At 38.5% G+C, this 72089-nt stretch overlaps 1 protein-coding gene across 1 annotated transcript; it reads left to right on the forward strand.

Annotated features, from left to right (window-relative positions):
- Positions 1 to 7383: 7383 nt before the first annotated feature.
- On the forward strand, positions 7384 to 38681 carry HDAC2 (histone deacetylase 2). The gene is made up of 14 exons (XM_082855859.1): positions 7384 to 7667; positions 18112 to 18224; positions 19348 to 19465; positions 21380 to 21454; positions 21929 to 22067; positions 24068 to 24209; positions 27968 to 28060; positions 28142 to 28250; positions 32134 to 32274; positions 32520 to 32628; positions 33286 to 33416; positions 34379 to 34534; positions 37178 to 37235; positions 38322 to 38681. Exons 1-14 carry the CDS (start codon positions 7616 to 7618, stop codon positions 38350 to 38352), a joined length of 1467 nt encoding a protein of 488 aa, XP_082711985.1. The 5' UTR covers positions 7384 to 7615; the 3' UTR covers positions 38353 to 38681.
- The last annotated feature ends 33408 nt before the right edge of the window (positions 38682 to 72089 follow it).

Here is a 72089-nt window from a genome sequence, read left to right on the forward strand (position 1 = left end):
TAACAATCCACTCCCCACGTTCTTGGCAGAACTGAAAGGTTTACATGGATATGTGATTCTGTTGACCACTATGATTAATCTGACAAAGGTGTCATTCAATTTGTCTCATACAGCATTTAATTAAGGCACTGTCACCAATAGCCAAATGGCAGGGTGAGGCCAATCTGCAGTAGTGACTTCAATCGTGGCCCCCAGTTTCCTGAAATCCCATAAACCATCAGGGTCTACCTTATAACTGTTATATCTTCCTGCTGTTTTGAATCTTTTATTAATATATAATGTCCTTCTTTGTCTCTTGTAATCTTTTTTGTTTTGTTTTTTTGTCTTGATTTTGTGTTTTTTGGTCATGCCATGCATGGCATGTGGGATCTTAGTTCCCCTACCAGGGATCGAACCTGTGCCCCCTGCATTGGAAGTGCGGAGTCTTAACCACTGGACCGTCAGGGAAGTCCCCATCAGGGTGTACCTTAGAAAGCCAGCAGCTTTCTCCTTAAGGCTCTGATTTGACCTTTCTACTTGGTCTGAGGCATTAATCCAGGTACATCTGGATGTATTAGGGATAGTTCAGAATCTGCCATCTAGGGCAATTCTATCATCTATAACAACTCTGGCCAGTGAGTTGAGGCAGACCTGACTGCCTTCTAAGGCTCGGGTGGCATCACTGATCACTTTAGCTAAACTCAGGGATACATATCTTACCACTTTTTCTGATTAACTGACTCACATCATTGGGATTACCAATCACAGAGTGCGCATAAATGAGTCAGTTATCCCTCTGGGAAGTCCTTCCAAGTAACTAAGGATGGTCCTGTTTCAGAGAGATCTCCATAATTATCTGAGTCTCTTATGACCATGCCTGGGGTACAAATTATTGTGATCTTGGAAGTAGAAAAATTAATGTGTGGCTTCCACACAAGAAGTACAGTCCTGGGGGTGAACAGGGTGTCCCTTGAAAGAAAGTGTTGATTATAATTATTGGGGCTCCCCAGTGGAACCAATGTAAGTCTGAGATCCCAGATGGACAGTGCCTCCAACATGGTGAAGAAGTTCCAACACCTGGGGGAAAGTTATAACAACCAGGACACTGTTCAGGCATCTGTCTGTAAAGCTACTTTCTGGTATTCATCCTGAAACCCCCTCCTCACTTGCTCCTCATTAACAGGCAATACAGTGGAGGGCCATTTAATTCCCAGGTGACCATACAATCTGGCTGATATGTTTGCTACCAATTCCCATGGACTTTCCTCAAATTCTGTTGGTTGATAAGGCCTTCATCTTTCCTTTTTCAGAAAGCTATGTCTCTCTCAGCATCCAAGCCTCATCACCAAAAACTGTTAAGAAATGCGAAGGATCTGAAATTTTACCCTATTTGCAAGCTAACAAGCTAGCCAACACAGTTTCACAGATGCTAGTATAAGACACAAAAACCTGCGTTAAAGACAAAGGATAAGTTATTATTCATGACCATAGCAGTGACCAGTACATCGATATTATTTTTTCGTGATGCTGCCCTGAGGCCCCAGTTCCTACAGGCCATGAGGAAGAGGCCCAGATGATACCTACACTTGCAGTGGATTGCATTAAGGAGAGGAGCCCTGAATTTAGGGAACCTGAATCTTTTATAATGGGTAGTAAGCATGCCCATCCTTTGCTCCAGGGGGAGTCATCATCTTTACCTTCCAGAGCTGTTCACTATACAAACATCCTTGAATGGACTGTTCAGAACAAAAGGCATTCAGTACCTCTGCTCTCAAGATATTCAGAAACCCATGGAGAGCTGTTTCCTAACAGAAATCCATAGTTTCTTAGTAGAAATTACCAGAAGCCACTAACTTCTAATTCATATTTTACATGAGCTATTGTATTCAGCTGTGTATAACAAAATCCTGAGTACAGTGGTTTAACCAAATATTGTTTGTTTTGTTTGGCTTTTTCCCTGCATGTAACCAGCAGTCCAGAGGTGGCCAGTCCAGGTTTGGTACAAAACTAAATGAGTTCTTCAAGGACCAGGTCTCTATCCTCCTGCTCTACCATCCTCACCATTTGGCTTTCCACTTGATGGGTGGAGTAACAACATACTCCTCCCCCATTTGTATAGTTCTAGTGCTCCGATTATCAGATTTGAAGGAAAGCTTAAAAAACTGAGATATGAAAGAGGAAGAATTAAGATACAAATGTAGAGTGATTAGGAGATACTAGCAAGTAGATTTCCATAGAAACAGTGTGGGTGTAGAATTTTACTAGAAAATTTGTGCAAGTAGATGGATTGGATCAAAGTAATACTATGTTTTGAGGTTCACGGGCAAAGTAATAATTAACAAGTTAACAGAAGTGACTTGGAAGGTTTAATGTAACTGAATAATTTAGTAGATAAGCTATAACTCAAAAATATTTTTAATGAAAATGGGCAATTTTAAATTTTGTTACGCAAATACACAGTTCAAATAGCATTATAATATTTCATTGTTTTGGTACTACTGTTTAGATTTATGAGCTACAGTTTACAGTGCTGTGTAAAAATAGGCACCATGCTTCCAAGGAGATCAGAATTCAGCTTGAGGCTGTTTTAGTTTGCGATAACACCCTAGTGTTAGTCACTATACTTTACCTTCTGTATTACCTTATGGAATTGCTACATAGAATTTAATGCCAAGAAATCTAAATTTTCTTAGAGTAGAAACAAGCTTATATGAATAATTTTATAGCAACCAAAATTAAACTATCTGCTGCAGTTGATAGCAAGGTTTAATTTTCAGCATATGCTGAAGCAATCAGTTTTTAAATAGTCATGTTTCTAAATAATCCATTTATGTTTAACAGATCATTTAATTGAATAATCTCAAAGCACTAAACATCTTCAAGACTGAAAAAAATAAGTCCATGTAGACAGAGCAGGAACTAAAGAAAAATAGTTTAAGAATAAAGACTATCCTCAATTATGCATTCTATGAATTATCCATGCATTCAATTTGTTTCCTTCTGATTATTGTCTAAAACTCCCCTTTTTCTAATGGTAAAAAGGTTTGATAGAGATGAGTTTGAATATGGAAATGAACTTGTCAACAGGTTTCAATAACTGATTCCAGGTTTAGCTCTAATGATCTAAAGTTCACTACAGATGTTTAGGCACATAATTCTCATGACCATAATTATCATTGGACAAGACTCCTTCTCCAATACCAGTTTCTAGGGCTAAAATAATTTGCTCGGTTGATTTAAAATCATCAAATAATCGGGTGGAGATCAAGATGGCAGAACAGAAGGACATGGAGCTCACCTCCTCCCACAAATACACCAATATTCTGTGGAATAATTCTCACAGAATACCTACCGAATGCTGGCAGATCTCATACAATCCAAATTGCAAGAAAGATCTTTATGTAACTAGGTAGGATGAAAGAAAAGAAAGGAATTGGGGTGGACCTGCGCCCCTGGGAGGGAGCTGTGAAAGACGAAAGGTTCCCTCACCCTGGGAACCCCCTTCACCAGCTGGGAGATCAGCTGAACTGAAAAGGAGCGTCAGAGGCTCAGAGGAGAGCACAGCAGCTGGACTGTAGCAGGCAGAACAGAGAGAGACCAGCACAGAGGGTCCTGGCCATCTCCGTGCACTCCCTAGCCCAAGAACACCTCTGCTGGTGTGTGTGGGGGCTGGGTGCTGAAACTCGGGCTTCAGCAGACAGGCCTGGGAGAGGACTGGGGTTGGCCTTGTGGAGACAGCCTGCAGGGGTGGAATGTGGTCTGAGCTGCAATTGGGGTGTGGGGGGGTACACAGGACCTAGCCCAGGTCTTCCATAGGAGCGCCATTAATTGGAAGAATTTATATTGTTAAAATGGCCATACTATGCAAAGCAATCTACAGATTTAATGCAATCTCTATCAAATTACCCATGACATTTTTCACAGAACTAGAACAAATAATACTAAAATTTATATAGAATCAAAAAAACAAAAAAAACCCTAGAATTGCCGAAGTAATCCTGAGGACAAAGAATATAAAGCTGGAGGCATAACCATCCCAGACTTCAGACAATACTACAAATCTACAGTAATCAAAACAGCATGGTATTGGCACTAAAACAGACATATGCATCCATGGAACAGAACAGAGATCCCACAAATAAACTCACACACCTACAGTTGAGTAATCTTTGACAAAGGAGGCAAGACTATAAAATGGAGAAAAGACAGTCTCTTCAGCAAGTGGTGTTGGGAAAGCTCGACAGCCACATATAAATCAAGGAAGTTAGAACACTCCCTCACACCATATACAAAAATAAACTCAAATGGCTTAAAGCCTTAAACATAAGATATGATACTATAAAACTCCTAGAAGAGAACACAGGCAAACATTCTGTGACATAAATTGTAGCAGTGTTTTCTTAGGTTAGTCTCCCAAGGCAACAGAAATAAAAGCAAAAATAAACAAATGGGATCTAATTAAACTTAAATGCTTTTGCAGAGCAAAGGAAACAAACCAAACGAAAAGACAACATATGGACTGGGAGAAAATATTTGTGAACGATGCAACCAACAAGGGCTTAATTTCCAAAATATACAAACAGCTCATACAACTCAATAACAAAAAACTAAAAACTAACCAAAAATGGAACAAAAAACTAAACAACGCAGTCAGAAAATGGGCAGAAGACCTAAATAAACATTTCTCTAAAGACATACAGATGGGCAATAGGCACATGAAAAGATGCTCAACATCGTTAACTATCAGAGAAATGCAAATCAAAACTACAATGAGGCATCACCTCGCACTGGTCAGAATGGCCATCTTTAAAAAGTTTTTTAAGTTTTTTGTTTTTATTACACAACGGAATATTACTCAGCCATAAGAAAGAGTGAAATAATGCTATTTGCAGCAACATGGATGGACCTAGAGATTATCGTACCAAGTGAAGTAAATCAAAAGAGAAGGACAAGTACCATATGATATCACTTATATGTGGAATCCAAAATATGATACAAATGACTTATTTACAGAACAGAAACAGATTCACAGACATAACAAACAAACTTATGGTTACTAAAGGGGAAAGGGGATGGGGGAAGGATAATTTAGGAGTTTGGAATTATCAGATACAAGCTACTATATATAAAATAAACAACAAGGTCCTACTGTATAGCACAGGGAACTATATTCAATATCCTGTAATAGCCATAATGGAAAAGAATATAAAAAGGTACACATTTATACTTTAAAAAGTATACATATATATATAAAACTGAATCACTTTGCTGTACACCAGAAGCTAACATAACATTGTAAATCAACTATATTTCAATTAAAAAACTAAAAATAAATAAATAAAATTATTAAATAATAATTAATATAACAAGTTCCTCAGTCAAAATATATAAATATATGTCCGGGCTGTTTTCACATGTTCAAGGCTAGGTGCTGTGGATGCCAACAATAATAATTATTACTAGTACTATAACAATAATCCTAATAATCCCTTATATTCACATAGTTCTTTATTGTTTAAAAACTATTCTGTATTAATTTTCTTATTTGAGGCACTCTATATTCACATGAGGAATTACTCTCCAAGTAATACTGCCCCATCTTACAGATAAGGCAATTCAGACAATCGAGTGACTTGCCCCAAGTCATAGGCGTACACATATACTTATATGCAAGACAGACACAGTCGCTCCTCTCATAACGCTCTGTTCTAATGAAAAGTTCAGAGAAGTTACAGGCAACTGCAACATGGTGACTGTGGAGCTAGAGGGGTACAAGTCACATCCAGGCAGTGAGGGGCTGAAAAAACAGACTCCGGGGTGGGGAAGAAGTAGTCAGGGAAGTGTTACAGAAGAAAACAAAGTCTCACTTCAGATTCCACTATGCTGGCTCTGAGAAGAACATTAGTTTCTACTAAATTAACTTATTCTGTTCTCAGAATGCAGCAAGTTGATTTTGGACTTGATAGAGTAAAACTTTTAAGGTCAATACCATGCAATTTTTACCTCTGAGTCAAAGTTTCTCACTCTGGTTCCTGTACCAACTGCATCAGTTACCTGGGGTGCTTGCTAAAAATACAGACTTGGGTAGATGGCGATGGAGGCTACCCTGGACTTTTTCTAAATTTCTTGGGGATGAGGTCCAGGAAAATTGCTGCTTTAAGTATGAACTACTTGGGGATTCTGAAGTCAAATAGCAAAATAAAGAGGATATTTTTGGTAGTGGCTCTGAATAATTCCTGCTTCAATAAGGCCTTTTTTTTTTTTTTTTTTTTTAATGGGGGTGAGGGAGAGTGTGTATTTTGGGAAAACTGTAAGTGGCAAATGGTATAGGGGAATAAGAGTTCTATGTAGTGGACTGTCAGCCTCTGCCTCCCCCCAGTCACCTGCAAGGTGGCTGGCTTAGAGTAGGTAGGTGCTCGATGTTTGTTGACTTGTTGAGCACAGGGACAAAGGTATTTATAACTTCCAAGAGTTTTGAAAGTCCTTTCTCTGAACTTCTGCACCAATCTTTCAGAGCCCAGCTATCAGAAGCAGTCATAATGGAGTAGCTAGGGTGTGTGGATTTTGGAGAAAGACTGAAATCAAACTCCAGACCATCAACATTTGAGAGGATCAAGTTCCTTAATTTCCCCATTTATAAAGAAGAACTAGAAGTAATACATCCCAGCGTTGTTGGGAGTCTTAACTGAGTTAACAGGTTATCTATTACAAATAGGTATCAATGAAATACATCATTAATGCAAACACTCAGAACCCTATCCAACACATAAATGCATTCCATAAATGCCCATTCGAACCCAGGTATTCCTTAATGTCTGCAGTAGGTCCCCTTAACAGGTCAGAACCTCCGAGCAATTATCAGCAGAAAATGAAAAAATAAATGAAATCCACGACGACCCAGTATAGGGGTCGTGGGCTGCAGCTCAGCGGGTTCCATGCGGTCGAATGGGTGGGAGAGTGGTCTCTCCCCGCCCGGCTCGGAGCACGTGGTCCGCCCGGGCGGGAGCTAAGCCTCAGTGGGGGAGGGGAGCGGCGTGGGACATCGCGGAGGGGGTCTAGGCGGCCCCGGCTACGGTTGGGGAGGCGCCGACTGCGCAGGCTCAAGATAGGCGCAACCACTGTGCGAAGATCCGAAGGGGTGGAGCGTTCACCTGGCTCCATGCTCTCTTTACTTACGGAGCGAAAGCCTGACTCTTTTTAAAAATAGTTTTCCGACTGTATTTGTACCCGCCCTGCGCAAGTTGTTCATCATTGGAAGGCCTCCTTCCCCAGAAATGAAGAAGCCTCTTTCTCTAGTCGTGCCCCCTCCTCCCCCGTGGAGTCACAGTGGACGCGCCCCACCTCCCCTCGGCCTCCGGAGGTGGTTTGGCTGCCCCCTCCCCCTCCCCAGTGTCGCGAGTTGGCGCCGCTGCCACCCCCCGGTCCGCGCTCTCGGCCACTCGGCCGGGCGGTACCGAGCCCTCCCGGCACTCCCCTCCTCTCTTCCCTCCGGCCCTCCGGCCTGCCTTTCCCCGCGGCACTGCCACCCCCCCCCCCACCTTCGCCCCAGCCCTCTTCTCTCCCCGCCGAGCCGCGGCGGCAGCAGCAGCAGAAGCAGCCAGAGGAGGAGCCGGAGGCGGCGGTGGCCGGGGAACCCATGGCGTACAGTCAGGGAGGCGGCAAGAAGAAAGTCTGCTACTACTACGATGGTGAGAGGCAGGCCGGCCGGCGGGTGGGTGGGCGGGCAGGGCTGCGGCGCCGGGCCCGGAGCCGCACCTGGCTCTGCGGCAGCCGTCGCGAGTGGTCGCCGGTGCTGAGGGGTCAGGAGGAAGGACCGACGTTTGGCCGCATCTTAACCCATTCGCGACCCGACACTGTCTGGCAGCCTCCGCGGGGAGCTAAGTGGACGCCCCAGTTTTCCGTCCGGCCCCTCTCCTTCCCGCAGTGTCGTCCGCCGCCGGCCTACCCTGGCTTCGTGCTGGTGCGAAGCAGACGGCCCTCCCTCGCGTCTCTCCCCTCCGCCTCTCCGTGGGAGGGAGGTTTGGGGTCCCCTGCTCCGGCCGCCTGCACCCGATTTTCCCCCCCGGGTCAAAACAGCTACCCCGGCCCAGACTCCACACAAAGCCCCACGGCCTCGAGAGCTCCGCCCCTCGAGACCCCATTCCTCCTCTCCCCTCCTCCGCTCCCCTCTGTCCCCGGCTGGCCCGAGCGTCTTCTCCTTTCTCTGCTGCCGGCCTCTCCCCGGACCCCTCGACCCGGGTGGGTGCTGGAGAGTACCCCTTGAGGGTGGGGGCTCACGTGCGCCTTGAGGCGCGCTCACACCCCTGTTTTGCGTGGGCTCCATCCCTCTCCTTTGTTTGCCGGGTGCTTTGAGCGCCACTTTCTCAGCATTCAAATGAAAAGGCTTCACTTCCTCAATAAAAATGAGGGTTTTCGAGTTTGAGGTAGTCAGGCTTCACGGGAAATAAGACGGAGGGAGGGCATCGTAGAGCTGTTGCTGCTTGTGTTGTCGATCAGGCTCGATGGGTCCTGGCTTGCCTCTCTGAGAGGTGGTTACCACCCACTTCTTTGTTGCTTTGTTCGATCAGGAAATACCGTGCTTTGGAGGTGTGGGACAGATAGCATTGGCATTTGGCTTGCGAAGGCTGTTTCTAGGCGATGGGAGTCCTGGTGCAGGAAAACTTTGAGGAGCAGTGCAGAAAGTGCTAAATAATCAGAAAAGCTTGAACTCGTGGAACAGTAAATTATAAAAGTAAGATAATTTCATTTTAGGGGTTCTTCTCATTTGCAATTTGAGCAGTAAGTCTTCTTGAATCCTGTTTCTTGGGCCAGTCAAAATACAATGAAAGGAGCCGTTACTGTTTTACAGATTGCACAAAGACGTTAACTTGGTAAATAGTGCCTAGTAGGTTACTCTCCAGAGAAGAAATTCTAAAATTTAACAAAGAAGCTAGGTTCAGAGACCTGAAAGTCCATCTGATTTGTGAGAAGCGATACAAATTTTGGAAGCTGTTTACTACATTCAATGTATTGTAAATCGTAAAATCTTAGAGCGGTGGAAAGATCTTACAGGACTAGGTCAGAATAAATCTGACTTTAATTTTAAAATGGCCATATTATATCTCTCCAGTTAGCAAGGATGAATCATTTTAATGCCTCTTTATATAAAATAACCACTTGTGTCATTTGTGGAAAAATCTAAAATCTTACAGAAGAAATCTAAATTGTTTGATATTTGGTAGCTAGTGCTAAGTAGTCACAGCCATGTTTTTAAAATATTTTTTGAGAGAACTGCATGTATGTGTGATACAAATTGATTTGAAATTATGCCATCATGGGGGGGTGGAGATGGGAGTACATTTTAATTTTAACGTGAATTATTAACGTTTCTTAAAGTTAATTCTTTAAGAATTCACGCATATTTTGGGTCACTGGCCTGGTCTTGCATTCCATGACCAAATTGGAAAGTATATGTAAGTTAATTTTTAAAACAACATTGTTTCTCTAAGGTTTAGAGATTGTTGTTGTCAGGGCTTTGGGTAGAGAAGAAAGGTTTTAAAAGTTTGGGGTAACTGGTGCTAAGGCTCTTCCTGGAGCTGCTAGTTGCTGTTGACAGTGATAGACTCTGATGAAGTAAGCTGCTTGAAACTTCTTGTCACCAGGCTTGAACCGTAGAACCAGGAGGTACACTTAAGTTGCAGTTTTATCAGCTATTTGTTCCTGGGCCCGTTTATGATGAGCCTTTGTTGAGGAAATGGGAGCAAGTACTGGTCCCAAAGGTGGGATGCAGACTTGATAGGAAGAGCAATCTTCGATTGTGACTTAAGTACTTTACAGTGGACCATACAACGGCATTATCTGATGGCCAACAGCAGGTGTATAACTGAATGTTTGGGTATCTCTGGTTAGGTTATCTGTCTTTTGTCTGTGGCTCTTCCTTGACTAATTTTTAGAATGGAATTTGTAGTTGCTTACATTTGGAATATGCTTTGAGTTCTTTTCATGGGCGTGGGGCTAGTAAAATATTTTGCAGAGGTTATTAAATTGAAGGAGTATTATTATGCTAATTCTTTGTATGTGATAGTATTTTAAGCTGTGCATAGTTAATTCCAAAGCTTGCATTTTCATCACCGGAAAAACCCTATTTTGTCAGCTTATAGAGGTAGCGATAGTAGTTTTTTCTTTTTTTAATTGTGAGGAAAGAGGATGCAAGTAAAGCAGCTTGTGCACAGGGAACTAACTCTAAGATACACAACATGGATTGGATTTGGAGTGTGTGGTGTCAATAATAATAGGGCCTTAATCTATTAGACTAGAATAGCTGGTTTTAACTTGTTAGTAAAGGAAGTAGAAGGAAGAAGGATAAAGAGGAAAGGAGTGAAGTAGCAAATTCTGTAACCATAGGAATCCTACCTTTAGGCTTACTGGGACCATTAGGACTACTCTTGGTGACACAGACAGAATGTCTAGCAAATGAAAGGGGCTTCTAAAAGACATATGTTCTTTTCTCCGTACACATTACAGTCTTCAATATCATACCCTTTAGATCACTGGAATGATGGTTTCTTCTTCTTTTTTTTTTTTTTTTGCGGTACGCGGGCCTCTCACCGCTGCGGCCTCTCCCGTTGCGGAGCACAGGCTCTGGACGCGCAGGCCCAGCGGCTATGGCTCACGGCCCGAGCCGCTCCGCGGCATGTGGGATCCTCCCGGACCGGGGCACGAACCCATGTCCCCTGCATCAGCAGGCGGACTCTCAACCACTGCGCCACCAGGGAAGCCCATGGAATGATGGTTTCAAGTGAACCTTCAGGCACTGATGGATAAAGTATTCTTAAACCTTTGAGGACAAGTAAGAGAAGTTTTTACTTCTCTTATTGCAGCTATTGACTCACGACTCATTTCCGAAAACGTATATCTAAATCTTGATCTTCTAGTATATACTGCAAGATTGTCAATAATCTGTAAACGATATAGTTAGATCCCTTCTGGCTTTAAAATAATGCGACTTCCGGGGATTCCTTGGCAATGTGGTGGTTAGGGCTCTGAGCTTCCACTGCAGGGGGCACGGGTTCTATCCCTGATCGGGGAACTGAGATCACACACACCACACAGAGCGGCTGAAAGAGAAAAAAATAAAATGATGTGATTCTGTACTTAAATGTAGTTAGCAAACCAAGCTTTTTTAGGCTCTGATTAAATATATTATTAATACTTTATCTAGAAATGTTAAGTGTACTTTCTTTTAAGCTTGAGGCCAATTACATTTAGTGTCTTCTACTGTATATACAATATGATAGGGTTGTATATATACATAATTTATATGATTACATGCATTGCTCTGTGTTATATTTTTCCCTTCTCTGATAGGACACATCAAACTATTTGGAGACAGGTGGTTCAGAGAAAAGCACTCAACACTGTACAAAGAGTTACCAAGATCATGTCTCCCAATATACTCCTAGTTTACTGTAGCACATTATAAGAATTCTGCTTGGCAGCCAACTTGACAGATTTCCTTAAATGTTTACTTATAACAGTGATGCCAAAGCCTTTTGCTAGGTAGTCCTTAACGTAATTGCATGGGTTCTTAGCTATAGTATAAATCGTTATTATCCATAAAATAGGTAACCTTTTCTTTGGAGGCAAATCAGGGTGCTGAATGAATTATAGCAGCAGTTCACAAATACCAATGGTTTTAATTGCACATCATTAATTTAAACATAGTAGAACATAAGACTGAGATTTTCATATACTTGGGTTCTCTTCCCCCAGATATTTTTTTACCATTTACTTCCTTCAGATTTCACCTTTTCAGAGAAGCTTTTCCCTATTACCTTAATCCCTGTTACTGCTTTTCTCCCTATCAATTATACCACCTAATTTTTGTCTCTCTTCCCACTAGAATATAAACTTCATGAGGACAGAATCTGTTTTGCTGATGTCTATACTTTCACCAGCCTAAATATAAATAAATAAACAAACAAACATTTTTTACATTATTGATGAATAATGATTAACACCTTATATTTTTATAGCTGGAGCACTTTCATATAATATTCTCTCTAATTCTTACACCCACTCTAGTTACAGACAGGTAGGATAAGTGGCGTTTTATTTATTTTCCCCATGAAAATAGATTCGTATCTCTGTTTGACTCAGTCCACCACTTAATCCTTTTCTACATTGTCTAGTTTTAATGTCCAAGGCGAGATCAACATCTGGTACCTAAAACATTTTTCTTTTTTCCTTTGGTGACCCAAGAGTGGAACTATTGCCACTGCTACAGAAAAAAAAAGGGTTTCTCTGCTACCAAAAAAAAAAAAAAGTATTAGTAATTATGTCTTTCCATTAACAAAAATTTTAAATGCTTGTGTTGACAAATCCTTAAAGGAAACAGTTGGAATTGAGGAGGGAGTGTAGTTATCTCTTAGGGAATAATAACAGCACTGAAACATGGATGAGATAAGATTTAAAAGTTCAAGTGTAAGGGTGAAGTCAGCTTTGGGTTCAGAAATATCAAATGGGCTTAAAGTCCCTACTTTGTGCCAGGTAGAGAAAAGATTGAAGTCCTAAGAAGAAAATATAAGACCATATTAGAAGTAAATGCTGGAAAGGGTGTGGGAAAAAGGGAACCCTCCTGTGCTGTTGGCGGAGGTGTAAATTGGTACAGCCTCTATGGAGAACAGTGTGGAGGTTCCTTAAAAAACTGAAAATAGAGCTACCATATGATCCAGCAATCCCACTCCTGGTCATATATCTGGAGATAACTCTAATTCAAAAAGATACATGCACCCCAGAACTTCCCTGATGGCACAGTGGTTAAGAATCTGCCTGCCAATGCAGGGGTCACAGGTTCGAGCCCTGGTCTGGAAAGATCCCACGTGCCGCGGAGCAACTAAGCCTGTGCGCCACAACTACTGAAGCCCGCACGCCTAGAGTCCATGCTCCGCAACAAGAGAAGCCACCTCATTGAGAAGCCCGCGCACCACAACAAAGAGTAGCTCCCGCTCACCGCAACTAGAGAAAGCCCGTGTGCAGCAACAAAGACCCAATGCAGCCAAAATTAAATAAATAAATTGATTTAAAAAAAAAAAAAGGATACATGCACCCCAATGTTCATTGCAGCACTGTTTACAAGAGCCAAGACATGGAAGCAACCTAGATTTCCAGCGACAGAGGAATGGATAAAGGTGTGGTGCATACATACAATGGACTATTACTCAACCATAACAAAGAATGAAATAATGCCATTTGCAGCCACGTGGATGGACTTAGAGATTATCATACGAAGTAAAGTAAGTCAGACAGAGAAAGGCAAATATCATATGATATCACTTATACGTGGAACCTAAAAAAATGATGCAAATGAACTTACTATATGTGGAACCTAAAAAAATGATGCAAATGAACTTACAAAACAGAAACAAGACTCACAGACTTAGGAAACAAATTTATGGTTATTACCAAAGGGGAAAGGTGGGAGGGAGGGGTAAATTAGGAATTTGGGATTAACATATACACACTACTATATATAAAATAGTTAATCTGTATAATACTGTATAGCCCAGGGAACTCTGCTCAGTACTATGTAATAACCTATGTGAGAAAAGAATAGATATATGTATAACTGAATCACTTTGCTGTACATTTGAAACTAACACAGCGTTGTGAATCAACTATACTCCAATGTAAAATAAAAATCTAAAAAATTTTTTAAAAATGTCTTTAAGGAGAAAAAAAAATAAGACTGTTAGATAGTAAGAGAGGGGACCTTTGTAGGGTAAATCGGACAAGGGAGGGCCTGAAGGCACAGAATGGGCCAGCCTCCTTAAAAGAGTTTTCCTACATAAGACATTGCAAACTTCAAAGCCTGGGTAGTTAGAAAGAACCTAGTACACTTAACAGAAAGGAAGCCAAGAGGAAGACATGGGGGAACTGTAGGGTGCCAGGCCAAGTAGTAAAGGGCCAGACCACACAACACTTTGTGGTAAGAGATTTGGACTTGAATATTCAGGAAGCAGAAAGCCATTGAAGGTTTCTTAAGTAGAGAGAACTCTGGAAAGTGGAGAAAGAATGGTAAAGCGTAATAGAATGTGAACACTGAAAGCAAGAATTGAGTATATATTGGTCCACATACAAGACAATAATTGCAACTGATAGACATGGACATATTTAAGAGAGGTTTTGGGAGTAAAACCTATAGAACTTGTTGATGGATTGGAAATGGAGTTGGGGCTTTGTGATGACTGAATAAAGGATGGCTCCTAAATTTCTGAATTGAGCAGTTAGGTGGCTTATTCCTGAGAGAAGAGGATTTAGGGCAGCACTCTTGATTCACTGACATACCCAAGCACCTGCCTGGCACACAGTAGGTTCTTGGTCTGTTCAGTGAATGAGTGAACTTGAGAAACCCCTGATATTTCAAGGTTGGTGGAGGAGTGGCTGTGGAGTGATAGTAAAGTCCAGGAACGTGGTATTGTGGAAGCCAAGAGTGAATGTTTCAAGAAGTGGCCAGTGTGTTAAAGCCGCTAGTGGACTAACTAGTCTGGAAGACAAAAATAATACAGTAGCTCTCTGTTTTTTCCTGAATCATTTTTTAGTCAGCTTTTCTTCAGGGGTATATTTTATATTTCATAGTCCTGAAGTCCAAAATTATCTGAAAGGTGAAAAGAAATTTTTGTAACTCATTTGGAATCAAAAGCTTAACCTGAATTAATGTTTATCATCTTTATTCCTCTTATTCTGAATATTCATACATTTTTGCTGCAGAAATATTAATGTTTGATTACAGAAGGCTGCCCAGTCTCCAGGTTATCACATAATATCTGGCAGATTTATCATTTTACATTTATAAAATCTGAAAAAGTCTGAAATGTATCTAGTCTCAAGGACTTTAGAGGACTTTAGATAAAAGAGATTGTAGACCTTAGTAGCCACTTCTCTTCTGATAGCTTCTTGAAGAGGGAGCAGCTTTGAAAATTTTGCAGATAACTAAATCTTTTTGGTAATTACTTCACATTGACAAAGTTTGTTGTATTCAAGGAGCCACTTAGAGCTAATTTTCCTGGATGCTTATTTCATTGGTAAAGCATTTTAAACTATTTTGGGTAACATTTTAAATGCCCAAATTACATTACTGACTATTTAAATCAGATGAATGAAATCCATAGGTTTTTAAAACTAAGAAAAGCCATATTTTATCTTTATGAAAAAGTAGATGGCTGCAGAGCAGCCACGTAGAGAATTTTGTGATAGGGGATTAAGCAGGAAAAAAGTTGGGGATGGTTCTTTTAGACCCCCCTTACATTTTGGAAGAATTCTTCATAAGCCAAATAGCAGTTATCTGTAGCTTGGCTGCCCTTGTGGACATGTGTCATTTAAGTAGTGTGCATATTCTTTTTTAAAAAAAAAATTAATTTTTGTCTGCATTGGGTCTTTGTTGCTGCACACGGGCTTTCTCTAGTTGCAGAGACGGGGGGCTACTCTTCCTTGCAGTGTGCACGCGGGCTTCTCATTGCGGTGGCTTCTCTTGTTAAAGAGCATAGGCTCTAGGTGCACAGGCTTCAGTAGTTGTGGCACGCAGGCTTGGTAGTTGGGACATGCAGGCTTAGTAGTTGTGGCGCATGGGCTTGGTTGTTGCGTGGCATGTGGGATCTTCCCGGACCAGGGATCGAACCCGTGTGCCCTGCATTGGCAGGCGGATTCTTAACCACTGTGCCACCAGGGAAGCCCAACAAAGATCTTAAGTCTTTATTAAAATGTTTGTATTCTGTATTATGTCCTTTTCTTGTCAGGCTTCCCCCTACCATTTCTTTCTAGGTTCTATAAGTGTCGTTGCTTTCCCAGTAGCTACTACTTAAGAAGATTGGCAGAGTTGCCTTGCCTGAGTTTGAATCTAGCTCCTCTATTGCTAGCTGTTGTGACTTTGACAATATCACCTGACCTGTCTGCATCTCATCCATCTTCACTATTATAAAATAGGAAAGTAGTAATAATACCTACATTATAGGGTTGTTGAGAAGATTAACAGATAATACACATGAAGTGCTTAGAATAGTGCCTTCTAGTAAACTGTCAATAAATGTAAATTATTGCTAACATCTTTTTTTATCAAGCACTCTTGCTGAGAAATTGCAACTGTACTTTCCCTTCTATAGATTATTGTGGTCTTTCCCATTATTAGATTAGTGATTACTTTTCACTGGATTCTCAGTATGTACATAACTAGAGTATTTGATCTTAAGATACGGTAGATATTAGAGACATTTCATCTTGATAATTCTTACACAGGGGCAGATGCAAGTTATGTGAAGATTAGTTTCTTTATTCTTACTCTCGTTATCTCTTTTGGTAGTGATGACAACTTAGAAATACCTTCCTTGCGTTAACCTTAGCTCAGTGATGCTTCGTGTCTCTAGTGGGCTTTCTACATCTAAGAATTCATTGAGACCAGGCTGCTTTCAAGGAACTTTATGTGTACTACCACGATGTAGAGCGGAGCTTTATAGCTTGGGAGGTAGTTTGTTTCCTGCGTTCATAGACTGAATTGTGATAAATGCAGAGGAGTGTCCCCATAGCTCTGCTTTGCTACTTGTCTGTATTGTCTTAGCTTTACTGTTGGTACAGATTAAGAAAGGTTACTTTCCTTTTAAATGACCATGTGTATATATGAATTGTTTTCAGAAGAGAGCTTGTGTTGAAAATGAAGAGTTAAGTAAATTAGAGGTGCGGTACCAACAAAATCAATTAGTAGTAGTATTAGAAACGGCTATGTTATAAAAGTGAATGTTCATCCTGGACTGTTATCAAAAATATGGAAGAGAGAAGCAAAAGGTTTTGAATTCTTAGTTTTCATTAAACAAACAAAAAAAGTTGTGTATTTAGGCAGGATTTTGAAAGATTTTTTTGATCTAGAAGGGGAGTAAATGGCATTTTTTATCCCTAGTTTTTATTATATGAACCCATGTTTAAATGATTAACTTCAAGCCACTAAAATCAGCTTGGCTATCCTAACAAAATTTTAGAATTGATTATTTAAAAACTAGAATTAGTACTGAAGGTAATTTCTAATAAAGGCTGTTGTAAAAATTGCCCATTACATTAGAAAAATGGTATATATTTAAGTGGCATCCTTAACACTTTTTATTATAGAAACACTGGATCTTTACCTTAAAGTATTAATTTTGTTGAAATTTGGTAGACAAAAATCTGGGATTTTGGTGTTTTTATTTTGTTTATTTTTTTATTTTTTTGCGGTACGCGGGCCTCTCCCGTTGCGGAGCACAGGCTCCGGACGCACAGGCTTAGCAGCCATGGCTCACGGGCCCAGCTGCTCTGCGGCATGTGGGATCTTCCCGGACTGGGGCACGAACCTGCCTGCATCAGCAGGCAGACTCTCAACCACTGCGCCACCAGGGTAGCCCTGGTGTTATTTTATTTAAAATAAATCTTATGTGTCAGTTTTAAGGCCTTGGGATGTAATATATATCATAAAAAGATAGGTTAGGAATTATAACTTTTTAATCGTGAAGAATGAGAAAAAATATCCTTATTACCTTGAAAAATGTAATAAATATGTCATCATTGCAAAACTTTATTTAGGATCCAAATTTCAGTTACCAAAATTTTTATTGACTGTGATATGGATATATAAAACATTGTAGCCGCGATAATACCAACTATAAAGGATTTTTGGCACACCAGAGAATCATCCAAGAAGCAATATTTGCTATAAAATTTTTAAGTCATACTGGTGAAACTCAGAGAATGTACCTTAAGCATCTAAATTTGCCAGTAAATACTAAAAGCAGGTATCACTCTAAGGAACAAAAACTCTTGTAAGTGAGTAAAGAGTATTTTATTTGGGCTAATCCTAAATAAGAAAGTTCAGTAAACTAAAAATCAGAAAAGCTTGCTTTCCTTAATCTTTGAACAAACATAATGTATTGATGGAGTCATCAGTATGTAAAAGTGTGCATAGGATCTTGGTTTTCTAATACAGTTTGAAAGTTGAAAAATCTAAAATTATTATTTAAGATTTCAAATAAAGCTTATTTAGGTGATAAATGTCGTCTAATGGTGGACACATAAATTTTAATAGTTCATGAAGATTCTCTTGTCTGTATTGTTCATTTTGTCTCTTTCCTCTTTTAGGTGATATTGGAAATTATTATTACGGACAGGGTCATCCCATGAAACCTCATAGGATCCGCATGACCCATAACTTGCTGCTAAATTATGGCTTGTATAGAAAAATGGAAATATATGTGAGTATACCTTTCGGTAAATATTCACTGTTTGTTTGTTTGTTTGTTTAAACCACTACTTTGAAACTTTGTTTTCAAAGTTGGAGGGCATTTAGCAGATGAAAAGGTGTGGAAGAAAACAGAAACTCCTCTTTTTGTTTTATTCTTCAGAGAAAACTTGAGAGTGTGGGAGCTGTGGCCTCTTTTTTTTCCCCTATTCCTTCAACCATTTTAAAAAACAGTTTCCCTTCCCCAGGTTTTCACATAACTGGAGACCAACTCAATTTAGCATACTAAATATTTTTGTTATGATAATTATTGACCTGTCTGCTGCTGAAGAGTTGACCTGGGACTGTTAAAAAAGAATTATGCAGAAAATTAATCCTACCAATATTTGTTGGCGTATAGGAACACTGTATTAGTGAGCACGCAAAGTGTCTATTTTGTAGAAGATGTGGGAGTATAGATAAACAGATATAAGATGCAACAATTCTTATCCACTTGGGGAGAAGAGAAAAACTTGAAGCAGTTAACAATGTTGGGTAATATATGTGAGCTTCTTTGTTTCAGATTATAGACATTTGGAGAAGAGGAGTTGGATAAGACTTTCAGTTAGGAAGCCTTGTGGCAGAAGTGTGTCATAAATGAAACGATCCTAGGAACAAGGATGATTTGGATAGTCAGGGGAAAAGGAAGAGAGATCATGAACTAATAGAGAATGAATCTCATTCTACCTGAATGAGTCTCACTTATCCTTCCTGAAGCTTTTTGGTCATTGATGAAATTACTGGATATAGAGCAGGAGGTTTGTGATAGAAAATAAGAGAAAGTAGAGTTTATGAACGTGGATTAGTCTTTAGAAGGGTTGACCTATTTCCACTAAAATAAAAGGAGTGATTAATTCATAGTTGGTGTTAGGCCTGCCTAATCCTTTTTAAAGGAATGTGAATTATCTTTGGATTTGATTTCTATTTTCTAAAACACACATGTATAAATTTGGATTTGCTTTGGAATTTATCTATTTTGTTCTGGCAGACCTAGTTCTTTTGAGAGTATTGTTAGGGGAAATTGTATACTTTGTGTTTGGTAACCCTGATGTTACCAGTTGTAATTCCACAATTCTGACATTTATTTTTCTTCACAGAGGCCCCATAAAGCCACTGCTGAAGAAATGACAAAATACCACAGCGATGAGTACATCAAATTTCTACGTTCAATAAGACCAGATAACATGTCCGAGTATAGTAAGCAGATGCAGAGATGTATGTTTCTATGTTAAAAGTATATATTAGTAATGATAAATATAAATGAGTACTTTTAGAAGCTTGTAATTAGTTATCCAAATCTAGGTATTTTCCTGATCTAAAATATTGTTTTAATTATTTACTGATTTAAAAAGTCCATGTAACATGTAAGCTACTTTAAAAAAAAAACAAAAAACCTACTTGAAGCTTATTGGTCTGCCAAACTGCCAAAGGGCTATCTGGATCTTCTTTGCGTTTTGTTTTGGTTCCTTGTTAACTTTGGGATAATGGATATTGGTGGGGAGACCTCACTCCCCTGCATTAAAAAAAAAAAGATTGTACTTTGGCCTTAGCTTGGTGTGTATGCCTCTTGTCTTCTGTTTGGGTGCTTTAGTTAATCTGGACTATTCCAGAAAGTTCCAAAAAACAAAACTGAATTTGCCTCCTGTAGGCAACTGTTTACATTGAATTTACAACTACATGCTTACATTGTATCAGGTATTGTAAGTAATCTAGAGCTGATGTAAATACATGGGAGAATGTTCCATGGGTTGTATGCAAATACTATATAAGGTATTTGAGCATCCCCAGATTTTGGTATCCTCAGGGTCTTGGAACCACTCCCTTGTGGATACCAAGGGACAATTGTACATATAATTTGTACTTCCCTTTGTTGTATTAGTGGAGCTTTTGATTCTCTTCTACATAGTGTTCTCTTTTGTAGATAAAAGGTATTTTATTATTAGAGATTGGTTGGCTTGAAGATGGAATGCAAAATGTCATTCTAAAATGACTGGAACAGTGTCTTTTAAAGCTTGATACTGGAATTCATTCTCATTGATGTTTCTATTGATGGACTTCAGTAATGATTTTTTAAAAAAAAGAACAGTTTCAATAATACTAAATTAAGTGTAGTTGCTAGACATCTCATAAATTCATAGAACTTCATGTACATTTCTATCATAGATTATCTCATTTGATTCAATAAAATGCTGTAATATAAATAGATATTATTTGTCCCTGTTTTTTCAGTGGGGATTCAGGCTTAGATTAAGTCATGGGTAGCCCTAAGGTAAATGAATTAACAGGATTGGTTTAAAATTTACATAATACTGAATTGTATTAAGATTGTGATCATATCTGAATAGCAGGAAGCTAAAATTTATTCATTATAGTGTCAATGAATTAAGGATGTGCAAAGCTACATAAAATAATGACCCTTTTTTTGAAGAGGATATAAATTAAGGGATGAGGAGAAACTGAGAATGGGTTATATGCATCACGACATATTTAGTTCCTCTTTCATTCAGTACTAAGGAACTAAATATGTCGTGATGTGTGGTATATCTGCATGTGTTGTCTCCTTGTGCCTTAAATATTTCTTCTGTATCTTGGCTGTCATGAGCTTAGTTAATTCTTACCATCTTTCAAGATCAATGCTAACCATGGACGTAGGGAACCAACTGTTACATCTTTTTGGTAATCACTAAAATACATTTCAAAGTTTTGGATGTTCTGTGTACTTAAGGAGTTTTAAAGAATGTAAATCATAAAGCAACTGAAGTTACTTATTTAAAGTTTTTAGAATTTTGATTAATTTACTGTCGTATATTTAAGGAGAAATGCCTGGAAAATTTAAGCCCATGTTTTAATTAAATAACACCAAATACCTTTTATATTTTGATAGCTATTGATTTCTTGTTAATAAAGCAGACATATTCCACAAATAATCATGTTAAGAATTGGTGGTGGTATTTCACATATAACACTTTAACTGCCTTGGATAAAATTGCAAACTTTAGATTACTGCTGTGCTGTGTATGTTTTATGATTGCATCAAACAAACGTTATTTGTAGGAAACAGTTTTTGTAAGAAAAGGCTTTCATTAATTCACAGAATGAGTTGAAATTAATGAAATCCATCTTCCACAGTTAATGTCGGAGAGGACTGTCCAGTGTTTGATGGGCTCTTTGAGTTTTGTCAGCTTTCAACTGGTGGTTCAGTTGGTAAGTGTCCTGATTTGGTCAAATTTGAAAGTTGATTTAAACTTGGTATGTATCTTTTGGGTTATTTGCTTAGAACAAGTTTTAATAGTGGCGGATTTTAATAACAAAAAGTGTGTTTAGCAGAGTACAGTTTTCTTTAGCTGAGCCCCCCTCCATGTTTTGGGATCTTAATGTCTCAAACTTTTTTTTTTTAATTTTCAGTTTTTTACTTCAGTTGCATTTTCACTTAGAGACGTCTAGCTACCATTGTCACTACTCCTTTCCATCTATGTGCTCTTATTTAATCGGATCACAACTATAGGAAAATAGTTATCTAAGGAGAAACTGTTAGTGCCCTTGATAATGATCCTTTTATGGTTTTATACTCTTGCTTATTTGCTTATGCATGGCATACTCTTTCCACTAGGGCTTTTGTCTAGTTATACTAATTTTTTATCTTAAACATTTAAAAGTCTCCCCTGTCTTGTTTGTTAGCTGGGGCTGTGAAGTTAAACCGACAACAAACTGATATGGCTGTTAACTGGGCTGGAGGATTACATCATGCTAAGAAATCAGAAGCATCAGGATTCTGTTATGTTAATGATATTGTGCTTGCCATCCTTGAATTACTAAAGTAAGTTAATTTGTGTTGATGTTTTTCCTATGAAAAAGTGTTTTATTTAAAACAATAAAAATCTATGGCTTAAAAAAATAAAAGTGAACAGTGGGTTGAAAATAGTTAATGGTGAATCATCATCTGTGGATTCATTCCAAACCATTGTAAAAATACAGGAAATTTGCCCAGTCCTTGGATTATTAAGAATGAGAAGTACATATCAATGTTTGAGGCTCCATTAAGTACCTTTCTAAAAAACATTAGAAGTAGTTTGACAATTTAGATTGGAGGTATAGTTTTAATTAATGAAAAATGACATGACCTGAGAAGTTTATGTTCTAACATTTTGTAAGTTTTAACTTTTGAAGGCAAAAATTTGAAACCTATGTTAAAGGAAATTTGTTTACCTATTGAATGAGACCAGCTAACTGCCTAGCTTCCACATAGAATGGGGTTTTGTGCTAATGGATATAATCATCTAAGTTGCTACAGGAGTTAAAGTTATTCTTGACTGCAGTTTGAGAGCAATATCTATAGCGGTATTTGTGATTTTGGAGATTTACAAAGTTAGATTTTTTACCCTCATTAGTTATAACACATCTTAGCAGATTCTACTTCAGATTGTAACAAATTGGTCTTTTCTTAACTTTGAAAATGTTCTTGCCTGAAGTTATTCCATGCATACTATTTATAAAGGCTAATTTTTCAGTTACTTAAAATTAGGTATTGACTCCTTCAATAAACAACTGATCTCTGTCAATTGACTAATTGAGAGCCAAGCAAAACCCCTTGAAATCATTTGCCTTGTTTTTTAATTCACTGTTGATGTTGGTTGCTGTGTCTTCATCTCTGAGCAGCAGTTCTTACCTGCATGCTAACAGTCTTAACAGGTTTAATGTAGTTTCTCTGGACATACTTCTTCAACTAGTGCAAACTTGATTTAATTAATTGACTATTGGAAACAGCTTATGAGCCACTCAGACATTTAACTTTGTTCACACTTTTTTTTTCTTTTTTTAAGAAAGTCTATGATGAGACATTCTGGTTTTTATTTTCCAAGTTTCTGAATGTTGCTTTCCTGCGAGTTGAGGATATTCTTGAGTGCTTAGTCGGTAATGTCAGCCTGTATTGTATTCTTTTAACATGGCTGTGGTATTATTGTAAAATAAACACAGTGCTCTGCCATTTAATTCCATAATAATCCTCACTTCATTGTGCCTTGAAAGGATGATATATGAAATTCACTTTCCTTTTTTCTTGTTTTGACATGGGTATGCACTGGTCATAAGATGTCCAGTATGGTGATACATGTGGCTCTTAAAATGCATTCGAATTTTACTGCGATTTGTAGTTCTCCAAGCAGCACTGTGAAGTGATGAGAATACCACTTGTGGTTTCTGTCACAAGCATTCGGTTGAAATAAAAAAGAAGCCGTAGACAATACGTGAACAAGCGAGCATGGCCATGTTTCAGTAACACTTTACTTATGGACATTGAAATTTGAATTTCATTTAATTGTCACATATCACAAAATTATTATTTTGATTGTATTTTTCGGCCATTTAAAAATGTTAAAAATTATGCTTATCTCAAAGGCTATACAAAAAGAGGCCATTGTCCAAATTTGGCCTATGGACCATAGATTGGCAAACCCTATTTTATAATACTAAAGATATGCTAGAGAGATGTTTTAAAGTAACAATCTTAAGTAAGGTATAATCTTCAGTTATTAATGTACAGAAACATATACTATGTTTTCAAGGCAGAATAGGGCAGATTTCACAGAGTAAGTACATTTTCTCACCTAGATTGGGTGTAAAGGGAAGATTTAAAGGTCTGAGGCTCAAACTGTAACTTCAGGATGGTCTCTTTGAATGGTGTCTTAGGCTGGAAGTAAAGAAAAGAAAGGGGATTAAACATTCTGGAATGCAGGAGCTCAAAAATAGGTTTCCTGAATCCATGGTGGTTTTTCCCGTCTTAAAACCTTTTTGGAAACTTACTTAAGGTTTTGTTTTCAGGTATCATCAGAGAGTCTTATATATTGATATTGATATCCATCATGGTGATGGTGTTGAAGAAGCTTTTTATACAACAGATCGTGTAATGACTGTATCATTCCATAAATATGGCGAATACTTTCCTGGAACAGGAGACTTGAGGGTAAGACTGAATTGTCTGAATAAATATTATGAGATTAACCTAGGAGGTTAGTAATCTTACACCTGAACTAATGTTTTTCTGAGTCATTAATTTGAATCTTGTATGAAGGATTAGTCATTTTATATGCTATAACATTTGTTGGAATTCACTTTTGCTGACTACAAGCAAACATTCAATGAGAACTTAAAGGGCTTTCTTTTGCTGAGCTTTTTTCTTTGGTTGAATAAATATTTTTGAACATCCACAAAGCATGAAGCAGTTTTCTTTTTTTTTTTTTTTTTTTTTTTGCGGTACGTGGGCCTCTCACTGCTGTGGCCTCTCCCGTCGCAGAGCGCAGGCTCAGCAGCCATGGCTCACGGGCCCAGCCGCTCCGCGACATGTGGGATCTTCCCGGACCGGGGCACGAACCCGTGTCCCCTGCATCGGCAGGCGGACTCAACCACTGCGCCACCAGGGAAGCCCGAAGCAGTTTTCTTGATGTTCAGTTTGAATCTTCAAAACCTACTTGATGGTAGCCTGTATTGCTCTTGAATATCAAGATTGGTGGAATAAAATAATTGAGTCTTTTTAAGGTTCTTGTACTGCCCTCCTTTTATGATTGGTCTTTATTTAATTGGTCTAATTTTAATCCCTTTTTTTCTTTAGGCTTCTGAAATTTGTAATGTTTGTATATTCTCCCCCCACCACCCCCACCACCGCCCCCCTCCCCCGCCTTGGGGAGAGAAAGAATATCATAGCTTATCCTGCCTGCCTATTACATTAAGTGCATTTATTTCTATATTTCTGTTATCTTCTTTCATTTGGTGCTCTTGAAGTTGGTTTGTGGGTTTTTTTTGTTTTTGTTTTTGCTATACTAGAGGTTTGGTTTTTTGAACCAAACTACAAACATGTTGAAGTTTATTCTGAAATTTAAACAGCTGTTTTTAGTTTAGCTGTATTATATGGGAGATTTCTTTTGGCATGGCATTCAACATTGGTTCTAAGCTGTTTTGTTAAGGTTGTTTTTCAGATCTGTGGTATGTCTTTATAGTTTAACAACCAAAAGTTTAGAGTGACCTTAAAGTAGTCTTCAAATGTATGACTTAATTATTTGATCACAAGGTTGTGCTCTTTCAGTAAGAATTCAGATGGTGAAACCTTACTTTATAAGTGGGTAAGAGGTCATTTGTTTCATTTATTTCAGTTTAAATTATGTGGCTTTTAAAATAATTTATATTTGCAGTTCTTTCTTGCCATGTTAGCTCATTCAGTGACTTTCCCCACTTGGTCTTATCTTACAGACCAGTGGTTGCCAAAGATTGATCCTTAAACTAGCAGAATCACTATCACCTGAGAACTTAGAAGCACATATTCTCAGACTTTAGGTACTCTGGATGATTCTTTTCTGCACACTAAAGTTTGAGAACCACTGTTATAAACCAGTAGAATTTGTTTGTGTATAACCATTGCACTCTGGTAGAAATGAAGCAAAAGCTTTCCAGCTTTAAGCTTAAAGAAAGATAGTGTCTTTGCAATACAATTCTAATAATCTCAGAAATAGCAAATGGAAGCCTCTGTTTTAATTTCTGACAGTGTACTTGAAGTTGTTAGAAAATATTGGAGAATATGTGTTTTAAAAAGATTGAGAATGACTTTCAATATCTCTTTTCTTAGGATTTTATACTCCCTGTATAAAATGTCAAAATTTTTTCCTTTTGCATATTATAAAGGTGTCCCCCAAATTTAGGAAACTAAAATTAACTGCTTCATTATATGTGTAGTTGTATTTGGACTTTCGTGAAACTCAAGCATAACTTAATAAACATTACCTTTTCTACCTGACAATTCATTCTAAATCAGAAAAGAAGGCTACTCTAAGCTTAGATTGTTGTTAGAACTATGCTTGCATTTATTAGATCAGTAGTCTAGGTGGAAGAAAAAAACCAAAGGTGTGATAAAGTAGTAGTTGTGGAGTAAGAAATGGAAGGTATAAAACTTGGTCCAACAAAGGCCAGTTCTGAGTTACCAGCCTTTAGCTAGAGTGAGAAGTGCTGACCAACTTTCTGTATTGTGAAATCTTAGTGTCAACATGAATTCCATCTGTGTTTTTAGTGCAGAAGTCTAGGGGTTTACTGTTCTTTAAGTTTGTCCACATGTGTATAGTTTGTATTTAGTTATATAAAAATTTAGATTCTTTAAGAAAAATTGTAGGAGTGAGTGTGTAATTTCATGCTTTTTCATTGAAAGTTGGATCATAATAACTCTAATATTGAAGGGTAAGCTATGCTTTTTTAAAAAATGGATTCAAGCTGAGATCGTTCCATGAGAGATAAGGGAAGAACATGTATTTGTATTAGTAATTCTAAAGATTCATATATATTGAGACATTATACAGTTGACCCTTGAAGAATGAGAGGGTCGGGGCACTGACTTCTGTGCAGTTGAAAATCTGCATATGACTCTGACTCCCCAAAAGCATAAATACTAATAGCCTTCGTGATAATATAGTCAGTTAACATATTCTGTATATGTATATCTACATGTATTTTATGCATTCATAACATGCCTAACTTTTTCTTAATTTTTAAAAATATTTCTGGACTGTAGTCACGTGCAAGTTTTTTCAGGTTGTTGCAAATCTCCAGAAAAATTTTCCAATACATTTATGGAAAAAAATCCACATGTAAGTGGACCCACAATTCAAACCCTGTTGTTTAAGGGTCAACTGTAATTTAAAACATGTAAGAATCAGTTACCCCCAATACTTTGATGTTGTAGTTAAAGCACTGTTTTGTAGAAATGTCTCAGCCATATCTTCTAGGAATATACATTTGACCCTTGAACAACACAGGTTTGAACTTCTATATAGATTTTTTTCAATAAATAATTACTGCAGTGCTAAACAACTCACAGTTGGTTGATCTGCTGATGCAGAATCATGGAGATGGAGGACAGACTGTAAAGTTAAATTCAGGTTTTCAACTCTACGGGGGTCTGTACCCCTAACCCTGCTGTTGTTCAAAGGTCAGCTGTTTATGTGTGTATATATCTGTATGAACATACACATACATAGATATACACATGCATAACATATACAAATAAATAAGTATATAGTACATGTATGTATATTTTAAGTGTGTGTGTGTGTGTGTGTGTATGTGTGTGCGTGTGTGCGTGTGTAGCTGGAACCCAGCTCTCAATTTCTCTCCTTTGCTTCTTTTGGGAGGTATTAATGCCTAGAGTGGTACTTATTCAACAAGTAGAAACAAAATTTATTTCAAGCCCAGTTAAAGAACAGATTTCAGTGCTTTAGTCTGCAACTGTTAAAACTTCAAGAAAGTCTTACAAGTAAACTCTTACCAGATTGTGAGCCACAAGAAGGATTCTACTTTAGAGACAATTGTCCTGCAGGGTTCTTTGGCTCAGAGTTTATATTTCCTACAGTTTTACCTATAAAGTTGTCATGTGTATTTTGTTTATGACAAATTTCTTGGGTAATACTTAACTTCAAATTGCCTTTAACTGTGTTAAATTTCTTTTCTCCCCAATATAATCATTACAGATTAAGTGGAATTGGTTCTTTTCAGCTTTATAAGCCATCCATAAATGTTGTAGTATGTACTTTTTCTGTATTATTTCCTTTCTCAGCCTACTAGATGAATTAAGAATTGGGTTTTGTTACTTAGTCTTTTAATCTTTTAAAAATATTTTAATAATTAAATATGTCAAACTTTTTATTATGATATATTCTCTGAGATCTATTTAACTATGTATTTTAGGATATTGGTGCAGGAAAAGGCAAATACTATGCTGTCAATTTTCCAATGAGAGATGGTATAGATGATGAATCATATGGGCAGATATTTAAGCCTGTAAGTATTATTATTTTCACAAATGAAAAGGAATTCTAAAATGTTTTTTAGAGACATTAACATTTGTTACCTTGTACATAGATTATTTCAAAAGTGATGGAGATGTATCAACCTAGTGCTGTGGTGCTACAGTGTGGTGCAGACTCACTATCCGGTGATAGACTTGGTTGCTTCAATTTGACAGTCAAGGGTAAGCAATTTGAAGGGTGATATTCCAGGAAGAAAGTTTTTTTTCTTCCTAAGAACCTCCTATAAAAGTTGTCATTTAATTTTTACCTGCTATTTTAACAGGGAGCCATGTGTTTTTTATGGGTTTTTGTCATATGTATGTATCTTTTATTTTGTCAAATTTATGTATATATTCATACATGAGTAGTTTTGTAAGGCTTGTTGCAATACCAACCAAGGCAGCGATTTTCTTTTTTTAAAACTTTTTTTATTTGTTTAATTATTTATTCCAGTTTTATTGAGATGTTGTTGGCATACAGCACCATGTGAGCATAAGATGTACAATGTAATGATTTGACTTCAATATCATGATTTCAGCATCATGAAATGATTAACACAGTAGGTTTAGTGAACACTCATCTCTTATAGGTACAACATTAAAGAAATACATTAAAAATATGTATATTTTTCTTGGTGATGCAAACTCTTAGGATTTACTCTCTTTAACAGCTTTCATTTATAACATACAGCAGTGTTGATTATCTTTATCATGTTGTACATTTTATCCCTAATACTTAATTTATCTTTTAACTGGAAGTTTGTGCCTTCTGACTGTCTTCATCTAATCTCCCCTCCCCTGACTCCTTGCCTCTGGTAATCACAAATCTGATCTCTTTTTCTATGAGTTTGTTTGTTGTTTGTTTTCGAAATATAACTGACCTACAACACTATGTTAGTTCCTGGTCCACAACATGTGGTTTGATATTTCAAAATGATCGCCATGCTAAGTCTAGTTGTCATCTGTCATCATATAAAAATATTATATTACTATTGACTGTATTCCCCACTCTGTACATTTCATACCTGTGACTCATTTATCTTGTAACTCAGTGTTTGTACCTCTTAATCTCCCTCATATATTTCTCTCCTTCCCTCTGGCAACCATCTGTTGTTCTCTATATCTATGACTGTTTCTGTTTAGTTACGTTTGTTCATTTGATTCCGCATATTACACTTAGCATAATTTTCAACAATTTTTGTTGATTCTTTTGGTGCTTACCTTTCTTTAAATAACATGTAAACTTCTCTTTCTTTTTTTTTTGACCGCACCATGCAGCATGTGGGATCTTAGTTCCCTGACCAGGGATTGAACCCAGGTCCTTGGCAGTGTGAGCGTAGAGTCCTAACCACTGGACCACAAGGGAATTCCCCAAGCTTTATTATTTTTCATTTTAACCTTGTATATTCACTTTCCATTGTGAAAGAAGAGGGAGCCACCACTTAGTCCCCAACACATGCATACACTCTTCCAATATTTCCATTTTTACAATTGAAATCTGGTATTTAGACCAGAATTTTGGTCATGGTATTCAGTGTTAATGGGATCACCAGCAACATTAAAGCATGTTTCAGCTTATTCAATTTCCTTTTGCATACCTTGTTTTTCCCCATACAATTTTGTCATTTCCTTAGTTTTCTCCTTACTCATTAGTAAATTGCCAGTATTTATAACTAGTACATTATATTCACATGGATCAAGTGTTCTGTCCGTTTTACCTCCATGAAGAACAGCCTTCTTACTTGTTCCTGTTTGGGTGAATTTCCTCTGTAGATCTGGTAGAACATGGAGCTGTTCTTTGCTTATAAGTGTTGAAATCAACATATGCTAGAGGTGCAGACCAAAGTAAAGATCACCATTATGGAATGAACTGCTAGGGTATAAGAATAAATCTGAAATTTTATTTAATAAGTTCTTAAAATTTATTATGTATGGATTAGTTGTGATTTTTCACAGATATTGTACATGATTTTAGAGTTGTTTTCCTTGTGAACTTTTAGGTAACAAGTTCATGTTCTGCTTTGAATTCTCTCATAAAATGTGAAGAATTCTCAAGTAGAACTTTTTCCAGAACAACTCTTGGCCTAAATGGAATTTAATAACTAAATACAGGTATTAAAGGCTATTTTATTTGATGTTACAATAGCTCCTATGCCAGCCAGCATTAGAATTATGACGTAATCAATCTATTCTGCTTATATTAGGTTGAACAATTTGAAATAATTGCCCCTTTTCTTGCTAGGTCAAAAGTGGCCAAAAAGCAGCAGTTTCGTATTGTTGAAAATAATGTGCAGATAACCATCTGTTTCCTCAAAATGGATACAATCTTCTTAAAATCTACTTAATGTACTCTTAAGATGTGTATTAACCTGTCAGTTTTCTTAACTTTTTGAAAGTTATTAATGCCTTTGTACTTAAAAGCAATAGCTTTCATAATCACAAACTACAGCATTTTATTTTACTCTTACTATAAATCTATATTTCAACTGACTGATAGAATATCCGTTGTATAAAGCATGTAAAGATATTTGCAATCCCAAATGTCAAACTTGATTCCAAGCTTTCTCCACTGCCAGCTTCAATTCAAACTGCTAAAGTCAGTTTACCTCTTGTCTGTCTCCTTTCTGTCTTACTTTATATTGATACTGTTGTATGCTCTCCCATTCTTCATTTTTATAAATTTTAGCCTTTAAAAAATTCCTTTATAATCATTTTTATCAGGTTTTGAGATGAAAGAAAAGTAAATGTCTTTGTTTAGCCAGCTATCTTTACTGTTAACTATTTATTTATTTCATCTTTAAAAAATACCCAAACAGTTTTCCTTTATTATAAGAAGCCTGAATTTTCATAATTGCAGTAATAACAGTTGGGTTATGAATCGTATAATATAACTGTTTTTATATACATATATGTTTTTATATATGTTATATGTTTATGTGTTTACACTTTTTATGTCCTTATACATAATTTCACATATTTGTACATATTTGTATACCTTTTTTTTAACATCTTTATTGGAGTATAATTGCTTTACAGTGGTGTGTCAGTTTCTGCTTTATAACAAAGTGAATCAGTTATACATATATCCCCATATCTCTTCCCTCTTGCACCTCCCTTCCTCCCACCCTCCCTATCCTACCCCTCTAGGTGGTCACAAAGCATATAACGTAACTACTGAAGAGTACTTAATGAAAATGCTCACAGTATAGTTACATGAAGAAAACATACCATTAAGCTTTTAAAAATTAAAAAGAATTGGAAAGGAATATTCAAAAAACTATCTTTGGATGAGAATTTTAGGTAGTTTTTTCTTTGTACTATTTTGATTTTTCCAAAATATTATTCAACATACGTCAATTTCTTCTATAATTGAAGAATTTTTTTCTTGCTTTAAACATTGACTTGTGTTCCTGAATGATGATGATAATATAAGAAGTTACTAGTAACTCGTAACTGATTTCTAAACTATGACATCCAAAGGAAATATTTTGTTTTCATGTTAGGTTTACTTTATACTGAAATTTCTACACATAGAAATTGGTTAAAGTTTTTTATAATAGTAATAGATATTAATTTTATAATTTTAGGTAAGCTAAGAAAAATGTCCATAATACCACTGCCTAACGATAACCTATAGTTAAACCTGTATAGCCTTACATAATTTTTCTGTATATGTCTGTGGAGGAAAGTGGTAACAAAAAGTCAGTTTAGATTAGATTATACAATGTTTCATTGCAACCTCACTTATTTTTTCCTCCAGGTAACCTCACAGGAATATAATATCTTCATATTACATTAATAAAATGTGTTATATTCATATTTTAATATTAATATAGTTGTATATTTGATCAGGGACACTTGCTGACATAGCCAGTTATGTCTTATTGTGTTTTCTATATCATTGCATAAAAGGTGTTTTATTGATAAAAGTTTTAAACTAGAAATTTTCACATAATTAAAGCCATTTTGGTTGAGTAAAGTATTGTTTATATTATCTTTTTAAAATTTATTTTTCCAACTGTTACAATGTGCAGATGTATTGTTACCCCAATTTTCTTTGTTTTAGGTCATGCTAAATGTGTAGAAGTTGTAAAAACATTCAATTTACCATTACTGATGCTTGGGGGAGGTGGATACACAATCCGCAATGTTGCTCGATGTTGGACATACGAGACTGCTGTTGCCCTTGATTGTGAGATTCCCAATGGTAAGTGTTCTTACTTTGATGTCTTTATTGGATGAACTGTCAATTCATAGAGAAAGATGTTTAGGTGATTACAGTTAATTCCAAAACCATGTAAATAGGAGAGCAGTCACTTAATGAATTCATTTTGCATTCACTTTTAAACATCATCTCTGGAAATATTTCACAACTTGAATCTGGATTTTGTGCATGGATTTGTGTGAAAATTGAGCTTTTAATATGTAACTTTATTTCATTGTTTTTGATAGAATTGCCATATAATGATTACTTTGAGTATTTTGGACCAGACTTCAAACTGCATATTAGTCCTTCAAACATGACAAACCAGAACACTCCAGAATATATGGAAAAGATAAAGTAAGACATCATTGAATTGATTTGATAAACATTTCATCTTGATACAGCGTTAGGAGTTTTTAGAGGGCCAAATGCAGTAGGTCATTTTAGCTTTATACATAGGTATTTCCTTTGTCAAAAGTATTTGAAACCTTAAGGTTATTGATTAATTTTATAAAATAATGGAAAATGTATGGGATTCATAGCTCAAAAATATTTCTATTTTCTATTAGTTAAAATGGATTTTTCAATTGAAAGGGGCACTATAAATTTTATATTTTCTTACTTTACATGAAAGTGAAATTTATTTTCATTGAAACATTTTGATAAAGCTTTATCTAAGAACAGAGTGTTTAGAGAGACATTGTAGTACACAGACCTGGGTTTGTGTCCTCTCTTTACCACACACTAGCTCTGTGACTTTTGGCAAGTTAATTTGCCTTTGTGCTTATATTTCCTCATTCTTGAAATGGAGGATGTTAGTATCTATCCTGTAAATTTTGAGGATTAAATGGGTTAATAATATGTAAAGTATCAGTGCTCAGTAAATGTTACTATTTTAATTCATAGGTTAAGCTAGATAAAAGATGCAATTTTTTGCATAATGTTTCCTCTTACATTTAAAAGGAACTTGAAAGAAAATATTTTTTTCTTATAACTGCGCATGTTGTAATTTAGACAGCGTTTATTTGAAAATTTACGCATGTTGCCACATGCACCTGGAGTCCAAATGCAAGCTATTCCAGAAGATGCAGTTCATGAAGACAGTGGAGATGAAGATGGAGAAGATCCAGACAAGAGAATTTCTAGTAAGATAGTCCCTTGATGTGTATTGTTACATTTTTCTGGTTTATTAAAAGAATACTATAAATTGAAGGTTTTGGTGGCCCAAGGACTTCACATGTTTTCATGAGCAGCAGTCCCCAACCTTTTTGGCAGCAGGGACTGGTTTCGTGGAAGACAGTTTTTCCACAGACGGGGTGGGGATGGTTCAGGCGGTAATGAAGGCGATGGGGAGCAGCAGATGGAGCTTCACTGATTCGCTCGCCCGCCGCCCACCCCCTGCTGTGCGGCCTGGTTCCTGACAGGCTGCAGACTGGTACTGGTCCATGGTCCGGGGTGTTGGGGACCCCTGTTCATGAGCACACTATCATTACTTGTCTTTATTTTTACCATTTTTTTAATCTTACGTGGATTTAATTTCCTATGTCTCAAAGCTTGATTGGAGTATCAGCCATTTCAGTTTATTTGACTACATATATGATCAAAAGTTTCCACAAATTAACCACTTATGTAGAGTGAGTTGAATAACATTAAGCACCTTCTGTTTGATTCTACAGTCTAATTCCACTTAATATGATTTGTAAGTTTATAGCATAATGGTATGCTATCACGGTATAGACATTCTAACATACTTGGTGTTAATGATATTTTTTATTTTCTCTACTTCCACTCAGCTCTGAAATAAAGGATTACTTTTTATTTGAAGACATCATTCCCACTACCTATCAGGAAAACAGTATTTTTCCTCTAAAGTTGTTTGTTTTTTTAATGAGATCTGCAAATGTTTTTGTTTCTTTGAATTATTTCTTCCTAAAGCTAAATTTTCAGTATTTAGCAAGCCATGCATTCAGTTCTAATCTTAAAATCTGTTATCCTTACTTTTAAATGTGGTGACTGGCTAGTTCTTTTGTAGAGGGGTGCACTTAACAATTGTAAAACCTGTGACTGCTTTTGTCAAAACTTTTATTAAAAATCTTTAATGTATCAGTTCGAGCATCAGACAAACGGATAGCTTGTGATGAAGAATTCTCAGATTCTGAGGACGAAGGAGAGGGAGGTCGTAGAAATGTGGCTGATCATAAGAAAGGAGCAAAGAAAGCTAGAATTGAAGAAGACAAGAAGGAAACGGAGGACAAAAAAACAGGTCAGATTTATTTTTTGATTAATGTTTTAATTGTAAGTTTTTGAAAGTGAGCTATACTGCAATTTTTATGAGATCCTGAAGTCAATGATGCAAGTATTGGAGGGGGTGAGTGTGCTAAGTAGGTGACTTTTTTTCTTCCCCCCGTGTAAGTAAGCTCTTTTAATTAGAGCTCTCTGAATGCTATTAGTCACATTTGTTTTTATATTACAGGAAACTATCTCTTCTTGACGACATAGGCTTAAAATAGGGAACATTGCACTATGATATAGATTGGGTAAGAGAGAGGACAAAGCGGTTATAGATCCATATGTAGCCTGTGAGCAGAGCTGAAATTCTAAGATAATTTGTAACTACCTGTAACTTTATTTGATGGGAATAAAACACAGAAGAGTCACATTATCTATCCTTAGATCAGTTTCACTATTTTGAAAAGGCTCAGAGAATAGCCTTTGTTCAGAAATTATATGAAGGAAACATAAAAGCTGCAGAGATGGGAAGGGATTTGGGAGCTGGGTTGGGAGGAGATAATACTTTCTGCTGTCTTAATTTTTAAAATGCTGTGTCAGTTTGTTGAGAAAATAGATGCTTTAGGGCATTGAATTTGCTACCAGAATGTGTTATTTTTATCTGAGTTTCCAGAGCACTTACACATACCTGGGTCATTTTATTTTATTTAACACATTGTATTATAGCACCTCATTAGGGACTTGATATATATCTCTGCTAGATTGAGCTGCTTATGGCTAGAGAATGCAATGTGCTAAATATCTGTATTCTTGCACTTGGTGCATTTCCTGATGGATACCTGATACCTATATGCAAGTAAAGGTGATGAGCACAGGTTTTAGTTGACCTGTTAATTTTGACCCTGTAGCATGTGGAAAACTGATTCAGAGATACTGGTCCAACATCCTTTTCCTATCATATTGAAGTTATGTGAGTAAGCTGGCTCTCATGTTCTTTTTTACTAGAGAGTTAGGAATCCGTAGCATGTCTGACACATCTAGTTCTGTTCTTGTTCGTGGATTGACTCCTCTATACGCTACTGTTCTCTGTCTACCATTTTATAATTTTAACTTCCCAATGTATTACAATGATGGCTCCAGTCTACTCTTGTGTACTGATTGACATCCAGAAATTCCAGCTGTGATGGAGGTAAGAAGGACTTAGCTTTAGTTGTAGGATTTTTCTAGTATTTTTTTCTCTTACTGTTAATTTGTCTTGTCTGGTTTTTCTGTTTGTTGTTTTCCATTTTGGTGTTTCTTCCTGTTTTTAAATCTTTATCTTTTCTGTGCTTTTTCTTCCAAACAGGAAAGTGGGTGCACTATGGTGCTTATCTTTCATTGCTATTTAAGCTAAAAATGAGAGTACTTTTTGATCTGGCTTAATGGCCGGGTGGTGGATTAATCTCATAGTAGTTCCTAAATACTTTTGTTGCTGATACGGTAATGAAATTTGGTAATGAAATTCTTCTTATAGGGTCTTGCATTTGTTAAAATTTTGCAGCCTACAAATAAAAGAAATATTACCATAGAAAACATTTTTAAAAATCTGCAGTTCAAAACCTGAAGTTAGGAACGTTTCTGTTCTCTACCTCCCTCCCCCATCCCATTTGGCACTTTGAATTATTAAATTTGCACATCCTAAATTAAGCCAGAAGCCTAAACAAATGTCATAGTAACCATATTGCCATGTGTTTGTATTATAATCAGTGCCTCACAACTTTGGTTCATTTGCTTATCTAAAGAAAAAATTTAGTACATTTGGGCTAATTTGTTTCAGTGATCTTGAATAGGTAGTATTGCTCCTCCTGTTTCATTAATTTTTTTTTAATGGTAAAGTTTTGGTACTTATATAGTGAGGGTTAAAAACTAATGGTTAGGGCTTCCCTGGTGGCACAGTGGTTGAGAGTCTGCCTGACGATGCAGGGGACACGGGTTCGTGCCCCGGTCCAGGAAGATCCCACATGCCACGGAGAGGCTGGGCCCGTGAGCCATGGCCGCTGAGCCTGCACGTCCGGAGCCTGTGCTCCGCAACGGGAGAGGCCACAACAGTGAGAGGCCTGCATACCGCAAAACAAACAAAAAAAACTAATGGTTACATAAGTAATAGAATTTACCCTCTGTTTTGTCTGTGGCCTCATCTAATTCTGTCCCCTTCTCACAGTACTCCAGCCACATTGGTCTTTCAGTTCTTCCTTCCAGCCTAATTCCTTCTTGCCTCAGAGTCCTTTTAAGTTTTCCCTCTGTTCAAGATACTTCTCCCTGTTTCCCACCCAAAAACTATTCGTTCTTCAGAATGTCTCTCAAACATCACTTCTTCATCGTAGGCTTTCCTAATCTCCCACAGTGCTATGCTCACGTCTGTAGGCTGGACTTCTTCACAGCACATATCCTGGCTGTAGTGCTGTGATCCTATAGAAGAAAACTTCCCAAAGGCAGGACTACAGTGTTATACTGACACCTTGAACCTCTGTCACTTAGTACAGCACCTAACACAAAGCTTATTTAGTTACTGATTTCATGAATAGTAAGATTGTATATGGCAGTTTTTTATATTTTAAGTAAGATATATTTTAAAATAAAATGTATACACTTTATATTTCAAAGTAGGTGTTAATCTTTTCCCAATTTTTGTTTTTAGATGTTAAAGAAGAAGATAAGTCCAAGGACAATAGTGGTGAAAAAACAGATACCAAAGGGTAAACTATATTCTTTATCTAGTAATTTTCATATACTATAAAAATAATGAGCACATACTGGGGTTTGGGGTGGGTGTACATGTGTTCTTTTGAGAAGTACTGAACTGAACCTGGAATATCAGTAAGTTGTTGTGAGATGCTCTGAATTTTAGTCTGTAATAGTGCATAAGACAATATATCTTAACTATTAGTTTATATGTCATCTACTTTCTCATTTTTCATTTATGTAGCTTGCTTTTAAAGAATTACAAAGACTGGTAATAATCAGTATTATAGCTGAATATAGATCAGTTTATATTCTTGAACATAATTTATCTGAGCCTTGTTTTGCTATTAACTTTTTTTTATAATTTATTTATTTTTGGCTGCGTTGGGTCTTCATTGCTGCTCACGGGTTTTCTCTAGTTGGGGCGAGCGGGGGCTACTCTTCGTTGCGGTGCGCGGGCTTCTCATTGCGGTGGCTTGTCTTGTTGCAGAGCATGGGCTCCAGGCGCGCGGACTCAGTAGTTGTGGCTCGTGGGCTCTAGAGCACAGGCTCAGTAGTCGTGGTGCACAGGCTTAGTTGCTCCATGGCATGTGGTATCTTCCAACACCAGGGCTCAAACCTGTGTCCCCTGCATTGGCAGGTGGATTCTTAACCACTGTGCCACCAGGGAAGCCTGCTGTTAACTTTTATATAGGCACTCGTGGTCTTTCATGGTGCTCTTATTTCTGCATACATGATTTTTTAGTGTTGTGAGACAGGTAAATTTAAGAAGCACTAGGCTAGCATAACATAATTTGTTTTTTAAACCGTACATAATTTTTTTAAAAACCATAGTTGAGGTGTTTATTGTTGGAAAGCATGTAAAAAGCTTGGCCACACATAATTTTGTGCTAGCCTTCATAGGATGACTTGGAATAGATTGTAGAACCACTAGAAAGATCAAGGCAGTCAGTACTCCAAAAACACTCAAGGCACTATCAGCTTAACGTGTTTCTTGGTACGAGCCAAGAATGAAGACTCAATGAAGACTGATCCATTGGTCGGTGCATTTAAGTGGTGATTGTGCTGTTTTTAATATTTCATGTTGCCTCTTTTAACAGAGCCAAATCAGAACAGCTCAGCAACCCTTGAATTTGAGAGTCTCATCACTTTCAGTGAGGAAATATTGGGAAGAAAAATGTTTTCTTTTTGAAGACTTCTGGCTTCATTTTATACTACTTTGGCATGGACTGTATTTATTTTCAAAATGGCTTTTTTCGGTTTTGTTTTTCTTGGCAAGTTTTATTGTGAGTTTTCTAATTATGAAGCAAAATTTCTTTTCTCCACCATGCTTTATGTGATAGTATTTAAAACTGATGTGTTATTATGTCAAAAAACTGCTCTATTAAAGAAGTAATTGGCCGTTCTGAGCTGATTTTTCCATCTTTTGTAATTATCTTTATTAAAAAATTGTACTTGGATTGTCTTTTGTCTTTATTACATCATGGAGTCTTTTTTCATAGGCTAATGACATGACTGTTTCTGTAGAAATAGAATACACTAGAGGTGGAAGATACTGATTTGCAACTTCAAAGACATCCATAAACTATTTCTTGAGGAAATTACTGTATTTACAGTAATTATTATTTCTTAATGTAATAGGAGTTCTTCAGTCTTGTCCTCTATAGGTTAACCAGTCAATGTTGGTGAAGATTGATATCTCATTATCATAATTTATCTCTGAAATTAATGATATAAGCTATGCAATTGAGATATAGGAATTATCTTTGAGCTGAACCAAAGATTCTCAAAAACTGGAAATGGAGATTCTGAGTTGAAAGAAGAAATCCATAATCAGAAAAGGAAACTATAGCTTCCATACTGAGCTACATGTGACTCTTTTGCCAACCCCCACAATAAACCAAGTAGACAAGAAATTGTATGGTTGTGTTTTACCAGAACTTTCCTGTGTTTATATTAAGGCTAAAATAAAACCTGCTGTTTAGACAAAACCTGGTTCTTGTACTGCATTTACATGGTATCCAGGTTCCACAATTGCACCCAGGTTTCCAAATCAAGGAAATCAACACTTAAAAGTCATTTATGGTTCAATTTATTGAGTGTCTACCCATTAAGGCTTTGAGTATGCATCTGAACATAAAGGGGAAAATGCCTGCTCCTATAGCTTACATTCTAGCGGTAGAGAGCAGACAAATGGGGTAATTTCTACTAAAATATGCAAAGGAGAAAGTAAAACATTTCAGAAACTTGCCAAAATCAGTGAAATCTCTCTTTTCACAAAGCCCAAATTGATTATTTTGAGATAAAAAGTATAGAATGCTAGACAACAGATCAGTCAAAAATGTTTCTCTAAAAGCCTGTGTTAAGAAATACTTCAGACATTCACAAAAGCACCTGGACTTTTGTAATGAGCAGCCATTCTCCCACCTGTATTTAACAGATGTTTCACTTTAGCCATATTTGGTTCAAGCGTTTTCTTTTTTCTTTAAATAAACTACACAGAAGTAGAAGCTCTCCTTACCACTTTGCCATTTAATTTCCCTCCCACTCTTCAGAAGTAACCATATCTTATCCATGTTTTCACTCTTGCTGTATATCTGTCAGCATATAAACCCTTATGACGTTAGGAATTATGGAATTCAGTCTTTCGTTAGTGAAATAGTGACATGCATTTAGTGTTTGAGAAACACAGATGGTATTGCATGTGTACACTTCTGTAACTTGTTTCTTTACATTTTAATTATCTAACCCTGTTTAACAAGTACAGCTCATTTTAACTGCTCTGTATTAATGTTCGATTACAAGGGTATACCAACAATTTGTTTCAATACTGAGGTGAGCCTGCTTGGTCACATTTAGGTTTTGTTTTACTATTTACAAATAGAAGCATTTATATAAAACTGAAGCCTCAAGAGAACAGTATGAAACCAAGTTCAGCCAGGTGACTGGGTACAACATTAATACACAGAAACCAGCAGCTGTTAATATATCTGAACAACAACCAGAAGATCTGTTGGAAAAAGGAAGATCCCATTTACAAGAGCAATAACAAAAATTTCTAGAAATAGAAGTGCAAAGAAGCCAATGTTCTGGTGTATAGTGAAAAAGGTTGTAATACAGGATGTATAAACACCCTAATACATTTGGAAATTAATATTGGATAAAAATATTTCAAGATGATGAGGGAAGAAAGATTATTCCTTAAGTGATACTAGGATAATGGGTAGCCAAATGGGAAAAAAGTTTTATGCCCTCCATCAGAAGAATCAGATTAGTTGGAAAGGGAAAATGAAACTAAGTACTAGAAACCATAAGGGACTTTTGAGAAAGTACTAGGCCTTTCTAATATGACACTGAACCCAAACTGTAAACGAAATGATATCGAAAAGATTCTGTAGGCTAGCAACTTCTAATTGAGAAAAATGACAATTGGGGTGGGCAGTGTGCAGAATTGCAACATTACAGTTCAAGAGGCTAATATCTAAAGGTTTTTTTTTAAGGCATGAAGGATGTGGAGAGTTAGCTGGGAAAAAATGCAAATAATTCTTAAGTATGAAAAGATTTTTAACCTTAATTTAGGAAATGCAAGTTAAAAGCTATGAAGATACTTCTAAATTTTTTAACCTAAATTTTAAACCTATCATGTTATACAGAATAGCTGTTGGCAAAAGTTTAAGGAAGTTGTGTTTTGCAGTAGGTTGTATAAGTCAGTATAACCTCTTGAGCTTAATTTGACATTCTATATATATAAAAATCAAATAATCTGATTTAAAATGCCATTTTGGAAAATTTAATATACTTTATGTGCAATATGTCTTTCAGAAGTCTTCATTATGAAACATTGCTTAAAGTAATAAAAGATTAAAATGGCCTAAATATTCAATATAGGATGTGTTGAATGACAAGAAAGAATACTATACAGCCATAACTAACAAGAATGAGAACTATGTACTGTATATATGGAACAAGACACATCATTAAGTGAGAAGAGGAAGACCTGGGACATGTGACATACCTTTTGTGTAAAATGAAAAAAATAGGCAAAATTACTTGATTATACAAATATCTAGGAAAGGTGATCATGAAACTGGTAGTATTGAAGCATTGGCTGCTTTCGTGGGGATTTGAATGCTGGACAATGTGAGTATACAAATTTTTAAAAAAATTTTATTGGAGTATAGTTGATTTACAATGTGTTAGTTTCAGGTGTACAGCAAAGTGATTCAGATATACATATATATCCTTTTCCAGATTCTTTTCCATTATAGGTTATTAGATAATACTGAATATGGTACGCTGTGCTGTACAGTAGGATCTTGTTTATTCTATTTTATATATAGTAATGTGTATATGTTAATCCCAAACTCCTAATTCCCCACTATCCCCTTTGGTAACCATAAATTTATCGTCTCTGTTTCTGTTTTGTAAATAAGTTCATTTGTATCTTTTTTTTTTAAGATTCCGCATGTAAGTATCATATGATATTTGTCTTTCTCAGTCTGACTTCACTTAGTATGATAATCTCTAGGTCCATCCATGCCACTGCAAATAGAATTATTTCATTCTTATGGTTGAGTAATATTCCATTGTATATATGTACCACATCTTCTTTATCCATTCATCTGTTGATGGATATTTAAGTTACTTCCATGTCTTTGCTATTGTAAATAGTGCTGCAGTGAACATTGGGGTGCATGTATCTTTTTGAATTAGAGTTTTCTCTGGATATATGCCCGGGGGTGGGATTGCAGAATCATATGGTAACTATGTTTAATTTTTGAAGGAACCTCCATACTGTTCTCTGTAGTGGCTGTACCAATTTACATACCCACCAACAGTGTAGGAGTGTTCCCTTTTCTCTACACCCACTCCAGCATTTGTTATTTGTAGACTTTTAAGGATGGCCATTTTGATGGGTGTGAGGTGATATCTCATTGTAGTTTTGATTTGCATTCTCTAATAATTAGTGACGTTGAGCATTTTTTCATGTGCCTGTTGGCTATCTCTATGTCTTTGGAGAAATGTCTATCTAGATTTTCTGCCCATTTTTTGATTGGGTTGTTTGTTTTTTTTTGATATTGAGCTGTATCAGCTGTTTATATATTTCAGAAATTAATACCTTGTCAGTACTATAATTTGCATATATTTTCTCCCAGTCCATAGGTTGTCTTTTTGTTTTGTTTATGGTTTCCTTTGCTGTGCAAAAGCTTTTAAGTTTATTTAGTCCCATTTGTTTTTGTTTCCGTTATTCTAGAAGGCAGATTCAAAATGATACTGCTGCAATTTATGTGAAAGAGTGTTCTGCCTATGTTTTCCTCCAGAAGTTTTATAGTATCCGGTCTTACATTTAGGTCTTTAATCCATTTTGGGTTTATTTTTGTATATGGTGTTAGAGAATGTGGTAATTTCATTTTTTTTACACGTAACTGTCCAGTTTTCCCGCCATCACTTACTGAAGAGACTGTCTTTTCTCCATTGTATATTCTTATCTCCTTTGTCCTAGCTGAGCTTTCTGTCCAGTTCCATTGGTCTATATGTCTGTTTTTGTGCCAGTACCATACTGTTTTGATTGCTGTAGCTTTGTAGTATAGTCTGAAGTCAGGGAGCCTGACTCCTCTGGCTCCATTCTTCTTTCTCAACATTGTTTTGGCTATTTGGGGTCTTTAATGTTTCCATACAAAATTTAAAGTTATTTGTTCTAGTTCTGTGAAAAATGCCGATGGTAATTTGATAGAGATTGAACTGAATCTGTATATTGCCTTGGGTAGTATGGTCATTTTAACAATATTGATTCTTCCAATCCAAGAGCATGGTATATCTTTCCATCTGTTTGTGTCATCTTCAATTTCTTTCATCAGTGTCTTATAATTTTCAGAGTACAGGTCTTTTGCCTCCTTAGGTAGGTTTATTCCTAGGTATTTTATTCTTTTCGATGCAGTGGTAAATGGAATTATTTCCTTAGCGTCTCCTTCTAATGTTTCATTGTTAGTGTATAGAAATGCAACAGATTTCTGTATATCAATTTCCTGTCCAGCAACTTTACCAAATTCATTGATGAACTCGAGTAGTTTTCTGGTAGCGTCTTTAGGATTTTCTATGTATAGTATCATGTCATCTGCAAACAGTGGCAGTTTTACTTTTCCAATTTGGACTCCTTTTCTTCTCTGATTGCTGTGGTTAGGACTTCCAAAACTATGTTGAATAAAAGTGGTGAGAGTGGGCATCCTTGTCTTGTTCCTGATCTTAGAGGAAATGCTTTCAGCTTTTTCACCATTGAGTATGATGCTAGCTGTGGGTTTGTCATATATGGCCTTTATTATTTATTATGTTGAGGTATGTCCCCTCTATGCCCACTTTCTGAAGAATTTTTATCAAATGGATGTTGAATTTTATCAAAAGTTTTTTTCTGCATCTATTGACGTTATCATGGGGTTTTTATTCAATTTTTTTAATGTGTAAATTTTTTTTTTTTTTTTTTTGCGGTACGTGGGCCTCTCACCGCTGTGGCCTCTCCCGCCGCGGAGCACAGGCTCCGGACGCGCAAGCCCAGTGGCCATGGCCCACGGGCCCAGCCGCTCCACAGCACGTGGGATCCTCCCGGACCGGGGCACGAACCCGTGTCCCCCGCACCGGCAGGCAGACTCTCAACCACTGTGCCACCAGGGAAGCCCAATGTGTAAATTTTTAATTAAAAATTATGAACAGATCATTTCTAGTCAAACGGATGGAAATTTTATACAACCTTACAACTTCCTTTTCCTTTTCTCAAATTATCTTTTGCAATGACTTGCAGATTCATGTAGTTCAGTGTTGCTGGGACATTAGTGACTATCTTAGTTTCATTTCTTCCCAGGAGAAGGAAGATTTTGCCATGTGGCTAAAAGCCTAACACAAAAAATAAGGTATGTAAGTCATCTGGAATAATCATATGGTCCCGATGAGGGTATAGTAGCTATCAACCATCAGTATCATTTCATTCTTAAAAAATGGCACTTTAAAACTAAGACCTCAATTCAGCAAGGGGGTGGGGGCCAGTCCTTTAACTAAGTTAATGAAGATGCTGTGTTACTCAATTTTTCTCATTTTCCCTGTGGCATGGGTGAAAGCTTCCAAATCCCATTGGTACTATAAGGTAGTTGTACCAAACCTACTAGCATTCCATCAATAGGAGATTCTTTGAAGTCCTTACACTGAAGTAATTTACCTGCATCTTCTGGTTTCCCTGGTTTCAGTAAAATTACTACTGAAGCTCTTACACCTGGGGTTCATAGCATTTCTTATTTATATTGTGGTATAAAGGACATGGACTTCAGGGTTTTAAGTGAAAACGTCAATTTGTATGCTATCACAAGTAATAAGTTTCAGCAGCTTAAAGATCCTTTTTTCTTCTCCACAATCTTGTGCAAGTTACTAACTTCTCTGTGCCTCAATTGCTTCTTAATTTAAAATGAGGAAGATGATAATAGTCCTCACCTCATTAAGGTTGTTGTAAGGATTGAGTCAATACACAGTTAATGCTCAGCAAGTGTTAACTACTACTGTTGTTGTTATGTCAGGTAAAGGGAGATAGATGGGGCCAGAATTGTGAGGGAAGTCTTAAATCTTCAAGTGTTATTTAGACATCAGATGAATTGCTTTTGAGCCTTCTGTTGCACTTCGATGCCTACTAGCATCAAACCACTAGGCCATGGTGGATAGAGAAGCAATCTTTGGACAACTGGTTTTAGCAAGGAAGCTATTAACGTTTGGCAAATTTAAGGGGATCTCAATGCCCTTGCAATTTACTCGCGGATAATCTGTCAAGAAAAATGGTTGTGAATGGATTATGGAAAAAATGAAACTATTAAATTGTTATCGGCTATTTACACACGTAGCAATGTTCATGTGAAGAAATAAATGCTCAGAAGGGTTACAGTATTTAGAAGTTACTCAACAGTAGCTGCATTTCCTCCATCTTACCACAAGATGGCAGATGTTCCATTGTTTAAATTTTTTTTTCTACTGTTTGTGCATTTTCTCCTGTAATCACTTGGTGATCCATTTAACAAGCAGAGTAACACTCGTTAACAGGTTCTTCTGCATGCAATATTGGACTCAATACTATTTGAATTAAACTACAATGTGGTTTATTGATTTGGATTTTTCTTTAGGTAGAAAAATTATAACACTGATTCCTGAGCTTTACATCCATAAAACGCAGTAGAGTGTATCTGGTAGTAAATGTTACTTGTGACATGTCTAGTCAAAAGTAGAATAGAAATGAATATTAGAGCCAGAGTAGTTTTCTATTTTGGCTGGGAATGGAATCATTTAAAATACACAATAGAAAAGGAGAATTGAAATTTATTTCTAAGAAATGCATCTCAGGGACTTCCCTGGTGGCGCAGTGGATAAGCCTCCACGCTCCCAATGCAAGGATTCTGGGTTCGATCCCTGGTCAGGGAACTAGATCCCACATGCATGCCGCAACTAAGAGTTCGCATGCCGCAACTAAGGAGACTGTGTGCTGCAACTAAGGAGCTGGCAAGTCTCAACTAAGGAGGCTGCCTGCTGCAACTAAGACCTGGTGCAAACAAATAAATATTTTTAAAAAAGAAATGCATCTCAGTAGAGTCAAGTTCATATGCAGGGACATTGGACTCTTGTTCCACATCTTCTGTTACTAAACTAAGTACCTAACCTCTTTGATCTTTGAAATTATGAAACTTTGCAGAGTTGTGATTAGGATTACTAGTAAGTGCTGGTGGAATAAATTATAAAGGAGAGCTGAGTCCTTCCTTGATTAAATTGTTATTTGCTCTTTATTTAATAATTTACGAATGTTTAAAGGTTGAGGAAATATGTACAAATTAATTATTTCTAAAATAACGTGAATAATAAAATTCCAAATCAGTCAGTGTTTTGCCAGGTCCACCTTGTAACCAATGGTATGTGTTCAGGAGTGAGTTCAACAAAGTAATGAGTGAAATCTAGGACTCTAGTCTCTCTTGAGTTATGAATTTTGGTTCTATTGATAAAGCAGAAGTTTCTAGCTTCTCTCATGTATGCTTTAACTAATTAGCTTTTTTTGTTTCTTCAGAAATCAACATTTCAAGGGTGACCGCCAATCACGTGGCGTATACTTAATTGCTTGATGTGCAGGTAAAACTTTTCAATAAACAGGCAAATATAGAGAAGCAGTTACTAAGTTAAAAGAGAAAACATTCTCAAAATTGCTTCTGCTTAATAAATACCAACAAAAGGTCATTGGGTTCCGGCAACTAATAAACTGAATGTTTGACTTGCCTTTTTTAATTGCACTTTTGCTGTGTCCCTAGGTGAGAAAAGCACTTCAAAAATCTCCTTATTCTGTAGTCTAGCAGGAAAATTCAAACTTGGGTTGTCTTTGATTAGATTCTAAGTGGGATTGAGCTGCTTAAGGGCACTCTTGTGTGCTCCTGTGGTGGATAACAGCCTTCCACGTACAAGAACTGGAGAGCTACATCTCATCAGCCTTGCAGAAGTTATACTCTTAAATGGGCTGAATTCGAATTTCCATAGGATCTACCTGAAGTGGACATACAGTAATTTCCAGGAAAATATTTTCTCTACAATCCAAAGTCCGAACTATTACTAGCTATCATCCTCCCCATCAGTCAATTGCAAATAAAATTTCTTTTGTGAATTAAAAAAAGAAGATATTATTTTTAGACATATTTACTTGTATAGTTAATGTTTACATGTACTAGGCTTAGGTGCAATTTCTGTGCTATTCCCTTTTTTTTTTTTTTTTTTTTTGAGGTACGCGGGCCTCTCACTGCTGTGGCCTCTCCCATTGCGGAGCACAGGCTCCGGACACACAGGCTCAGCGGCCATGGCTCACGGGCCCAGCCACTCCGCGGCATGTGGGATCTTCCCTGACCGGGGCACGAACCCGTGTCCCCTGCATCGTCAGGCAGACTCTCAACCACTGCGCCACCAGGGAAGCCCCCAGTGTGCTATTCCCTTTTGATGGTGAGTACGTTTTTAAAATCAGTCTGAAAACCAAATTAACATATGACATCTCTTTAAGTAAATGGTAAAGCATTGGGGTTTTTTAATTTAATGACACTCAGTGCCGTCCTATTTCTAGAGTTAGACAGAAAACTCTGTAAGTTCATTTTATTTCAGATCTATTTATTACTATGGTGGGCAATAAATCTGATTTCCCAGATATGCACCACAGATCCTAAAAGTGATTTAAGGGTAAACAGCCTCATCTTTAGCTTGTTTGTGCTTCTTACTTGGCCTGCTCAAAACTCCATCATCACTTAGAGCAGCAACAGGTAAACAGCAGTGCACTGGAAATCATAAATATGGAGTTAGCCTTTATATTATATAGCTTTGCTTTGACCAAGTCATTTAAATCTCTATGCCTCAGTTTACTAATCTGTAAAACTGGTCAGGTAACAGCTGACAAATAACCGTGCTTTTCCACCACTTTTCTTTTGCCTGTGGCAGATATCATAAATTGATCATTGTTTTCTGACCTTAAAATTCTTCTCAACCCAGAAAGCCATTATAGTCAATCAGAGTTGGCGTTAAAGATGAAATGCTTTTGCCATCCCTGTGTTGAAAGATCTTTCAAGTCCAAAATTAACAGTATGCCTTTATGTCTTTTTGCATAATAGGTATGCAATATATTTCTTGGTTGTTGAATATAATATACTTACTAGAAATTCTTTTTTTTAATCTTTCCCTCCTATCTAAACATTTACCCATAGAGGTTAATTTTTAAAATTTTACACCAGTTCATTATACCAAAAATTTCTATTGGAAAAATATCATAAAGGTCACAGAGACCAAAGATTCCCTGTGCCAGAGTCTAATCAGGAGAGAAAAACCACAATGTAATTTGCACATGACAAGTTTAATATAATCATTAATTATAACAGGATTGGAGTAATGAGGGACTGCCTAGTGAAAAATAAAGAGAGTGCTAAAAAAAAAAAAAAAACCCAACTGAAAAAACAGCAATAAATAACAGATATAAGGAGGGTCCACTACCCCTAGGGCTGAGAGAGTGTGTCCAAAGAGCCCACCACCCCAACCCAAGACTGAGATCCAGACTCTGGAGGGGAAACGTGCATGGCTCTCAGGGTAGCAAAGAAGTCACCAGGGATTGTCTGGGTGGAAACCCACTCTGCAACACCTGCCGGAAATTCTCCCTCGAAGGTGCTAGGGAGATGCTGCTGACCGTTGTGTGATGGGGCCAAGTGCTAGAGAACTGACTGGTGATGCAGGAGCCAGGAGCTGGAGAAGCCATTCACGCTGCAAGGACCTGCTGAGGAGAGCACACCAGAACCAGAGAAGAGAAGCCCCTCCTCCTTTAGCACCCTCTGCTGACAAAGCTTGGTATCGTGCCAGCTGACCAAGCAGAGGTATTTAGAAGAGTCTGCTCTAATATTGCAGTACAGGCAAAGAAAACTCTATTTGGAACTGAGAGGAAATAAACTCATAACTGGCCTGTTCCTCTTCCCGGAGGACTCTCTGGTGTTAGCTGTTTTGTGCAATGGAGTCGTAAATCATCAACTGTTCTCTCTCTGGGCTCAGGTAGGCTAAACTTGAGTCACTGTTGCCTTGCCCACCTAGAAACAAATCCACTCTTCCTTCCTGCACAACTATCCAAATCTCTCTCAGCCACTATCACTACCACTTGATTTCCTCTTTACTGCTTCTTGAACCTTTGCTAGTAATTGCCTAACACAGATTCCTGTGTCTCTAGGAACATTGAGTATGAGTAAAGGTTAAAATAATGAACCTGTCTAGTCTTGGGGTACGAGTACCAGGAAAATGAACTTCTTGATTTATGCCATAGGGAACAGAGGGAACTCTATAAACAAAACTTGTTTTAGAACACTTGCTGAAGCCAGGTAACATTGGAGTAATTGTGACTACTTATGCTTAGTAAAGCTATATAAGGTAGTATAAAGATCACCACTTACTATCTTTGTGGCCTTTTACAAGTTTCCTAAACTCTCTGAACCTCAGTTTCCTCATCTATAAAATGGGAATAATATCAATTTCAGATACATATAAAGATTAAATGAGATATGAGTTTATCGCTGGTCCTTCTTAAAACCACTAATATATTAAAAAGGAGCAAAAACTAAATCCAGAAGGAGAATGGAAGTGGATATTAAAGCAGAAAAGAAAAATGATTATTTTGGAAAGTTACAGGAAGTGATGATTGGAACCAACTCCTACAAGGGTAAAAGTCAGGAAGCAGTCAGTTCCTTGTCAGAACTCCAGAAAAGCACAGAATGGGAGGCATCACTGAAAGCTGCAGTGCTAATTGGAAACAAAAGTGGGACAATTGGTGGTGTCTTTAAGAGGATCAACTAGATCTCTAAATACCTTTCCCTACCCTGAGAAGCCTGGCAGTCACCCCACTCCTTCTCCCCAGTAGAAGAGCTTTGCCCTCTGCAGAAGATGAACCAGATTGGCTCTGGGCTCAGAGACACAAGACCTGAGGTGACACCCTGAGAAAATGAAAGCCTTCATGCTAAACTGTGAGACCCTACTGTGTCTCAATGTATATTTTTTGTGTTTATAATTCTTGGAGTTCATTGAGCTTCTTAGATTTGTAGATTCATATATTTCATCAAATTTGAAAAGATCAACAAAATTGACAGACTTCTAGCTAGGCTGACTAAGAGAAAGAGAGAATACATAAATAATTAAATCAGCAATGGAAGTGAAGACATTGCTAACAAACTTACAGAAATAACGAGGATTATAAAAGAATAATATGAAGAATTGTGTACCAGAAATTTAGTAATGTAGATGAAATGGAGAAATTCCTAGAAATACACAAATTATCAAAACTGACTTAAGAAGAAATAGAAAATTTCAATAGACATAACAAGTAACGGGGATTGAATCAGTTAAAAACCAGAAACAAAAACAAAAAAAAAAACAACCTCCCAACAAAGAAAAAATGTTCAGGATCAGATGGCTTCACTGGCAAATTCCACCAAACATTTAAAGAAGAATTTATGCCAATACTTCTCAAACTTCCAAAAAATAGAAAAGGAACACTTACTATCTCATCCTATGAAGCCAGTCTTTCCCTGATACCAAAGCCAGATGAAGACACAAGAAAAAACTACAGACTAATATATAATAGTGAAATGTTATAGGAATGAAATACTGATACATGCTACAACATCGATGAACCCTGAAACCATTACGCTAAGTGAAAGAAGCCCGACACAAGGGGTCCCATATTGTATGATTCCATTTATATAAAATATCAAGAATAGGTAAATTGTTAGCAAGAGAATGCAAATTGGTGGTTGCCAGGGGCTAGGGCAGAGGGGGAATTGGGGAGTAAGTGCTAAATGGGTATGAGATTTCATTTTGGAGGTGCTGAAAATGTTTTGGAACTAGATACAAGTGTTGGTTGTACAACACTGTGAATGCACTAAACACCACTGAATTGTTCACTTTAAAATGCTCAATTTTATGTTATGTGAATTTCGCCTCAAAAAAAAATGTGTATGTTTATGTTAGGCTCTCTCCTGAATGATGTATTTACTGTAGGGTTCATAGCACTGGCCCTAAATCTAATCTAATCTACCTTCTAGTCTCATGAAAGAGGCAGGCATAGCAAAGAAGCAGACAATTGATTACTCAGTTACTAACTGATTTTGGTCAGTTAGCTATATAAAAGAGAAGGAGTGGCATGAAGGAAACAGTGAGGAAATTAAGTTAGATCGGGATGTGGGGGAGAGGGGACAACGGGAGAGGGGGCATCGGGAAGGTCTATCTGAGGAAGTGACTTTTCAGCTGGGGTCTAAAGAATGAGTAGGAATTAAGCCTAGTGAGGGGTTGGGTATTACAGACTCCAGACAGAAAGGGCACCTTGCCTAGCGTCCTGAGGCAGAAAAGAGCTAGTGCATTTAAGAAATGGAAAGACTAGCCCAGCCCAGGCCCAGTGAGGGCCCCGGGGTGACTTCAGTCTGTCCCTTGAGGAGCAGAAGAGGCGCTCATCTCCACGTGGATGCCCCTCAGCCTGCTCAGACTCTGCCACTCCACTTTGAGGCTCCTCAAGGTGTAGGCACCTGCCTTGGCTCTGCCTTGTCTAATATACAGTTTTTCAGATCATATTTTTTTCAGAAAGAGAAGGTAAAGGAAGGGAAGAGGGAGAGCAAAAGACAAAAACTGAAGTCTTGTCTGCCACTATTAGTGCCTGATTTAAGGCAAGTTATTTAACCTCATTATTCCTTAATTGATTAATTACTTAATTTTTTGTGGGGAAAAAAAAACATGTCCTGTGGTCAGTAAATTAGAGAAATTGTGTGTTAGTGGACTAGATACTTTCTGATCTTTGAACATCTTTCTCTTTCATTTCCTGTATTCAATCCATTGGCCTTTCATTGTTTCTTCCTTCATAATATCTTTCAAATGTGTCTATTTAAAATCACATATTAACATTATATACTAGGCATTTAAAAAACTATAATTTAGTCTTCACAAGAATTATATATGTTAACTTCACATCCATTTTCTAAGTAGAGAAACTGAGGTTTAGAGGGGTCGGATACCTTGCTTGGGGTCGCGGAGCTCATACGTGATTGAGCTTTGGTTCAAACCCAGTCCTTTTTAACTTTGAAGTCTGTGCTTTTCCCAGGAGTACGTGCTGTTTTCTTTCAATTCTACTGCAGTGACCTTCCTCGTTTTCCCCATGGACAACACCAACAGCTTCCTAGTTTGCCTTCCTTCCCTCCAATCTCTTTCTGCTTCAATCCACACTGTCCCATACTCTATCCTGCAACCAGGTTAATTTATCCTAAACACATATACCCGCAAAATCGAGGTCCCCAAAGCCTTTTGATTGAATCAAAGCAGGGGAGGGAGCTGCGGTTCCAGTAGCTTCACAGAAATTTATCTGTGGGGAAAATTCTTCTGCACCCATTAAAGTTTTCAAAGAAAAAACGATTATAAATTACTAGAAGAAGGTGAGATGGTTAAAACCTTCCAGAGTACTTGAATATGTGCCCTCAGGTCAGGTGGGATCTGGAGAGGCATGGGACGTGCAGAAGGGATGATCCAGTGGTCTGGACATTGCCTGCTCTCTCCTCTGTCCCCCCTTACATGCCAAGGGGAGGTGGGTCCCTCCCTACTGCACAGGAGACCAGGTCTGGGAAACCTACCAACAATCCACGATGGAAACTGGAAAAGGAAACTGATGTTTTGATTCAGCAAATATTTGAAATTATTTCATTCTAAAGAAAAATATCCCAATTAAAGTGCCAAGCATTCAGTATTCACAAACAGAAAACAGATGCAACATGTGTTCAATTTGAAACCGGCTTGGGAATAACTCCCCGAAACTGAATGTGGACATATTTAAACAATATAATTCATAACAGAGCTCTGGAGGGGTTTCTAAGAGGAGACAAAGGAGTACTATACACACATTTAGCTATCCCTAGAGTATGGGCATGTACCAAATGTAATAAATATATGTCCGCTATTTAGCTCTGCAATTTCCACATGTTTTTTAAGTGACTGCATTCCTGATTACATAAGACACTAAAATCTTTTTAGAAATATGTGTAGTGGTAATGTTTTTAGAACCAAATTATAAAAATAATTAACCACTGGAAAATATATATTTTTTCTATTTCTCAAGTTCAATGCTATCCTAAGAAAAAAATTCTGCTTCCTGATTTGGAAAATGAACTTGGAGCCAAGATTTACTTTCTCTTAGAAAGGAAACTTCAATAAAGTTTTCTCATCCTTTGATCCTTTTAGGAAAATGAGGTTTATCACTCTTCAGAAAACAAAATTCTCGAAGATTTCTCGCATTCCTTTTGCATAAACATAAAAGTGTTTTTGGAGTGCAGAAATAGGATCATAGTTTTTAAAAAATGGCTATCAGGATGGCTAAATTTTAGCCAATCTTCCATCCAAGTGAATAAAAAAGTTTTAACATGTCCATAAAATACTTCCATGTGTTTCTAACTAGAAAGATGATGGTGGATACCAAATTGTAACATTTTAGAATCAGTACTGTTGTCAGTATTTTGTATGTATTTTTTTTCTTTGTTTCAACAAATGAGAGTTCTAACATTTTGAATGTGTTGTTTTAGCAACAGTTTCACATTCAAAATAAATTTACATAGAATCTATTCAACAAATATATAGAGTACTCCCTATGTATGAAACATTATACTGTGCTGTTATAAACTTTCCATTTAGATTAAACTTTTATATTGGTTAATTTATGTGTCAATTTTATTGACTGATGTTTTAGAAACAAATTTTTAACCTGATTTGTTTATACTACTTCATCACTAATGTACTGTGCAATTGACTATGTACCTCTGTAGTCTCAATTAATAAAAAGAGTGGGTTTAATATGGTGTATTTTCATCTAATAAAGTTTAAAATTAACAATCCTATTAAAATGTGGAATAAGATTAAATGTAAGTAAAATTAGAAATATAGACATATAGTACACAGTCTAAGACTGCTGCAATATAAACATATGTGAACATCTAAGATACTAACAGAGATTACATCATTGGCCCCAATTGCCCCTGCCCCACTTTCCCTCCTCTATATCTGAGCACTTTGCTGTGCATCTTTGCAGTTCTCTCCCACAGTAGGCATACTTCTTTTTTATTTATTTATTTATTTTAACATCTTTATTGGGGTATAATTGCTTTACAATGGTGTGTTAGTTTCTGCTTTATAACAAAGTGAATCAGTTATACATATACATATGTTCCCATATGTCTTCCCTCTTGCGTCTCCCTCCCTCCCACCCTCCCTATCCCACCCCTCCAGGCTGTCACAAAGCACCGAGCCAATATCCCTGCGCCATGCGGCTGCTTCCCACTAGCTATCTACCTTACTACGTTTGTTAGTGTGTATATGCCCATGACTCTCTCTCGCCCTGTGGCAGCTCACCCTTCCCCCTCCCCATATCCTCAAGTCCGTTCTCCAGTAGGTCTGCGTCTTTATTCCTGTCTTACCCCTAGGTTCTTCATGACATTTTTTTTTCTTAGATTCCATATATATGTGTTAGCATACGGTATTTGTCTTTTTCTTTCTGACTTACTTCACTCTGTATGACAGACTCTAGGTCTATCCACCTCATTACAAATAGCTCAATTTCGTTTCTTTTTATGGCTGAGTAATATTCCATTGTATATATGTGCCACATCTTCTTTATCCATTCATCCGATGATGGGCACTTAGGTTGTTTCCATCTCCGGGCTATTGTAAATAGAGCTGCATTGAACATTTTGGTACATGACTCTTTTTGAATTTTGGTTTTCTCAGGGTATATGCCCAGTAGTGGGATTGCTGGGTCATATGGTAGTTCTATTTGTAGTTTTTTAAGGAACCTCCATACTGTTCTCCATAGTGGCTGAACCAATTCACATTCCTACCAGCAGTGCAAGAGTGTTCCCTTTTCTCCACACCCTTTCCAGCATTTATTGTTTCTAGATTTTTTGATGATGCCCATTCTGACTGGTGTGAGATGATATCTCATTGTAGTTTTGATTTGCATTTCTCTAATGATTAATGATGTTGAGCATTCTTTCATGTGTTTGTTGGCAGTCTGTATATCTTCTTTGGAGAAATGTCTATTTAGGTCTTCTGCCCATTTTTGGATTGGGTTGTTTGCTTTTTTGTTATTGAGCTTCATGAGCTGCTTGTAAATTTTGGAGATTAATCCTTTGTCAGTTGCTTCATTTGCAAATATTTTCTCCCATTCTGAGGGTTGTCTTTTGGTCTTGTTTATGGTTTCCTTTGCTGTGCAAAAGCTTTGAAGTTTCATCATACTTCTTATTGACAGTTATCTAGATTGCATTAATTCTCTACCCTGGGCTTAGTCATTTGGATTTCTTTGGTCAGTGGATGAAGCAGCATCAGTAGTTTGCTAGCTCCAAGATTAGGCCTCAAAAGATTTTGCATATTTCCATTTTCTCTCTTGTGTTCCTGCCATCCACAAGAAAGATATGCCCAGCGCTAGCCACAGGTGCCAGAAGTAGGAATTTAGGCATGTGGAGGTGAGTCGCCCCAGCTAAAGTACCCTTGTCAAACCCAGCCCAGGGCAGAGCTCCCAGCTCACTTGTACCTGGAGCCCAACTCATACCTGCTGTATTAGTTTCCAGGGCTGTCATAATTAAGTACCACATACCGGGTGGCTTAAACAGAAATTTATTTTCCCAAAGTTCTGGAGACTGGAAGTCTGAAATCAGATGCTGGCAGGGTTGGTTTCTTCCAAGGCCTCTCTTCTGAGCTTGTAGATGGCCGTCTTCACGTTCACGTGGTTTTCTCTATGTGTGTCTATGTCCAAATCGCCTCTTCTTGTTAGGACACCAGTCAAATTGGATTAGGGCCCATGATAATGACCTAATTTTAACTTGATTACTACTTTAAAGGCCCTGTCTCCAAATACAGTCACATTCTGAGGCACTAGGGGTTAGCACTTCAAAATATGAATTTTTGGAGGACACGACTTGGCTCATAACCTCAGCCAAACTCAGCCTAGATCAGGCAGTGCTCAGGTGTCCAACAGACTCACGTGCCGTAATAATAGATTAGCGTTTTAAGGCACTGAGTTTTGAAGTACTTTGTAACGAAACATTAGCTAATCCATACAAATGGTATAAAAAAGTTTTTGAATAATTATTGGTGATGAGATTTTGAGTAATTAAAAATATTTTCTTTAAGATTTTGAGTAATTAAAAATATTTTCTTTAAAAATATTTTTTTCGACATATCCTTTTAAACTAGCATCTTGTGAGTAAAGTAATACTTTTCCATTATTATAAAAACAGAAAATATAGTAATATATAAAATGTAAACCCCCCCCCACCCTAGAGGAAATTATTTTCCTATTTACAAACACACACTCATACATATTTTTACACATATAGTCATACATAGTTTTACCCAAAAAAGGTATTCCATCATACATACTTTAAACTGCTTTTTTTTAAATAAAAATTTTTCCAAGGATAGCACTGTTAATAAATATAGAGCTACATTATAATTTTAATGACTGCATAGTATGTCTTTTCTTCAATTTCCAGAATTTGTTTACTAACTTCTTATTGACTATTATATAGATTGCATTCATTTTTCATGATCATTTTATTTTTTTTACTAAAAAACCAAAACAAAACAAAAAAAAACATGTAATAGTAATGTTTCTTCCTAAAATGCTTTGAGATCTGGGGTTGAAAACACAAAATACACATAGAGACTATTACTACTAACTCTAGTTTATTGTAAGATTTCAATTTCTGCCAACTTTACCTAGATGGCTTTAACAAAGCGTAAAGATGATAATGTATTTGGCCTTGGTGCAAAAGTCAGTGAATTGAAATAAGGATGATGATAACACCAGAGCTAATGGCTTCATTTTATTAAACATTAATCCAATCAGTATCTACTGGGTTACCTACAAAGTGTGTGACACTGGCCTGTGCACTCCAGAAATGAAGCAGACACAGATGTGACTTCAAATATCTTCCTACTTAGCAGGGGGAGCAGACAGAGAGGTATACAGGTGACCCTGAGGACTCACCACCTTAAGTCCACAAGGTTGCATATGGGATGAGGAAGGAAATTCAATGTAAATTTTGGAAAGAAGCATGTTTTCTAATCTTATAATTGATAAACTGTACTTCTTAAGAGTACTGCTTTTCTTCTTGGTCTTTCCAACCAAGAGAAGAAAACAATTCTAATTTCCCTAACAACAGGATACATTTAACAACCCTCAATATCTCTCTAAGGAACAGCCTCCTAGGCAAATACGTTCTTCGAAGTCCCTGGCGCTTTGGCCAGCCATCTGTTATTTGTGCTTCTGGTTTCTCTCCTGCCTGCCTTCTACCACTCCATCGCAGCCAGCCTGGCCACAACAGGGAGTCAACACCCATCACACAAGGACCCCTCTATCTTCTGACCCCACCGAGGCGGCTGGTGGTGCTAAACTGCTGGTGCCATTTGTCCCATGGCTCGGGGACCCCTCCTTGGATGTGACTTGGTGCCCAGAGAATCTTTACTTCTGGAGAATATGGCGGTGATGTGCTTGCATCGTTTCTCCTCCAGAAAGCAAGGCATTCATTGCGTAAGTAACGTACCACACGGAAGTGTTTTTCTCTGCAAAGTTGGGAACCTCTTTGGAGGGAGCAATATTTTTATCTAAACACACTGTTTGAATTTAGGTTAGTGTGATACGGAAATTGTACAAAAGCCATGCCAGCCTACTTTCTGCACTTCTGTCAGTAAATTTAGAAAGCACAGATTAGTGCAGCTATATTGAGTTTTATTACATTTAACGTTTTTAGCAATGCTATGTGTTTTCATATCAGGATTCTAGGAAACAAATACGCTTTCTGATAATGTAAATGACAGGTATATTTACCACACACTTACTTACCTTTGGATACACTTGGTCAAAGCTCTGGGATGCAAAATAATGAGGCTGGGGACCAACAGGTGTATATATTTTCAATCAAGATGATAAAGGTCTGGGCCAAGGAGGAGATTAGATTTTACACTGGAAGATTTGTTAACAGACTAAATATAGGAAGTGAAAGATAAGGCTAGAGTCATTATAACAACAAGAGCAACAATAATAATAGAAACAACAATGATAATTACAACTATAGTTTATTGAAAGCTTCCTTTTGCTCAGCATCAGGCTAAGCATGGCATATACTTACATTCTTTCTCCTCCACAACAACATTATAGAGGCAAATACTATTATTATCATTATTCTTTCCATAGATCGAGGCACAAAGTGATTAAGTGACTTGCTTGTCACATTAAAGGTAGAAAGTGACAGAGCTGGGATTTTTACCAGATCTTGGGCTCTTAATCACTGCAATGTACTACTGATGGGCATTCATCTTTCACTGTTCTTTTCTGTACTGTGCAAGCTATTATTACTTTTAAAATAAGATAATAACAAACACCTAAGTGGGGAGAAAATTCCTCAAGCCTTCTTATTTGAAGAGAACCAGTACTGCAGGAGCTAAGACCCAGGCCTCCAAATGGGGTTCATTATACCCACTATAGTCACTGCCACATTTCCATGTCTAGATCTTTCTAAATGCAAGATGAGATAGTACTTCTAAGGTATTGCTTTGGGACCTTTGCACAAGTTTCCTATTGACAAATGCACTGCACATGGGGAGGACACCCTTGACAACATAGGTCCTGGGTTGTCCTGGGTGGTGTGCTTGCAGTAGTTTCTCTCTGGCTGTCTCGCTCTCAGAATCATTAATCATGACTTTACTATCCATACCTTCCACATAAATAACCCCCACCCTTCCTCCTAGGCCCACTCCTCAAGCTCCCTTTCCTCCTTAGCTCACCTCCACCTGCCTCATTCTAGGGGAGTCCCTACCGGCTTTGGCATTTGTCCACCTGTGCTCCAGCCTCCTGCAGAACCGTGTCACCTTCGGTCCACAGATGACCCAGGCAGTGATCCAGGCAGCCAGGGAGCTGGAAGCAGAAGAAAAGACGCACTGCCACTCTCTTACCTGCTCTTTCAGGTCAGTAGAAGCTGCCTTTTCGGGAGCACAGCAAGATACCCGACCAGTCCTGAGGGAGGGTGCAGTTTCTTTACAGCTTTAATGAAACTTCAGAGTGATGAATAGCTTCGACATGTCTTACTGATGCCATGTCCACACTCATCTATATTCACATTGTCTCTTACAAGCTGTGAATCTCACAGAGCATTTGGGATACGCATTGCATGGCGCAGTAATTAAACTCATCTCAGGCCTCATTAAGGCCAGTGAGGTCTGTTATACCTTGTGTTTTCCTGGACTGCAGAGGAGTCTTTGAAAATTCATTGTCATTTGCCCTTCTGTGAAGCTGGGCAGTGATCAACACTAAGTACAAAAACAGGAACAAACTGCTGATACACACGAACAGCAGGGAGGAACCTCAAAAACTTTATCCTAATTGAAAGAAGCCATGTAAAACGACTACATATTCTAGGATTCCACTTACATGAAATGCTAGAAAGGGCAAAGCTATTAGCAACGAAAGGACCAGAGGTTGCCTTTGGCCAGGGTTTGGAGGAGGGGGTTGACTTCAAAGGACACAAGGAAAGCTTCTGGGATGACAGAAATGTTTTATATCTGATTGCGGTGGTGATTATAAGACTGTGTACAATTTCAACATTCATCAACTATACACTTAAAATGGGTGAATTTTATTATGCGTAAATTATACCTCAATAAAACCGGGGGAAAACAAAGTAGCTTTAAAGACAGCGTGAGAGGAATAAGCATCATGGAAATCAGGAGGAGAGGGTCGGGCTCAGATGACTTTAAAGGAGGAATGGGCTGGACACCCAGACCTCTGCTTATAGGCTCTAATTTTGTGCTTTTCCTAGTTTAGATCAGTGGGTCTCACACTGCAGGGTTTATAAGATTCACTATACTGGGTTGTATATACAAAACCATGTTTATATGGATCATTTTACGGATAATTTAAGGTCGTTTTCAAGAGTAATTTTGACTACACACAATTTTTGTCTTTCCTGTTCACTTTAGGTCCTAGCTGGCTAGAAGATGCAATTCCACTGAGTAATAGTGCCAGGATGGGGCAGCTGGGTTGGATCTTAAGGTCAGGATCTAAGGCTGGGCAGCCTTTGAATGGGAAAGCTGCCCACTCTGCCCATTCGCAAGGCTCACTCCCAAAGTGAGCTGTGTTATGCTCATCATAACTGGCTACCAAACCACTTCTGGTGTTCACGCTTTTGCTTCAAACACACAACTCCAGCCATTGTTAGCTTCAAAGAGGGAGGCATGTGCAGAGCTGGCCTCATAGTTACTTTTGTTGGTGTTAACTTCTCCTGGCATCACCTTGATCGGGGCTGTCACGTTCCCCCAATACATGAGGTAGAGGTGAACCGCCGGCAGCAATGCCATCACCGAGGCCTCACTTTTATCTCGGCAGGATTCTCCAGTGAGTACACTCATCTGCTTCCTTTTTGGTCCTCCCACTTGGCTCTGCATACCGTAAAGGCAGAGATGATGTCTACTTTTATTCTATGCCTTATTCTGACGCAAGAATTTGGAAAATTTGTGTTAAATAGGAGAGGAATGGATGACATCCCTCTAGGGCTTCAAATGAGACAGCAGATGTAAAGCATATAACCTAACACCTGACGCACAGCAGACACTCAGTATTAGTCTTTCTTTTCACTCCCCCAACCCTTCCAAATCCCTCTTCTCGGAGGCTTTTGTCTGACTCTGTCCCCTAGTGGGAGAGGTGATCCAGTGGACTCCACTGAGGGTGATCCTTCCCTGTAAGGAATGATGGGATTTGGTTGGGAAGTATATATTTCTAGAATAGTTTCAACTTGAACTAGTTTTAAGAGGATATAGGTTCATCTATGAGGACATTTTATAGAGTGATAAGTGATGACCTCACTTCCTGGGAACATGTATAGTAAATTAGCTTGTACATTAATTAGGTGATAATTGCATTTTGGTGTGGTCTGAAACTCAATAAACACATTATTGAAAACTGATAATTATAAATTGTAACAATAATAGTAGATGTTGAGATTCACCGCTAATATTATGGAGCCTACTCAGCACAAAGCAAAGAAAAGTTTTAAAGTGCAAATTCAGTTCTAGAAGTTAAACTTTACCATTAAAATTATTTAAATATAAATGCCTGGTACAGATTTGATCAGGCAGTAAAGACTATTTTGGCCACTAGAGGGAGCTCACACTTTAAAAAAAATGGAGCAACCACATTGTGCCACCAACAGCCAATGTGGGTTTTTTTGTTTTTTTTTTTAAATACACTTCTTTCTTTATTTATTTTTGGCTGTGTTGGGTCTTCGTTGTTGCGCACGGGTTTTTTCTAGTTGCGGCGAGCGGGGGTTAATCTTTGTTGCGGTGCCTGGGCTTCTCATTGTGGTGGCTTCTCTTGTTACGGAGCACAGGCTCTATGTTGCCCAGGCTCAGTAGTTGCAGCACGTGGGCTTAGTTGCTCCGTGGCATGTGGGATCTTCCCGGACCAGGGCTGGAACTCGTGTTTCCTGCATTGGCAGGTGGATTCTTAACCACTGCGCCACCAGGGAGGCCTCCAATGTGGGTTTTAAAACTCGTAATGATGTTGCACTGATTTTTTTTCTTTGTTCTTTGAGGCTTCTTTCATTGCTAACGTTCCAAAAGGATGGATAAGTGACAAGAATTGTAAATCCATGTGAATATATTAGAAATGTTGTCTAGAAATGTCCAAAAGTGTAATCTCTGATGACACATAAAGTTATGGATCTAATTTACCTTCTCTTTTTTTTCCAGAACATAAACTTTTTAATTTTTTTTTTGCAGTACGCGGGCCTCTCACTGTTGTGGCCTCTCCTTTTGCGGAGCACAGGCTCCGGACGTGCAGGCTCAGCGGCCATAGCTCACGGGCCTAGCCGCTCTGCAGCATATGGGATCTTCCCGGACCCAGGCACGAACCCGTGTCCCCTGCATCGGCAGGCGGACTCTCAACCACTGCGCCACCAGGGAAGCCCCATAAACTACTTTTTAAAGGTACTCTCTTTTAAATACCACATTTATTCAAAAGGAAAGTTTTAGTATTATTTATTTTGTTTTCATTTTTTCACGGATGGGAGAATTGGTATCATAACTTTACCATTTCACATATGATACATGTATGAAATATGTAGTGTTTCAGGGTCATATCAATCTCTGGAATGTTCCCTAAAACTACTTCTTTTACCGGTGCTCAGTGCCACAGGCAAGTGCAAGAGCTCGTTGTTCTCCCCTGGATGGTCATGATAGTTTTTTCTTGGCCTCCCCACCGTCACAGGCCACTCCTGTCTAGTGTCTCCTAAATGCAATTTACTTTATACGTGGCTCTCAGACTAATTTTCATGAAACAAATTTTTTTATCACATCACCTTTCTGCTCAGAAACCTTTAGTAGCTCCCTACTTCTACAAAACAAAGCCACAAATTCCCACTCGGCATTCAAGATCCTATTTAATACCACCTCCTCTTCAGACCCAGCAGTCCCAGTCTGGAATATTTCTCTCCCTCTCTTTCCTAAGTTCTCATGGTACTTTTTCTCTGCACTGACCTTTATTTCATGGTTCCTTGAGAGCACGTCTGGTATCACATCCAAGAACAACTTCTTTAAAGGCATGAGTCCTTGTTCTGACCAGACAGCAAGCTTTGCCTTAGCAAATATATGAAGCTGAAGGTCTGCCTAAGAGAACCAGATTGGGGAGACATTCTGAGGCAGCATGAATAGAACCTGGTGTTCTACTGCTATGTAAAAAGCCATCTCAAACTTAGTGGCTTAAAGTGACAATTTATTATTATCTCTCAAGCTTCTGGGGGCTGACTAGACCTAGCTGGATGGTTCTTGCTTGGAGTCTCAAGTGCGTTTGCAGTCAGATGGTGGCTCAGCTGGAGTCATCTAAATGCTCAACCAGGCTGAACATCCAAGACGGCATCCTCACTTACGTGTCTGGCCATCCAGGCTGGGACAGCTGAAATCTCTAGGGGCTCGCCAAGCATTTTGTTCTCTTCATGTGGTTCCTCCATGTAACTACATGGGACTTCCTCAAAGCATGGTGGTCTCAGGTCAGACTTCCTACATGGTGGCTGAATTTCCCTAGAATAGGCATTTCAAAAGACCCTGGTAGAAGCAGCAAGGCTTCTTGGGAAATCACACCCAGAGTTGCAGCCCAGATTCGTGTGAGAGTGGGCTACACAGGAGCCACAATACTGGGAGGCGTGGTTCAGGGGCCATCTCTGGAGACCAGCTACCTCACCTGCTAACATTTTCAATGTGGAAAACGCCTGAAGCTAGACCAATCAGAAGAACTGGAAAAGATCAGGGTAAGAAAAACTTAATTGCGAGACAAAAGGGATGGTCAGTCAATATTGTTTAGTACATCCACAAATCCTTTTACCCTCTTCTCATCAAGAGGTGGGAGCTATGCTCCCTCCCTCTAAAACTGGGCAGGCTTTTCTGACTGTGATGCTATGTAACTTCCAAGGCAAGTTCAAAAAAGGCAGTGACGATATTTCCAACTTGCTTGCTGGAATACTTGCTCTTGTAAACTTCAGCTTCTATATAAGCAGCCTGCCTTCCTGAGGCTGCCATGTTGTGAGGAAGTCCAAACTCGTCCATGTGGGATATGGAACATACTGTCATTCATTTACTGTCATCATTTAGATGTCATATAAAGTGGGGGCTGGGAATTCCTGATGTACTTGCTCTGGAGAGATGTTTAAATTCTCAGATGCTTAACAGATGGCCATAGGAATTGGATGGGGGCACTGGAGGACATGGTTTTGTAACCCTGATGACCCTTTTAAAACGAGATTGGAGGCTGATTTAAGACTTGGGGTGGGCAAGTATAAAGTTGTAAGTAGGTAGGATACAGAATACCCATCAAATAACTTTGGACCTTCTGCTTTTTCACTCAGATTTTAGGCTAAGTGTTCAGTGTGCTGTTCTTTCCTTTAGTTCAGCTTTTGAAGCTCTTTTCTTTTTTTTTTTTAAACCACTAGCACATCCCAGTGTAGCTGTACCACTTTCCTATCACATTATCTACATCACAGTGCTACATGTTTTTTGTTGTTGTTGTTGTTTTTAATTTTTATTTATTTATTTATTTTTGGCTGTGTTGGGTCTTCGTCGCTGCACGCGGGCTTTCTCTAGTTGTGGCTCGCGGTCTCTAGGCAGGCGGGCTTCAGAAGTTGTGGCTCGCAGTCTTAGTTGCTCTGCAGCATGTGGGATCTTCCCGGACCAGGGATCGAACCCATGTCCCCTGCATTGGCAGGCGGATTCTTATACGCTGCACCACCAGGGAAGCCCTCTTTTATTTCTTTAAAGGTCATTTTCACCTAAAAGTTAAAGACTTACCATGGGTCCTGTAAGTGTGAAAAGCCTGGAAGGAAATGGTTTTGGCATGTTTGGGTGAAGCTAAGTTTGGAGGGACACCAGTGCCAGGGGTCCTGAACTGATTCCTTTCATCCTTCTGCCCTGCTACCTGTGTTTCTGTAGCACAAACATTCTTGGGGAGAATAAAGTCCACTGACCTCATCCCAAGAAAATCAGTAACGAACAAACATCCAGTTATCTTTGAGAAGGAAAGAAGACGACATTGAGAGATAAAGAGCTAGAACCACTAGTCACTCTTTCAGGCTTCCCAGTGGGAACTTGATGCCTCCGATAAACAAAGGCGCTGGCAGGAAGGAGGCTAAAGGTAGAGGAGGGGGCTGGCAGGCCCCACCGAAGCAGCTGGAAGAGAAGCCTGGGCTGGGGATCTCCGGATCTCTTTTTCAACAACCTTTGGGTCCCTCCTTCTGCAACAAGGCTCCTGGTGATGCCCTCTGGCCTGGGGGACGTAGGTGAATCTGAAGCTCCCCAGAGGGCAATGCATGCAGGTTTTTGTGCTTGTCACTGGGAAGAAGTGGGCAGCACTGGAGGCAAGCAAGGTTGAGGGTACAAGGAACCTTCTTGCCAAACCCATTCCCAGGCTTTCTAACTCTCTAGGAACAGAAGGGAGAGAATGCCTTGGCCGGTTTCCTGTAATTCAGTCAGTGGAGCCGGGGCGTCAGTGAGTGCTCACTGTGAGAAAACAAATGCACAAGAGAAAAGGACAAGAAGGAGGAGAAGCCAGCTAGGCAACTCCAAAGGGATCAGCGGGTAAGCTCAGGGGCAAACCGCTTTGGTGCAGGAAGGAAGTAAAGCACAAACAGGATCCGAGCGAGGTCACTTGTTCTGCAGGAGAGGGTGGGGGGAGGGGGAGGGGCCGTGGCGTGAATGTGCAGAATTCGGTCAGAGCTTCCAGGTCCTGGACCGCCCTGCCTACAGCACGTTGCAGAGCAGCCACCCCTGCTCGCTGAGCACCCAGCTGTACAGCCCTCGCCAAATCTGTCAAGGTCATTAAAAAATTAATATCCCTCTAATCGCAAGATTGACAACAAGAGTTACTTTCCTGGGGAGCTGCCGGGGTGAAGGGGAGGTAGTGAGAGTTCCTAGGAGAACTTTTGTGATCCGCTCAGAATTTTTTTTTTATGACACAACTGCAGGTTAATTTTATTGCCAGAGTCTAATTATCAACTCAATTTTCAAAGGTAATAGCTAATATTTTATCTTTAAAAAGTATAAACAAGGTTAATACATGATTAATAGACTAATCCGCAATAAAAGCAAAAAATAATACCTCATTGACAATTCATGTTGAAGCTGATATTTATGTAGATATTTGAGTTAGAATATGATTGAAATCTACATAAAACCATTTTTCTAGGGAAATATTACTGCACACACTCAGAATATTTTCACAAATTCTTAGATGTACTCAGTGAGTTTCCTTTTTATGAAAATGCCATTCCCTGAACAGATTGTACTGATTTTCTGGAGTCATTTCTTCAGTGCACCTTTACTTTATGACCTTTCATGGTCAACTTTATGCATGGTGTTACTTTGACTGAACAGTAGATAATAAGAACTTTCTCATGGACCATTTTGCTCAACGTTTGTTTCTAGAGACAACTTTAGGACCTTTAGGGTGTGAAAGAATATCAGCCTGGCCTTATCACGTGGTCTTCCGTACCAAAAGATAAATAAGTTTAGGTATTAGAGAGAAAGAAGAAAAGATAGCGTAGATCAAGAATCCAAAAAGGTCAGTAGCTCACAGTCTTTCAAGAAGTAAAGACTCCTTCACTCTTGGGTGGTATTTCCCACTGTTTTACAAAAGGGGGTAACTTTCTTTTGACTTAACTCGTTTTGTTCATGTTTTCCAGAACTCCAAATAGGCAGAATTCATTAACAAGTGGGAGTGGGGAGATAAAATGCTCAGATTAAAAAAAAAAAAAAGCCTCTGCTAAGGACTTGTTCAGTGGATTCAGCTGCTCTCACCTGATAACTGCTATCTGCTCTGGCACTTTCTACTCTGGGCTGTGACAAGTCACACCAGCCATGTGAGCTCACATGTCACCTATGTGACCCTGGAAGGGAAGGTGGAGACACCTTTATAAAACAATGGGCCCAGGATGGGAAAGCAAAGGGAATGGGCAGCTGGCCAAGCTAAACAGGTAATTTTATATCCTAGGGAATTTACAGGCTGCTTCTAGGTCTAAATAAGATGCAATGAGGTGATTTCTCTGCAGGCTCCTTGCACGTGCTGCAGGGAGGGCCCAGGCTTGGGCCCACCTGTCTTAACATTTTCCTTTACATTGTTTTTTCCACCTGGTACTCTAACTTGAATTTTTTTCTGGAAACAATCACCTGGCAAGGATTAGTCCTAGATATCACTGAGGGATCACTAGGCACGACTGGATTCTTACACTGGTAGAAAGGTGTCTTCTATTTATTTATTATGATTTTTATTTTATTTTATCGTCATTTTTGGCCTCACCACGTGGCATGCAGGACCTTAGTTCCCTGACCAGGGATCGAACCCGTGCCCCCTGCAGTGGAAACGGGGAGCCCTAACCACGGGACCGCCAGGGAAGCCCCAGAAATGGGTCTTTTAAATGGAGTGTCCTGAAATGATTCTTGGGGAATCCAGTGAACTGTTGGTGGTAGAAGCCTTTGTTGCAAAGACGATGGTCAAGGCAGTGCTTTTTCAAAGTGGTAGAAGTTACAACTGAAATTTAAGACAATTTAAGATCTATCTAGTTATAAAATGGAAATACGCATCTACCTCTCTCTACATGTGATATATTCATATCTGTTTAAGAAAGCTGCATAAGAGAGATGCAGTTTTAATGTGACAAATGTGACTGCATTTCCCTCTCCAATGTAATAATAAAATATTCCTCTTTCTCCCCTGCAGCTCTTCTATTTTTGACTGTGTGCTTGCAGCAGAAAGTAGTCTAAAGAAGTTATAACTATTGCCCAGTGATTGGCTTACAAGAAGTTCACTGTTGTGATTATTTAAGTATAACAGCTGCAACAACAAAAATGCCTGTATTTGACATCATTGGAATCTCATAAAATGTGCATTTCAGTTACCCAAATTCAACCATTAATGATAAGAGCTGGTAATTGTACCTTCTAGTTCTCTCAATGGCAGATTACGTAGACTGAGCTTCCAACAGGAGACTGTCCACCTGGTGCTCAACCAAGAGTGATATGTTCTAATGTTGGAGGAAAAATTCACTTCATATGACATACTTAGAACTTGTATGGTGGAAAGAAATTTTGAGATCTATTTTGACGCTTCATGATTTCTTCTTTTTTTTTTTTTTTGCAGTATGCGGGCCTCTCACAGTTGTGGCCTCTTCCGTTGCGGAGCACAGGCTCCGGACGTGCAGGCTCAGCGGCCATGGCTCATGGGCCCAGCTGCTCCACGGCATGTGGGATCTTCCCGGACCAGGGCATGAACCCATGTCCCCTGCATCGGCAGGTGAACTCTCAACCACTGCGCCACCAGGGAAGCCCCATGATTTCTTTTATACATGTATAAGATGTGTTTCCACCTGGGTACATGATGATGTTCCAGACCTGTTCTGAGTACTAGTAATAGGAATTTAGTTCCAGCAGGGCATGTTTGGATGTACTTCCAGAAATTCTACTGGTCTGAAGACTTAATGAGTCTTCTGGGAGAGACAACTGTTAACTTATATCAGAAGCCAAAGGCTCATCTCTCCATTCCCTGAGCTTGGGGAATAGGTAGCATCATTCTATCCTTAAAGCATAGGAGTACTGCTGTGATTATTCAGGTCAAAAGATGTTCTACTGACCATTTTTTGACTTAGTATTCCAGTTTCTACTCTATCCCAAAGATGCACTGGCAAGTATGGGAAGATGTATGCACAAGATTATTCACTGGATCACTATTTGTTTTTTGGAAACAACTCAAATGTTGATCAAAAGGGGACAATCAGCTATGGTTACGTCCATACGATGGAATATTATACAGCTATAAAAAGAAATGAAGACTCTTATCTCTATATAACCCTATGAGAAGATCTCCAGGATATATTGTCAATGAATTAAATGCTCACATGATCACTAAAACAAAACAATATGAAAATTTGAACTTATGTATTGGGGGTTGATGGCACATCCCCTCAGGGAGGAAATATTTCAAGTGACTTTAAAACATGGGAATTAACTCTAGATCCCAAGTGGGATATATATATCCTTAGATCAGAAGCAACTGCGGAAAAAACAAAAACAAAAAAACTTCAAAATTTTCAATAATTATATTGTTGTTATTGTCATTCTGAGACTGTTGGATACGTTTTGTGGGGTAAAACAAATAAGTAATTATGTAGGTGTTGCTGGGAACCAGGATTTGGGGTATGAAAGGAGATACAGATGTGAGATAGACAAGACCAGATCAAAGCCCTATGGTCCTGAACTAGAATTTGCACTGGAAACATTAGTATCAACTTGCAATATTTCGTCTACATCTACCTGTTTATATACCTATCATCTATCATCTGGCCATCTCTAACCTCCGAGCTTTGTTTCCCGAAGAGGCCTAGAAACAATGAACGACCTCTTAGGAACATGCATCCCTAACACAGAGATTAGGAACCCTGAAGGAGGAGGGCTCCTTAGAGAAATACCTGGCTCCAGGGCTGCTCAAGAGGAATCTTTAACATCTGGTCATATGTGAAAAGAATGACACTAGTGACCACCTCTCTGACTGTGTCAAAGGGAGTCAGGAACTAACTTGCAGGGACTCTCGTTTGAATATCAATAAAAATAGTAACTGACATAAATGGAAGCACATTAACTCTGTTTAAATCTATGAGTTTATCAAAAAAAAGGAGTCCCCGGGCTCCCCTGGTGGTGCAGTGGTTGAGAATCTGCCTGCCAATGCAGGGGACACGGGTTCGAGCCCTGGTCTGGGAAGATCCCACATGCCACGGGGCAACTAGGCCCGTGAGCCACAACTACTGAGCCTGCGCGTCTGGAGCCCGTGCTCCGCAACAAGAGAGGCCGCGACAGTGAGAGGCCCGCGCACCGCGATTAAGAGTGGCCCCCGCTCGTCACAACTAGGGAAAGCCCTCGCAGAGAAACGAAGACCCAACACAGCCAAAAAAATAAATAAATAAACAAATGTGGGGTTTTTAAAAAAAAAAAAAAGGAGTCCCCTAGGAATGGCCGCCAGGGTGGCAGTAACAAATCCCAAGGACAGGTAAAGGGTTGCGTAACTGGTTAGGGGCAGCAGCGTGACCACGTCAGTGACAGCCACAAAACAGCAGAGCAGGGATGGGGATGGGCACGGGCACAGCGGCAGCAGCATTCGGGATGCTTCCAGAGGATGCACGCCATGCTGGAACCAGGTCAGAGCACAGGAGGCGGAGCAGGGCGCTGCAGGGTTGGGGTCCAGCGGGGACTGATGGAGGCCGGCAACCACAGGACGTTCTTCTCCACGTGGTCTCGTTCCTGATGCTATGACGCAGGAAATCAGAGTCAGGAGCATTGACATCAAGGAAATTGAAGTCAGTTACCCTGAGAATCTCATATTATTGTAGAAAAATCTAAGCATAGGGCTTTATTATTAAAATCAATCAATTTGGGGACTTCCCTGGCAGTCCAGTGGTTAGGACTCTGCACTCCCACTGCAGGGGACGCGGGTTCATCCCTGGTGGGGGAACTAAGATCCCGCATGTGGCCTGGGGCGGCCCAAACAAAATAAAACAAAACAGTCAATTTTAGAAGCCAAAATATTTTCCCGCTTTTTTATTTCAGGTAGAACGTTTGTCTGAAAACTAAGATCTGCAGCCATCTTGCTGGCATTCATATGTGAGAAAGGGCTTTTGCTGTCAGCTGAAACCCTCCGCAGCCCACCCACCACTAATTCCTCTTCACTCTGGCACGCAGAGCTAAGTAAGTGACTCAGCTCGGTTTGGCTTTAAATCATGGATCCTATGGGGTGTTCGGAGAGGGTGGCTGAGCAGGGACTGGGGCTAAGATTGCTTGGCTCGAGAGCCTGATGTTTTGCCTGACTGAGGTGCTATGATTGAATTTACATGTTTTTATGACTGCAGGCTTATTTCCTGGTTTTTCAGATTTAAAGAAACTATTCGAAATAATAAACTTCCTTTTTCTCTTGTGATTGAATCTATGGTGGTAATAAAAAAAAATAAAGAACAGCTGTGCAGAGGGGTAACCATGACTCCAAAACTTCTAGCCAACTTTGGATAACAGCAAAGGCCTGAAATGCAAAAAATGGAAATCTCCTTTGGAGCAAACATTCTGGTCAGCTTCCTCCCAAACCTTGCAGTATCCGCAATATTGCGGTTTGGGAGAGAGCAGTGATTCACAGGGTTTTAAGCCTGGAGACCTGGGAGCCGGGAGGAGCAATTTGGTAGAACTTTCTCTTGCTACCTGGTCTCATTTATTGGTAAATCTGAACCCCACCATCAATCCATCTTTTCCTCTGTCCAGGTATATATGCCTTCCTGACTTCCTAATGAAAGTAAACTCTTCAACAGCAGACCTCACCTTAGACAAAAGCAGAAGAGTTGAACACTGACTAAAGGAAAATGTATAGATTCCTTACCTTCTACAGGGAGAAAGTGCAGAAAAACAAACATTTTTATTATTTAATATAAATACTCAATTTGACCTATGTTTAGTGCTGTGCCTCATTATTATGCTGGTACCTGAGTCTCAAAAACAAGGTTCTGGAATGCCATTCTGGCCTGCATGTTTGATTCTGTGAAAGGTGTTTGGTGCTTTTTCAAGCCAGGGGGTGACATGGTCAAGTGCACATGTTAGAAAAACCCAACTGGCAGCATTAAGGACTGCAGATTAAAGAGGAGGAGACCCTACAAGTGAGACCACTGCCTGCAAGGGAGTTATTTAAAGAATGACCAGAAATCTCATTTGCTAGAAAATATTAGTTATGAAGATGCCAATATTGGGATAACTAAAAGACATGGGCTAAATTCCCATGATTTTCAGACTTAACAGGACTATGGTATCTAATGTACAGCTAGAATATGAAGGGTCATCAGACAGCTATGGGTTGATTTGCTCCAGAAGTTGCAATGAAGAAAGCAAGAAAGCACTGAGTGAACAGAACTTTAGAAGGAGAAGGGATACAGAATATTCCAGTTAAGACCTATGTTGTGGAAACTGCCTGTATCAGTCAGGGTTCATCCAGAGAAGCAGAACCAGTAGGATATGTATGTCTACAGAAAGAGAATTGCCTTACACAATTGTGTGAGCTGTCTAAGCAAGCCCCAAGTCCACACGATAAGCAGTTAGGAAGGGAAGGTAACTAGCCAGCTCAAGCTCAAGTTCATGGATTTCCAGCTGGCTATTCTGAGAGAAAATTATATCAAACTGTTGCCTCCACTTTTTTTTTTTTGCACGGGCCTCTCACTGTTGTGGCCTGTCCCATAGACTTCAGACGCACAGCCTCAGTGGCCATGGCTCACGGGCACAGCCGCTCCGCGGCACGTGGAATCTTCCTGGACCGGGACATAAACCCGTGTCTTCTGCATCGGCAGGCGGACTCTCAACCACTGCGCCACCAGGGAAGCTCTGCCTCCACTTTTGATGGGAATAAACATGAATGATAGCAACTATGGCAATTTCTTATTATTTTCAACTGTTTTTTTAAATAAGAAAATGAATGCAAAATACCAAGTCAGGCAACCTATTAAAGATTTCAAAAGACTAAGACAATGTAAATGATGAGAGATGAAATTGCTGAAAGAAAAGAGAGGAGAGAACAAAGAGAAAGGAGGAAAGAGGAGAGGAAGCTGGGGCTGGCGTCTGCTGGAGTAGACACCCAGTTAGACCTAGTGATACTGCCACCCTCAAGTGGTTTGGACCTTTTATTAAAAAGTTGCAACTATGATAAGCAGTCCTTAACTTACACTGTTAAAGTA

Source organism: Leucopleurus acutus, assembly GCF_964270905.1.
Source record: "Leucopleurus acutus genome assembly, chromosome: 15".
NCBI lineage: Eukaryota > Metazoa > Chordata > Mammalia > Artiodactyla > Delphinidae > Leucopleurus > Leucopleurus acutus.

Bases quoted from the DNA above. Each gene is read 5' to 3' on its own strand.
- HDAC2 (XM_082855859.1), top strand. From the start codon at position 7,616: ATGGCGTACAGTCAGGGAGGCGGCAAGAAGAAAGTCTGCTACTACTAC. The intron at 18,225-19,347 runs GTGAGTATACCT...TTTTCTTCACAG, and splicing joins ATAGAAAAATGGAAATATAT to AGGCCCCATAAAGCCACTGC. The intron at 28,061-28,141 runs GTAAGTATTATT...CCTTGTACATAG, and splicing joins ATGGGCAGATATTTAAGCCT to ATTATTTCAAAAGTGATGGA.